This window comes from Ranitomeya variabilis, chromosome 4 (assembly GCF_051348905.1).
Source record: "Ranitomeya variabilis isolate aRanVar5 chromosome 4, aRanVar5.hap1, whole genome shotgun sequence".
NCBI classification, from domain to species: domain Eukaryota; kingdom Metazoa; phylum Chordata; class Amphibia; order Anura; family Dendrobatidae; genus Ranitomeya; species Ranitomeya variabilis.
Window position 1 is genome coordinate 521,494,656 of NC_135235.1, and position 72,089 is coordinate 521,566,744.

Below are 72,089 nucleotides of genomic sequence, written 5' to 3' on the forward strand. Positions count from 1 at the left end.
GTTATCAGGGCCTGCTTGATGGCCTCATAGTCACCATCTTGATCTTGAGGGAGATCAGCAAACACCTCCAGAGCTTTGCCTCTTAGCCCTGGGGTCAGGTATCAGGCCCATTAGTCATCCAACAGCCGATACTGTCTGCAGGCCTTCTCAAAGGCCCTCAAAAAAGTGTCCAAGTCCCTGTCCTTTTCCATCACAGGAAAGTGCTCTGGCAGAGGTTTTGGGAACTGAGCGTTGCAGGACTCACTACCCTGTGGGGTATATGGTACGGCTCTGAGTTGGCCCAGCCGTAGTTCATGGTCCTTCCGAGCTTGGGCCTCCCGCTCAGCCCACTGGGCTCTCTCAGCCTCTCGCTTTTTTGATTTCTCGTGGTATTGCTGGATCAGCTGCAGACGTCCATCACGGTCGTCGGTGGGGAGTTGTTACAAGGCCACGTGCTGGTGGGGGTCCAATCCGTCCTGGTTGCTAGTAGGGCCAGAATTCAGTGGTTGGATCTCTGCTGCAGCACCATTTTCACTTGTGCTGGCTTCTGCGGCCACTGGGCTCTGCGGCCAGGCTTGGTCCGCTTCAAACTGCACCAGTTCCGTGACCAATTGAGTTTTGGTTTTGCCATGGGGTCCAGGCCGTGGTACGTGCATACTCCAACAAGAGTGTCCCTCTTCTGCTGGGTGTACCAGGCAACTTCTTTTGCTGCCATCATTGCCAAATAACAGATAGGACAGAAAAACTTAGAGAAGGGAGGGGGTAATCGCAAGCACATACAATTGTCTCAGGACTAGTAAACACTGAGCTGGGACCAAGGCTAAATGCCGGTACAGCTGATCTTTTGATGACGGCGGGGAGGGCCCACTGCTGGCACCGGGCCCTCCTGCCTACTCAGGGGCCCCATAGCGGCCAGGCAGCAGAGTAGGGAGATTGATTCTCCCTGCTCTGCCGCAGAATGTAACTGTATTGGAGCGCGGCGTGAGCCGATACACTTACAGTAGCGTAGCTGCGGGTAGGCCCCCTCAGAGCACCGGGCCCGGGGTGCCCGCACCCTCTGCTCCCCCGGCAGCTACGCTACTGCCCTCCACAGAATATAATGTAGCCCCCTCAGAGTATAATGCAGCCCCCTCATAAGGCAGCCCCCAAAGAATATACTGTAGCCTCCTCATTGGGCATAATGCAGCTCCCCTCATATAGTATGATGTAGCCCCCTGAGAGAATGATGCAGCCCCCCCACAGAATTATAATGTAGCCCCCTCATAGGGTACAATGCAGCCCCCCTGAAAGGGTATAATGCAGCCCCCCATAGAGTATACTGTAGTCCCTTATAGGGCATAATGCTGCCCCCTGCTCATATAGTATGATGTAGCCCCTTCTCTCATCTTCCCCCTGTCAGCCTGTCAGAGTCGGCGTCTGACGTCGCCAACACTGACAGTGGGGGCGATGACGTCACTGCCCGGCGCCCGCTCTCAGGAGATCAGCGGAAGCAGCGCAGGAACCAGGAAGAAGAGAGGTTTTTTGTTGTTTTTTTTTTTTTTAATTGGTGCTGCTGCCTTATTACAGGGTCTGCCTATGGGGGGGCTGCGTTATTACAGGATCTGACTGTGGGGGCTACCTTATTACAGGGTCTGACTGTGGGGTCTGCCTTATTAAGGGTCTGACTGTGGTGGCTGCCTTATTACAGGGTCTGACTATATTGGTGCTGCCTCATTACAGGGTCTGACTATGGGGGTGCTGCTGCCTTATTACAGGGTCTGACTATAGGGGTGCTGCCTCATTACAGGGTCTGACTATGGGGGTGCTGCCTTATTACAGGGTCTGACTATGGGGGTGCTGCCTTATTATAAGGGCTGACTATAGGGGTGCTGCCTCATTACAGGGTCTGACTATGGGAGTGCTGCCTTATTACAGGGTCTGACTATGGGGGCTGCCTTATTACAGGTTCTTACTATGGGGGCTGCCTTATTACAGGGTCTGACTATAGGGGTGCTGCCTTATTGCAGGTGCTGCCTCATTACAGGGTCTGACTATGTGGGTGCTGCCTTATTACAGGGTCTGACTATGGGGGCTGCCTTATTACAGGGTCTGACTATGAGGGTGCTGCCTTATTACAGGGGCTGCCTTTTTACAGGGTCTGACTATGGGGGCACTGCCTTATTACAGGGTCTGCCTACGGGGATGCTGCCTGATTACAGGGCCTGACTATGGGGGTGCTGCCTTATTACAGGGTCTGACTATGGGGGCTGCCTTATTACAGGGTCTGACTGTGGGGGCTGCCTTATTACAGGGTCTGACTATATTGTTGCTGCCTCATTACAGGGTCTGACTATGGAGGTGCTGTTGCCTTATTACAGGGTCTGACTATGGGGGTGCTATCTTATTACAGGGTCTTACTATGGGGGCTGCCTTATTACAGGGTCTGACTATATTGTTGCTGCCTCATTACAGGGTCTGACTATGGAGGTGCTGTTGCCTTACTACAGGTTCTGGCTATATTGGTGCTGCCTCATTACAGGGTCTGACTATGGGGGTGCTGCTGCCTTATTACAGGGTCTGACTATAGGGGTGCTGCCTCATTACAGGGTCTGACTATGGGGATGCTGCCTTATTACAGGGTATGACTATGGGGGTGCTGCCTTATTACAGAGGTTGACTATAGGGGTGCTGCGTCATTACAGGGTCTGACTATGGGTGTGCTGCCTTATTACAGGGTCTGACTATGGGGGTGCTGCTGCCTTATTACAGGGTCTCACTATGGGGGCTGCCTTATTACAGGGTCTGACTACAGGGGTGCTGCCTTATTGTTGGGGCTGCCTCATTACAGGGTCTGACTATGTGGGTGCTGCCTTATTACAGCGTCTGACTATGGGGGCTGCCTTATTACAGGCTCTGACTATGGGGGTGCTGCCTTATTACAGGGGCTGCCTTTTTACAGGGTCTGACTATGGGGCGCTGCCTTATTACAGGGTCTGACTATGGGGGTGCTGCCTTATTACAGGGGCTGTCTATGGGGGTGCTGCCTTATTACAGGGTCTGACTATCTGACTGTGGGGGCTGCCTTATTACAGGGTCTGACTATATTGGTGCTGCCTCATTACAGGGTCTGACTATGGGGGTGATGCCTTATTACAAGGTCTGCCTATAGGGGTGCTGCCTAATTACAGGGTCTGACTATGGGGGTGCTGCCTTATTACAGGGTCTGACTATGGGGGTGCTGGCTTATAATAGGGGCTGCATTTTTATAGGGTCTGACTATGGGGGTGCTGCCTTATTACAGGGTCTGACTATGGGGGTGCTGCCTTATTACAGGGTCTGACTATGGGGGTGCTGCCTTATTACAGGGGCTGCCTATGGGGATGCTGCCTCATTACAGGGTTTGACTATGGGGGTGCTGCCTTATTACAGGGTCTGACTATGGGGGGCTGCCTTATTACAGGGTCTGTCGCCTTATTACAGGGTCTGCCTATAGGGGTGCTGCCTTATCACAGGGTCTGACTATGGGGGCTGCCTTATTACAGAGACTGATTATGGGGGTGCTGCCTTATTACAGGGTCTGCCTATGAGGGTGCTGCCTTATACTACAGAGTCTGCCTATGGGGGTACTGCCTTATTACAGGGTCTGCCTATATGGGGGTGCTGCCTTATTACAGTGTCTGCCTATAAGGGCTGCCGTATGCTATAGAGTCTTCCTATGAGGAGTGCATTATACTATATTGTGGACTATTTGGTGCATTATGCTACTGTATATGGAGGTTATCTAGGGGGCCATCATACAGTATGGAGATTACAGTGAGGGGGCATTATACTGTGTTGGAGCCATCAAACAGTTTGGAGGCTACTAAGGAGTCAGTATACTGTGTGGGTGGTACTATACAGTGAGGGGGCATTATACTGTGCATAAGAGAGCATCATACTGTGTATAGGGGAGCTGTACAGGGGGAGACTCGGGACTTTATTAAATGTAAAGTGGGCACTTATTGTTATAGGGGAACTCAGGTTACTGTGGCTATCAAAGGGGCACACAGGGAAATATTATTTTCTAGGGGCAAAATATGGGCTGTTTTCTAGGGCACTTGCACCCGTCATTACTGTATTATAGAGTGGTGCTTTAGAATTTAGAGGGTACAGAGAACCACACAGCAGGTGCAGTAATAGGGACACATACGGCAGCAGAGGCTCAGTATTGGGGTATCAGGGGCAGTAATAGGGACACATACGGCAGCAGCAGCTCAGTATTGGAGTATCAGCAGGATGAGGAGTCTGTGCATGGGAATGGGAATAGATGGTGATGGGGCTGGAATGTGAGAAGTGAAATGAGTGTTTGTTGTATTCTCTACAGATGAGTCCTGGCTGGAAGAAGTTGTCATGTTGGTTTGGGCCAGATGGAAAAGACGGGAAAAATGACCGATTCCATCAGAAAGGACGTCAGCGGTAAGACATTATCTGTACCTGTGCAGTGATCTGTTATATGTTCTGTAGGGCTGGTATCTACCACTGACCATATGGCGGTAATATCCATATTGGCCTTTATATAGAGATTATCTTCAGTAACAGGGCCGTCATCTGCTGAGGTTCTCCTCCAGTATTAGGGCTCGTCACCGAGTTGTAATCAAGGTTACCTGGTCAGGAGCCCACTGAGAAGCTTCACCCCCCCAGACCAAAACCCTAGCTACGCCTCTGGTGGAAGGGCTGCATTATATTTTATGTGGGGGGCTGCATTATTCTCTCAGGGGGCTAGATCATACTACATGAGGGGAGCTGCATTATGCCCTATGAGGGGGCTACAGTATATTCTATGGGGGCTGCCTTATGAGGGGGTTGCATTATACTCTGAGGGGGGCTACATTATATTATGTGGAGGGGCTGCATTATACTATATGAGGGTGTTGCATTATATTTTGCAGGGTGCTGTACTATACCCTATGAGGGGGGCTACATTATATTCCATGAGGGAGGCTACATTATATTCTATGAGGGGGGGCTACTTTATATTCTATGAGGGGGCTACCCCAACCCCTGTGACATAATTAAGATGTGTACAACCTTATATTATACCCTGATATTAGTGTGTTTTACCACACAGTTGATGGTCTTCAATGTATTTCTATGTGGCCACATAGTGGGCCCCAAGAATGATTTTCTCTGGTGGGCCCAAGGTGCTCCAGTCTGATGCTGGTAATATATGGGGCCCATCATATACTGGAGCATTATATTCAGCCCATCATACAGTATACTGTATGGATTATTATAGGGGACCCATTATGTATGGAGCAATATATGGGGCTCATTATTCTTTATGGAGCATTATGTAGGGCCCATTATACAGTATGGAGCAATATATGGGGCTCATTATACTGTATGGAATAATATATGGGGCCTATTATATACTGTATGGAGCAATATTTGGGTCTCATTATTCAGTATGGAGCAATATATGTGGCTCATTATACTGTATGGAGCATTATATGGGGTTCATTATTCTGTATGGAGCAATATATGTGGCTCTTTATTCTGTATGGGGCATTCTATGGGGCCCATTATTCTACATAGAGCAATATATGTGCCCATAATACTGTATGGAGCAATAAATGTAGCTCATTATACTGTATGAAGCATTATATGTGGCTCTTTATACTGTATGGAGCATTATGTGGGTCCATTATTCTGTGTGGAGCAATACTGTATATGGGGCTCATTATTCTGTATGAAGCGCTATGTGGTGCCCATAATAAAGTATGGCGCAATATATGCAACTCATTATACTGTATGGTGCAAAATATGGTGTCCATAACACTGTATGGAGCAATATATGGGGCTCGTTATTCTGTATGGAGCAATATATGGGGCTCATTATTCTTTATGGAGCACTATGTGGTGCACATAATACTGTACTTAGGACTTTACTGTCCGTTTTCTAACCTGTTGTATAATTTTCAGATACTGTAGATATCACTCATGTAATGTAAGAAGTGAAATCTTTGGCATTGTACTATACCTATATTTGTCTGCCGTATCTGTGCATCATGAATTGTGGCATATGTTAAAGGGGGCCCACTGAGACTCTTTCGCCCGAGCCCACGAATACCTGGAGCTGGCCCTGTTAATGCCTATTGATTAAGAATAGGATGTCATAAAGGCTCATGCAGGTGTAGTGTGTAGGTGTCCCAAACCTTCTGTCTATACAGTGTATTGGTGAGCTAAGAATAGAATTTTGCTTTTGAAGCACAGATTTTGCTTTGCAGTAGGTGTAGGTCTATTTTTGTTTTTTAGTCGTATTTCACTTTATAATGTGGGTATGTTACATGTACATACCGTCTGTACATTAGATATGCGCAGAGTTCACATCCGTGATTAATAAGGTGGTCCAGTAATGGGGTTAATAAATAATAAAATGACTAAGTTATAGATGAATGGTAAAGATTGAACAAATCCATTATGTACAGATTAGTCAGATGGATATCCCTCAATGTTTTGTGGGTTTTTTTTTTTTTTGGGGGGGGGGGAATTTTCTATAGTGTTCACCATGCAATATAAATGACATTTTGACTTTATTCTGAGGGTTGATATGAGTAAAAAAAAATTTTTGTGGGACCCATAATAAGCAATAACAGTAATTCTGTCATTATTTTTTTATTACATTTGCCAGGTGGGGTAAATAACATGAAATCCTTAGGTTTTAATAAGATGTCAGTATTTTGCAGCAGTATTTGTTTGGAAAAAGCAAGCACCTAACCAGAGGCGTAACTAGGGTTTTGGCTCAGGGGAGGCGAAACTTCTGAGTGGGCCCCTAACCAGGTAACCTTGATTACAACTGGGTGACACATCCTAATAGTGGAGGAGAACCTCAGCAGATGATCGCACTGTTGCTGAAAATAATCTCTATATAAACACCAATATTGATATTACCGCCATATGGTCAGTGGTCGATACCAGTCCTACGGAAAATATAAGAGATTACTGCATAGTTACAGATAATGACACTGCTGACATTCTATCTGATGGAGTCGTTAACGTTTCATGTCTTTTCCATCTGGCCCAGACGACATGACAACTTCTTCCAGCCACGACTCGGCTGCAGAGAATACAATAAAGACACATTTCACTTCTCACATTTTCAGCACCGTCACCAGTGGGACTATTCCCAACCTGCACAAACTTCTCATCCTGCTGATATCCCAATACCGAGCCTCTGCTGCCGTATGTGTCCCTATTACTGCACCTGCTGTATGGTTCTCTGTGCCTTCTAAATTCTAAAGCAACCCTCTAGAATATAGTAATGCCGGGTGCAAGTGCCATAGAAAACAGTGCCCATATTTTGTCCCCTAAAAAGTAATATTGCCCTGTGTGTGCCCCTTTGGCAGTCACAGTAACCTGAATTCCCCTATAACAATAATTGCCCATTTTACATTTAATAATGTCCCGAGTCTTCCCCTTGTACAGCTCCCCTATACACAGTGTGATGCTCTCTTATACACAGTATAATGCCCCCTCAGTGTATATATACTGACCCCTTAATATCCCCCAAACTATTTAATGGCTCCAACACTGTATGATAGCCCTATCACTATAATCCCCACACTGTATGATGGCCCCCTAGATAGCCTCCATATAGCATAATACACCAGACAGTCCTCAATACAGTATAATGCACTCCCCATAGGCAGAATTTATAGTATAATACACTCCCCATAGGCCTCCATATAGTATAATGCACTCCCCAAAGGTCTCCATATAGTATAATGCACTTGTGACATGCAGAAATAGTGCTAACTGTTGTTGCTTCAAAAGCATCCAGCAACTAGAGGGGTTAACACAGTCAAAGGAGACAGGGAGCGGGTAGCAGAGCCCCAGGGGGATTGTGGGAAACCTGTTTACCAAACTGGCAGCAGCTAAAGGACTGAGTGGTGTGTTTTTGTGATCTCTCTCACTGAAGTTCAGGCAAGTGAACCATAGGGATACTGGATTCATGTACAGAGTGGAGTTGGGCTACCCCTATACTGCTAGTGGAGGAAGTCTAACAGGAGTGGAAAGATAAAGACTGGAAGAAGTTGTGTACAGGGATAATCTCCCTCAGCAACCTCCCTCCCTCCTCCATTACACTGTGCTGGAGGAATGCTGTATACTCCTGTGCTTTTGTAGAGTCGTGTTCTGTGCTGAACTGTGCTATCTAAAGAGACTGTTAGTCAATATGCCTCTAAGAAGCAGCTGTACTGTTTGTAAAGCTTGTGCTTAAGAGACTTGTATTATACTGAATGTGCTGTGACATTAAACTACACTGTTCATCTGTTCATGAGGACTCTAGCAATTGTATCTGTGTGCGCAAGTGAATCCATCTTGTGCCTGAGGAAGCTGCAGTACATGGTCGCCCTGAGTAACGGTTCCCCCAGAGTTCCAAAGAATTCATGAGACCTGTCCCGCCCCTCTCTGAACCTAGCGGAGTGCATGTAACACACTCCCTATAGGCAGATACTTTATTATAATGCAGCCCCCCCTCATAAGCAGCCTCTGCAATATAATGTAGCCCCCCTCTCATAATCAGCCTCTGTAATATACAGTAATGTAGCCCCCCTCTCATAGGCATCCTCTCTATTATAATGCAGACCCCCTCTCAGAGGCAGCCTATATATTATAATGGAACCCCCCTTTCATAGGAAGCTTCTCTATTATAATGCAGCCCCCTCTCATAAGCAGCCTCTGTAATATAATGTAGCCCCCATCTCATAATCAGCCTCTGTAATATACAGTAATGTAGCCCCCCTCTCATAGGCATCCTCTCTATTATAATGCCGACCCCCTCTCATAGGCAGCCTATATATTATAATGCAGCCCCCCTTTCATAGGAAGCTTCTCTATTATAATGAAGCCCCCCTCATAGGCAGCCTATTATAATGCAGCCCCTGATAGGAAGCCTATTATAATGCAGCCCCCCCCCATAGGCAGCCTCTCTATTGTAATGCAGCCCCATTAAAAAAATAAATAAATACTCACCTCTCTTCCTCCACTGCTCCGAGCAACGATCCGCTAATCTCCTGACAGCAGACGCCAGGTAGTGACGTCAGCGCGCCTGCTGTTAGTGTCTGTGTCAGACACTGAGAGGAGAATGATGGGAGAGGGAGCGTAACGCTCCTTCTCCCATCAATGCGGTCAGCTGTATCAGCTAGATGCCGATACAGTTGACCCTGCAATGACAAGCGGGGGGCTCACTGCTGGCACCTCGCCTGCTCAGGGGCCGCATAGCGGCCAGGCAGCAGTGCAGGGAGATCGTGTCTCCCTGCTCTGCCACAGAATGTAACTGTATTGGTGCACTGTGCTTGCCGATACAGTTACATAGCTTAGCTCCGCGTGGGCCCCCTCAGAGAGCGGGGTATGGGGCGCCTGCACCCTCTGTCCCCCCCCCTCCGGTAGCTACGCTACTGCACCTAACCTATATTGTAGGCTAAGTTCACAGATGTAGTATGTCCTAGTCTAATACACATTGAAGCTACTGTACCTGTGATGCAGAAAAATCCTGGCATAGCCTACAAGTTTTTGCACTTGTACTACCCTTACCATACAGAGAGACATTGCTGTATGTGTAATCAGGCTCGGACTGGTAAACAGGAGAAAAGGAGAATTCTCCGGTGGGCCCCTATGTAAGAGTGGGCCACCTCCCTCTTATATGAGCAGTACTTGGCACTATATAATTTAATCACTATGTACAGACAAAGGCGGCACCTTATTCATTTATAATCTACGAAGTTCATTGTTATATAAATTTGTGATTGAGGATAATGTCACATTTGCATGTAGCTGAAAAGTGGGGCCTTGGAGTTGGATACTGGTGGGCCCTTGACCACCCTGTCCGACACTGCGTGTAATGCAGAGATACATGTGTTAGAACAGACAAGTCTGATGTACCCATATTGTCCAGCAGAAGGAGCTGAAATCCTTTTCCATTAGACATCTGAGGAAAGAGATCCTATGAGGACAGGAAAAGAAGTGTAGTAGAAAGGTGTCTGGAAAACACACAAGTCTGTACAGGGCAGAAAACTTGTAGCAGAGTAATTAGCAAAGTATGAGAGATACGGCTATCAAGTGTTTCTTGCAGCACTCTGCTAGCAGAAATAAGGCAAGGAAGCAGAGTATTTGTAAAGTCTGTCAGAAGCTGCAGAAAAAAAAGGCTACCTCGAACAGACTGGGAGCTAGCCACTCGATCTGGCAGATTCTAGAAGCTAGAGGAAGTCCAGCCTTCGCCCTTTTTTCCCATGTTCAGGTTTCTGGTTTTACAATGGATTGCTTCCACGAAACAGCTGCTGGTCAGAGGAGAGTCAAGGTAGCCATGTCAGAACCAGGAAGGCAGCGAAAGTACAAAATCAGCAAAAATTGATCAGGAAACAGGCTGCGATCAGAAACAGGAAGACAGAAAAGGTACAAAAGTACAAAATCAGCAGAAAAAGGAAAACAGGGAGCAGGCCACAGTCAGACAACAGAAATTCAACAAGCAACACAGGAGCAGATAATATCAGACAGAGCCAGAGAAGAACTTCACTTGGCAGTGAGTGTCAGAGGATCAGGGGTTTAAATAGATCACAGCTCCAGCCAGGGCTCAGAGAAAGAAACCAGGAATTAACCCCATAGATATCTAACTGAGCAGCAGAAAAAAACCTAGGAATAAATATGACTGCCATGTCTCTGCACTGCATCACTTGCAAAAAATGTGCAGCTCTTTGTAGCATCCCAAAGTGGAAAGAGAGAGGATGGATAATGGCCTGGATGTTACAGTATAATCACACGCCAAGATCACACTATATATCCAGACAACCACCTTAGAAACCACAGTATTAGGCCATGTTCCCAATTTGACCAAAGTGGATGTGATATTATGGAAATTCATGCTACTTAACTCCTTCACAAGATATGTCATATATTTACATCATATGTCCTGTCAACAACTTTAATACGGGCTCAGGTGCTGAACCTGCATCTTTCCCTGTGCATTACAGCTGATGTAAGCACTGCTATGTATAGCACAGTCAATCGGACGATCGCAGCTTCAAGTCTCTTAAGGGGACTGTTACATAGTGTTGAGCCACCCCCCTAGTGTTCGAGTTCGGTTCGGTTCGTCGAATTGGGGCGTGTTCGATGAATGTTCGTCGAACGTTCGACGAACACCGTCGAACCCCATTGAAACCAATGGCAGGCAAACACAAACGCATACAAACACATAGAAAACACCTTAAAAGCTGTCCAAAAGCTGACAAACTGCTCAGAAGACACAACAAACACATGGAAAAGTCACAAGTACATATAGTCATGCGAAAATAAAAGAGGTGGAGGAGTAAAAGGAGGAGGAGACACAGATATAGGCATGTCATGCCCTTCTAAAATCAAAAAAGGCTGGAGTAAAAATCTAAAATCAGCCTACCAACACCCAGACGTCGTGACAAAAAAATGTAAAAAAGAAATATCTTTAGGTAGAATGGCGGGTCCATTCAGAACACTATCCTTAGAAGATGTAGTGGTATCCCCGTTGGGAGTCGCAACAAAAAAGGAACCCAATACATTCAGACTAATCCAACATTTGTCATATCCAAGGGGCAGGTCAGTAAATGACAACATCAACGCGGAACCAAGAACAGTACTATGTACTGTACCTCCTTTGACGAGGCAATCAGGCGTGTCAAGAAGTTGGGAAGGGGCACCCTAATGGTCAAAACAGACATTGAGGGGGCGTTCCGGTTACTACCTATGCCTCCGAATAGTGTCCGCCTATTGGGCTGCTTCTGTGAAGGAGCATACTACATAGATCGCTGTTTGCCCATGGGGTGCTCCATATCCTGCTCACTATTTGAGGCATTTATTTGCTTCCTTGAATGGGTCATCAGGGACGTTTCTAAGGGGGCACATATTATCCATTACCTCGACAACTTCTTATGCCTGGGCCCAAAAGATTCGCCACAGTGTGAATACACGCGGTAGTCCACATGTGAGAAAGAGAGAGCTGGAGGGAGAGCAGACACCCCAGAGCTGAGGGGTTAGATTGAGAAAGGAAGAAGGCAGTGTAGCTTGCTTCGTGGGTGGGGTACTTTGCTGAGTAGCAGAAACTGCTACTAGGCCCAAAGTATTGCCTGGGCTAGATGCAGTTAAAAATTAGTACTTAGATAAACAGGCGGTATAGCTTGCTTCATGGATGGGGTACTCTGCTGATTAGCAGAAACTGCTGCTAGGCCCAAAAGGATTTCCTGGGCTAGATGCAGTTAAAATTTAGTAATTAGATAAACAGGCGGTGTAGCTTGCTTCATGGGTGGGCTTCTCTGCTGAGTAGCAGAAACTGCTACTAGGCCCAAAGTATTGCCTGGGCTAGATGCAGTTAAAAATTAGTACTTAGATAAACAGGCGGTGTAGCTTGCTTCATGGGTGGGGTACTCTGTTGAGTAGCAGAAACTGCTACTAGGCCCAAAGTATTGCCTGGGCTAGAGGCAGTTAAAAATTAGTACTTAGATAAACAAACAGGCGGTGTAGCTTGCTTTATGGGTGGGATACTCTGCTGAGTAGCAGAAACTGCTACTAGGCCCAAAACGATTTACTGGGTTAGATGCAGTAAAAATTTAGATGCACAGGGGGTGTAGCTAGCTTCACAGGCGGGCTACTCCGCTGACGTGCAAACACTGCTTCTAGGCCCAAAACGATTTACTGGGTTAGATGCAGTCAAAATTTAGATACACAGGCGGTGTAGCTAGCTTCACAGGCGGGCTGCTCGGCGTTTAGCCTTCTTCCGCCGAAACGTACGTAGGGATCCAGGAGCATTTAGGTATGATGTACTCTTTATAATTTTGCATACATTTTCTGCCAGGTGATTGCAGTCTTGTTTTATTTAGCACTACGACACTTTATGGGTCTTCAGCAGCGCCTTATATAGAAGGTCTTTTTATAGGATACATCCACAGGGATTGCAGCACATTTCACAGGTTTTTTAGCAGTGTCTGATATGGATGATTCCTTTATAGGATACATACACAGGTTCCTAGAGTGTCTGATATAGGTTGCCTCCAAAAAAACTTTCTTTTTCTTACACAATTTTGTTATCATTGCACTACAGCATTTTTTTGTGGTTTCTTCCACATTTTGTGTAAATATAGTTTTGCAATATTGCACATTTTATTGCACTTTAGTTAATTGGCACTTTATTAGATTTTTCTTGGTTGTATTTGATTCCTAATAGGACATATATATATTTCCTATATTTCTTTTGTTTGGCACTAGATTCCTTGATAAGGCGTTGATCCAGGGAACTAGTCTGATTGCCGTATGTGGAGTCGGGAAGGAATTTTTTTCCCCATGGTGGAGTTACTCTTTGCCACATGGGGTTTTTTTGCCTTCCTCTGGATCAACATGTTAGGGCATGTTAGGTTAGGCTATGGGTTGAACTAGATGGACTTAAAGTCTTCCTTCAACCTCAATAACTATGTAACTATGTAACTATGTAACTAGGGCACTTTGGTCTTTACACATTGTGTGGTTATTATACTTCTGTGATTTGGTGTTTATGCACAGATATATGTATACATATTAATTTGGTATTGTTATTAGATATTTTTGGGGGGGCTCTCTGTGTCTGCTATTTATATTTTATTATTGCATCGCCTGGCTTTTTGTACTAATGTAATTTTTGTATGTTCTGATACCTATATATTGATTATTATATGTGCTTCTATCAGCTGTCATATTAATTATTTTATATATAATATTATTATTCTTTCAATAAAATATTTATTTTATACAATATTGTCTTTTTGCACAAAATTCTTGGGATGATTTGTTTTATAAATTGTGCTTGACAGAATTTGTTTTACATACAATTGGTTACCCATCTGATTGTACTCCGCTGACATGCAGACACTGCTCCTAGGCCCAAAACGATTTACTGAGTTAGATGCAGGAAAAATTTAGATACACAGGCGGTGTAGCTTCACAGGCGGGCTACTCCGCTGATGTGCAGACACTGCTCCTAGGCCCAAAACGATTTACTGGGTTAGATGCAGTAAAAATTTAGATACACAGGTGGTGTAGCTTCACAGGCAGGCTACTCCGCTGATGTGCAGACACTGCTTCTAGGCCCAAAGCGATTTACTGGGTAAGGCTACTTTCACACTAGCGTCGTTTGGAATACGTCGCAATGCGCCGCTGTGGCAAAAAAACGCATTCTGCAAACGTGCCCGCAGTATGCGTTTTTTTGCCCATATACTTACATTAGCGGCGCATTGCGACGTATGTCCATACGTCGCAAGTGTCGCACACTGGAAGCGTCGGCACAAAAAAACGTTACATGTAGTGTTTTTTTGTGTGTCGGGACCTCCATTTCAGACAGCACGTGCGCGGCCGGAACTCCTTCCCCTACTCCCCGAACTTCACAATGGGCAGCGGAAGCATTGTAAAACTGCTTCCGCTGCCCACGTCGGGCATTATTTTCACAACGGGCTAGTGTGAAAGTAGCCTTAGATGCAGTAAAAATTTAGATACACAGGCGGGGTAGTTAGCTTCACAGGTGGGCTACTCAGATGACTACCAGACAATGCTACTAGCCCAAAAGGATTGGCTGAGCTAGATTACACCAAATGCTATGACAAACACTTGGCACAGACCTGCCTGGCAAACAGTGAACTGCTGTAACCTACCCTGAAAAGGGCTGATATTACAACTAGTCCCGACTCCCTAAACCTATCTCTCTCTAACAGAAAATTTGCTCGCAAAAAAACACTCTTAGACTGTATAGCGCCCACAGCAGCAGCGGTGCCATCTAACACTATTGTAAGCTGTAGCAGTGAGGAAATGGTGGCTAAGGGGAAAATGGCTGGTTCTTATAGGGCAAGGACATGTGACATACACAGCCAATGACACATGCCCTTGCTTGTGTGCATCACATGCCCTTGCTTGTGTGTGTGTGCACTGCTGATAGGCTGAGAGACTGCACCGCCACTCTGTAAATGCGGGAAAGAATAAAAAGAGGAGATTGGCATTATTTCAGCACAGATCTATCCCCCGAACCCCCCCCCCCCCCCGCCCACTATACACTGAAACAGTCTATTAACATTTATAAACAGTTTTAATGTGAAAATCAAGTTAGGCTTTTGGTGAACGAACAGTTATCGAACAGAAATTCGAACAGCCGAATTTTAAGCAAATTGTTCAAGTTCGTCGAACGACTCGAACACCGCCCAAAACAGCTCAAATTTGAAATTGGCGAACAGTTCGACTCGAACACCACTCATCTCTACTATTAAATATAGTAATAAACGGAAAAAAAAGATTTAAAAAATATGAAAAAAATAAAAAAAGGTCAAAGGTCCTTTTGCTCATTGAAAATAAAACAATTTAAAAAATACACATATTTGGTATCGGTGCATTCAAAAATGTCCTGCCTATGAAAATATAAAGAAAATTAATCAGATCAGTAAGTGGTGTAATGAGAAAAAAAATTAAAACGCCAGAATTACATTTTTTTGGCTGACAGAACATTGCAACCAAATGCAATAAGAGGCGACCAAAACATTGTATCTACCCCAAAATGGTGTCAATAAAAACATCAGTTCACAACACAAAAATAAGCCATCGCCGGCCCCAGGTCCCGAAAAATGAAAACACTATGGGTCTCAGAATATAGCGACAAATGGAAAATCTTTTTTTCATACAAATTTGGGAATGTTTTTTCACCACTTACAGTACATACCAAAAGTTTGGACACACCTTCTCATTTAAAGATTTTTCTGTATTTTCATGACTATGAAAATTGTACATAAACACTGAAGGCATCAAAACTATGAATTAACACATGTGGAATTATATACTTAACAAAAAAGTGTGAAACAACTGAAATTATGTCTTATATTCTAGGTTCTTCAAAGTAGCCACCTTTTGCTTTGATGACTTCTTTGCACACTCTTGGCATTCTCTTGATGAGCTTCAAGAGGTAGTCACCGGGAATGGTTTTCACTTCACAGGTGTGCCCTGTCAGGTTTAATAAGTGGGATTTCTTGCCTTATAAATGGGGTTGGGACCATCAGTTGTGTTGTGCAGAAGTCTGGCGGATAGACAGCTGATAGTCCTACTGAATAGACTGTTAGAATTTGTATTATGGCAAGATAAAAGCAGCTAAGTAAAGAAAAACGAGTGGCCATCATTACTTTAAGAAATGAAGGTCAGTCAGTCCGAAAAATTAGGAAAACTGAAAGTGTCCTCAAGTACAGTGGCAAAAACCATCAAGCGCTACAAAGAAACTGGCTCACATGAGGACCGCCCCAGGAAAGGAAGACCAAGCGTCATCTCTGCTTCTGAGGATAAGTTAATCCAAGGCACCAGCCTCAGAAATCGCATGTTAACAGCAGCTCAGATTAGAGACCAGGTCAATGCCACACACAGAATTCTAGCAGCAGACACAGCTCTACAACAACTATTTAGAGGAGACTTTGTGCAGCAGGCCTTCATGGTAAAATAGCTGCTAGGAAACCACTGCTAAGGACAGGCAACAAGCAGAAGAGACTTGTTTGGGCTAAAGAACACAAGGAATGGACATTAGACCAGTGGAAATCTGTGCTTTGGTCTGATGAGTCCAAATTTGAGATCTTTGGTTCCAACCACCGTGTCTTTGTGCGACGCAGAAAAGGTGAACGGATAGACTCTACATGCCTGGTTCCCACCGTGAAGCATGGAGGAGGAGTTTGATGGTGTGGGGGTGCTTTGCTGGTGACACTGCTGGGGAATTATTCAAAATTGAAGGCATACTGAACCAGCATGGCTACCACAGCATCTTGCAGCGGCATGCTATTCCATCCGTTTTGCGTTTAGTTAGACCATCATTTATTTTTGAACATGACAATGACCCCAAACACACCTCCAGGCTGTGTAAGTGCTATTTGACCAAGAAGGAGAGTGATGGGGTGCTACGCCAGATGACCTGGCCTCCACAGTCACCAGACCGAACCCAATCGAGATGGTTTGGGGTGAGCTGAATAACAGAGTGAAGGCAAAAGGGCCAACAAGTGCTAAGCATCTCTGGGAACTCCTTCAAGATTGTTGGAAGACCATTCCCGGTGACTACCTCTTGAAGCTCATCAAGAGAATGCCAAGATTGTGCAAAGCAGTCATCAAAGCAAAATGTGGCTACAGAATATAAGACATAGTTTCAGTTGTTTCACACTTTTTTGTTAAGTATATAATTCCACATGTGTTAATTCATAGTTTTGATGCCTTCAGTGTGAATGTACAATTTTCATAGTCATGAATATACAGAAAAATCTTTAAATGAGGTCTGCCCAAACTTTTTGTCTGTACTGTAAATAAAAAATACATTATGCATGTTTGGTTTCCACATACCTGTACTGATCTGGGAAATCATATGGTCCAGTCAGTTTTATCATATAGTGAACATGGTAAATAAAAGACAAAAAACAAATGTGGCATTACACATATTTTTGCAGTTTCACTGCACTTGGAATTTTTTTCCCCATGTTCCAGTACACTATATGGTAAAATCAGTGGTGCCATTCATAATTACAATTCGTCCCGCAAAAAACTGCTCTCATACGGCTATATTGATGGAAGTATATAAAAGCTATAGCTCTTGAAAGAAAGGGAGGAAAAAACGGAAAATAACCATGGAGTTGTAAGATATCACGCAGGTGCGAGGGATGCAGTGACGGACGGGAGGCAGAGCAAGGTTTAACAGGTTTATTTACAGAGGAATACTCCACGCAGAGAGGAAAAAAGTTAAACAATATGAATGGCAAAGTGAAGTACAACGGTATAAATAACGACACTTTGGTAGCCAGCGTATCAGGAAGTCTTAACACTGCAGCTCCTGCTGCGAAGTCAATAACGCCGGAAATGGCTGTCATGATGTCTTTATTAATGGGGTTCAGCAAACAATGCCCCGTCTTCTGGTGACAGTGGTCGGACTCTGGTACCTTCCACTGTTCCTAGTCCATATACTGTAGATGCCTCCAAGGTTATGGGCTACAGTACTATCTAAGCCCGACGTGTCTCCTGTACTACTCTCCTGACAGTCTCAGTCAAACGGGCCCAAAGTGGCTGACGGTAATACGGGTCATGGTCTTGTACGAGCCCAGCGTGGCTCAGTAGGTGTATAATGGCCCAAACAGGGTGTGCAGGTCTGTACTGTCCCCGGTCACTCTTGTGGGGCACGTGTGTCGTACTCATGGACATGGAGACTGGACTCACGCCACACATCTCTTTCTCTCTCGTCCCTGCCGTTGGCGGCTGGCGACGACAGGCACTGATTTGCACACTGCTGGAGCTCTCAGGGCAGGGCACTTCTCTCTCTGGCTGCTGTACAGCTGGCTCAGCTCTGCTCAGTCTGCACGGCTCGGCTGGGTGTATGTGGCTCGGCTCTGCACAGCTCTGCTCTGCTCTGTATGGCTCTGCTGTGCATGTGAGTCGCCCACCAGGGCAGCGGGGTACTCAGGTCTGGTCACTATTAAATATGATGTCACGGTGGCTGTGACCCGGTCTGTGGCCCTGGGACTCACTGTAAAAGGGGAACGGTCTTTAAAGTGAATTATGATAAAGTCTGTCGTGATGCCACCTGTGGAGTTCGGTCAATAGGGGGACCGACGCTGCTTTAAAGGGGTCCTCTGGGGGATGTTCTTGCAGCAATGATGGTGATGCTTCCCACAGGTGAAGCGGGGTCCCCAGGGCTCCCAAGGTGTATGGTGATGATGGTGTATGCCAGTCAATGAGTAAAGGACACAGTGTTGCAGTCTTTACCTGGTTTACTGAAGATGTAGCAGGCCTCAGTCCAGGGTACCGGCAACAGGTACATTAGGTGTCCAGGAAACAAGTAAAATCCCCTTGGCAAGTCAGGTTGGGAGCCTTCCACTTTGCGCTCTCTATAAGTCCCTTGCTGCCTGAAATGTCCTAAGAAGGTCCTGGTTCTTTCCCTTGTCCTGGGACAGGTACCTGTATGGTAGGCAGCTTGAGCCGTTCCTTCTGGGGTCTCTGCACGGTGACTCCAGGCTCAAAAATGCTGCTGTACCACAGGCTTAATTTGGGCAATATATGTGTAGTTCTGTGCCCTCCGGTTCTGCTATGGGGCTTGCAGCTCCCCACAGCCTCGGGCTCCCGGTACCCGGTCTCTGCACTCTGGCTCCTCGGAGGCCCACTCGCAGCCTCCTTGAGCCCTCAAATCTCTCATATGTGCTCCTTTCCTGTCTCTACTAGACGTCTGCTCTCTCTGGTTTCTCTGGACCGACTGTCTGACTCCTTCTCCAGACCATGATCCTTATTCAGGGATGCTGCCCTGAAACTGGGTTTTGAGCTCCCCCTCCTGGCCTGGATTCAGAAGGTGTTGTGTGTGGGATAACCTGCCAAAAGGATCCCTCTTGTCTCCAGGCATAGCACTACCCTCCCCGAGAGGAAGGCAGCACTACTGTGGTACCCGAACTCCTGGGGTGCCACATTCCCCTTCCGTTAAATCCAGTACTCCTGGACTGGGAATAGGAAACATAAACAACAGGTTACAAAGGTGCAAAAACATTTTGAATTACATTTGAACAGGTTAAACTTTTTCATCCCTTACGGGAGGCACTTTTGACTTTTAACGTTGCAAACAAATTTTATAAATGTGCATCTGGTCTTATACCAGGGTGTCCTTGATTATAAATATAACGGTACTGAAGCGAGCGACCCGTCATAAACCCCCTACGTAGGCTTTGAGCGGACTACAAGGCGTAACCCCCTGGGGTTCGGCCGCACCAGACAGTTTTCGCTTCAGGTCTGAAGAAACAAGGCCCTACCCATGCCGGCAAAGTGGGTAGAACCAGGGTGCACCTTGAGGGTGCCATACTATTTACAAAGACAGTTTTTGGGTAATCCACTGTCCATTACCCCATTGTCCATTTTAAACCTGTAACAAATATATGCAAACACTTCAAACAGGTAACACCAATTATTGATATTTTTAGTCCCTGTAACGGGCTGGGATTTGACCCTTGGTGCTACGAATAGACCTACGTAGTTCCTGGCCTAACATGTTTGCTGTTGTGTACCCACTAGTGTCTGTACTACTTGTAGGCCTGCATTGTATAGGTAAACTGGGTAATTGTCTGTGACTCCTTAGATTCATCATGGGTCTGACAGATTCAACATTAGCAGAGGGTGGATTCTCTGGTTCCATTGGGGTGACGTTTGCTGCATGAGCCCGCTGGTGTAAAGTCTCTTCTGTTCAGGATGGTCTGAGTCACTTCTTCTGGTATTTCCAACTGGGGAAACGTCAGGACAGGTATCACTATGGCCTGATGTATTTGAGTCCAAGACTGGGAAAAACCTCCAAGAACGGTGTGGATTTTCTTCTTCCTCTATTGGTTGAGAAGTTCCTGGGTCCTTTTCTTTTTCTCTCAGTTTGCCAGGGCATACTCCATCAGGAACAATATTCGCACTATTCGTAATGGAACAATGTGCCTGTCAAGCGCAGGCTAGTAAAATGCCTAGAATATCTAATTTTCTCAATTTCAGTGATCTAAAAGTGATCAGAGACCTTCATAGGGATGTAATAAAAGAGACTACACATTATCAGGTGCAAAACAAACCCATTTACTCAACATAAAAGTAATAACTTTGATATACACAAATTCCAAAACTCCCACCAAGCACACTTTCATTTGTAAGAAAATCTGCCTTATTTATATGAAATATCCACAAACCTTTCTCTATCCATTGATAAAACAAGCTAAATAAACAATAGTAATGACTAAAAACATTACATACCAACCTTATAAAGTGTGATGTGTTCGGGACCAATGAGCCTGAGAAGCCAGCACAGCTATATCTTCCTTCCTGAAGCTCTGCAGACCAACTGTGGTATCAGGTTTCACACAGCAGCTAGAGCCAGGAGACTATCTAGAGGGAGGGGGTTTCCTGAAAATCTGGTGAGAAGGGAGAAATGAAAGTAGAAGAGCTGCGCCTGTCAGATCCATTGTTCCTGACGGAGGGTTAAGCTGATCTCTGAATACCGCCGTTGAAGTTTCTCCTTCATCTTTGCTTATTAGACAGACTTTAGTATTGCCAGTATTGTCAAAGTTTGATGGTAAGATGGTATATGGTTCTGCTTCCTACTGGTCATCAAGTTTATGCATTCTTCTCTTACTATTTAGCACTTGTTCACCTGGTGACAAGGGAATTGCAGGGGCATGTTGTTTATAGTCTCTCTCTTGTTTCTGTCTTGCCTGGGACAAGCTTCTTTCTACACACTCTTGTACTTGACGGTATTTCTGTTGTCGCTCATTATCCCAATCTGCATCTGGTGAAGTTGTTTCTGGTGTGAGGACTCACATGTCTAGATCAACAGGTAATTTGCTAGATCTTCCTCTCATCAGGTATGCTGGAGTTCAGTTGGTGGAATTCACTGGGATGTGATTGTACAAATCTACCAAGTCTGGCAACTTCTCTGGCCTGAAGTTTCTTTCGTGCAAAGGCAACGTCTTTAGTAAGTCAATTACTATTTGATTCATCTTTTCACACATACCATTGGTTTGTGGGTGATACGGTGTTGTCCTTATCTTCTTGTATCCGTACAGGTTGCAGAACTCCTGGAACACTTCCGCTTCAAAGGCTTGGCCTTGGTCGGTAAGCACCTTCTCAGGGTATCCGTGTGGTCGACAAAAGTGTTGCTGGGAGGCTTTGGCTGCTGTCTTCGCTCACTGGTCCTTGACAGGTAGTACTACCAGGAATCTGGAGTAATGGCCACAATGGCCAGAGCATAGACATAGCCTGACCGGCTTGGAGTTAGCTTCACGTGGTCTAAGACCACCAGTTCAAGTCGCTGTTTGGTGACTGTAGGGGAGCATGGGCCACACTTTGGGCACCACTTTTCAATGGCTTTTCTCATGCCAATCCAGTAGAACCTTCCACATAGTAGGATCGCTAACTTCTTCCATCCGAAGGGTCCTGCTCCATCGTGGTATGCTTCCAGAACCATTGGCGCATCTTGTTTTGGGACCACTATCTGCCAGACCAACTCGTAAGTGCGTGGGTCGACATTTCTCCGGCACAGCTTACTGTCGTAGATAAACAATTTGCGCTTCTCCTTCCACAGCTGTTGAGTCTCTTGTGGCTCATCTGGACCAGGGTGTGAATCTGCTTGTGTCAGCAGCCCTTTGACCATGGGGTCACCGTCCTGTGTCTCTTCCCATCCATGGTGGGGCAATGGGTTCAACGTAGCTTCTTGTCTGTCATTATGCCTGTTTCTCACATAATGGGAATACTGAGTCGCCCCGGGGCGATGGAAAGCTGGTTACTCAATCTTTTCAAGTGCTTCCGGATCTTTTTCCACCTCTGGTAAGTTGGGAATACTGGACAACTCATTGGCAGTTTTGTGCCCTGCACGGTACTTGATGGTGAATTCATAGTTGGACAACCGGCCCATCCATCGCTGCTTCAAGGCACCTAGTTTTGCTTTCTCCAGGTGTGTCAGCGGGTTGTTATCCATGTAAACTGTGAATCTTGCTGAGGCCAGGTAGTGCTTGAACCTCTCTGTTACCACCCTGTTGTGAATTTGGATTCTGGGCTCCCCCGGTGGCTACTGGTGGAATTGAACTGGTGTCTTCATCTTCTCTGTTCACCTGTTCCCATCAAGATGTGGGAGTCGCTATATAACCTTGCTGCTCTGTTAGTTTCTTGCCGGTCAACAATGTTATCAGAAGCCTCTCTGTGCTTGTTCCTGCTCCTAGACAACTACTAGATAAGTTGGACTCTTGTCCATGTTTGTTTTTGCATTTTTGTTCCAGTTCACAGCTGTAGTTTCGTTACTGTGTCTGGAAAGCTCTTGTGAACAGGAATTGCCACTCTGGTGTTATGAGTTAATGCCAGAGTTTTAAAGTAATTTCTGGATGGTGTTTTGATTAGGGTTTTTAGCTGACCATGAAAGTGTCCTTTCTGTCTTCTGCTATGTAGTAAGTGGACCTCAAATTTGCTAAACCTATTTTCATACTACGTTTGTTGTTTCATCTTAATTCACCGCCAATACATGTGGGGGGCCTCTGTCTCCTTTTGGGGTATTTCTCTAGAGGTGAGCTAGGACTAATATCTTCCTCTGCTAGCATTATTTAGTCCTCCGGCTGGTGCTGGGCATCTAGAATCAACGTAGGCATGCTACCCGGCCACTGCTAGTTGTGTGTTAGGTTTAGTTCATGGTCAGCTCAGTTCCCATCTTCCAAGAGCTAGTTCCTATATATGCTTATGCTATGATCTCTTGCCATTGAGATCATGACAGTTTGACCGGCCCACTAAAGGGTTAAAATCCTTGGCTGAGAAAGGAGAGAAATAAGTAGTCTGCTGAAATTTTTTTTTTTTTTTTTTTTTCTCCCCTTTGAATGGCTCTGTGTCCACCTGTTTGTAATGGATCTTCAGAGGGTAACTGCAGGTTTGAATAATCTCGCCACGAAGGTACAAAATTTGCAAGATTTTGTTTGTCATGCACCTGTATCTGAGCCGAGAATTCCTTTGCCGGAATTTTTCTCGGGGAATAGATCTGGGTTTCAGAATTTTCGAAATAATTGCAAATTATTTTTGTCCCTGAAATCTCGCTCTGCCGGAGACCCTGCACAGCAGGTCAGGATTGTGATTTCCTTGCTCCGGGGCGACCCTCAAGACTGGGCTTTTTCATTGACACCAGGGGATCCTGCGTTGCTCAATGTGGATGCGTTTTTTCTGGCCTTGGGGTTGCTTTATGACGAACCTCATTTGGAGCTTCAGGCAGAAAAAACTTTGATGTCCCTATCTCAGGGGCAAGATGAAGCGGAAATCTACTGCCAAAGATTCCGTAAATGGTCTGTGCTTACTCAGTGGAATGAGTGCGCCCTGGCGGCGACTTTCAGAGAGGGTCTCTCTGATGCCATTAAGGATGTTATGGTGGGGTTCCCTGTGCCTGCGGGTCTGAATGAGTCCATGACAATGGCTATTCAGATCGATAGGCGTTTGCGGGAGCGCAAACCAGTGCACCATCTGGCGGTGTCCACTGAGAAATCGCCAGAGAGTATGCAGTGTGATAGAATTCTGTCCCGAAGCGAGCGGCAGAATTTTAGACGGAAAAATGGGTTGTGTTTCTATTGTGGTGATTCTACTCATGTTATATCAGCATGCTCTAAGCGCACTAAAAAACTTGGTAAATCTGTTTCCATTTGCACCTTACCGTCTAAGTTTATTCTATCTGTGACCCTGATTTGCTCTTTGTCATCTATTACCACGGACGCCTATGTCGACTCTGGCGCCGCTTTGAGTCTTATGGATTGGTCCTTTGCCAAACGCTGTGGGTATGATTTAGAGCCTTTGGAGACTCCTATTCCTCTGAAGGGGATTGACTCCACCCCATTGGCTAATAATAAACCACAATACTGGACACAAGTAACTATGCGTATTAATCCGGGTCACCAGGAGATTATTCGCTTTCTGGTGCTGTATAATCTACATGATGATTTGGTGCTAGGATTGCCTTGGCTGCAATCTCACAACCCAGTCCTCGACTGGAGAGCTATGTCTGTGTTGAGCTGGGGATGTAAGGGGGCTCATGGGGATGTACCTGTGGTTTCCATTTCATCATCTATTCCCTCTGAAATTCCTGAGTTCCTGTCTGACTATCGTGACGTCTTTGAAGAATCCAAGCTTGGTTCGTTACCTCCGCACCGAGAGTGCGATTGTGCCATAGATTTAATCCCGGGTAGTAAATACCCAAAGGGTCGTTTATTTAATCTGTCTGTGCCTGAACATGCTGCTATGCGTGAATATATAAAGGAGTCCTTGGAAAAGGGACATATTCGTCCATCGTCATCTCCCTTAGGAGCCGGTTTTTTCTTTGTGTCAAAAAAAGACGGCTCTTTGAGACCATGTATTGATTATCGGCTTTTGAATAAAATCACTGTTAAATATCAATACCCATTGCCGTTGCTGACTGATTTGTTTGCTCGCATAAAGGGGGCCAAGTGGTTCTCTAAGATTGACCTTCGTGGGGCGTATAATTTGGTGCGAATCAGGCAGGGGGATGAGTGGAAAACCGCATTTAATACGCCCGAGGGCCACTTTGAGTATTTAGTGATGCCTTTTGGTCTTTCTAATGCTCCGTCAGTTTTCCAGTCCTTTATGCATGATATTTTTCGCGATTATTTGGATAAATTTATGATTGTGTATCTGGATGATATTCTGATTTTTTCGGATGACTGGGACTCTCATGTCCAGCAAGTCAGGAGGGTTTTTCAGGTTTTGCGGTCTAATTCTTTGTGTGTGAAGGGTTCTAAGTGTGTTTTTGGGGTACAGAGGATTTCCTTTTTGGGATATATTTTTTCCCCCTCTTCCATTGAAATGGATCCTGTCAAGGTTCAAGCTATTTGTGATTGGACGCAGCCCTCTTCTCTTAAGAGTCTTCAGAAATTTTTGGGCTTTGCTAACTTTTATCGTCGATTTATTGCTGGTTTTTCGGATATTGCTAAGCCATTGACCGATTTGACTAAGAAGGGTGCTGATGTTGCTGATTGGTCCCCTGATGCTGTGGAGGCCTTTCGGGAGCTTAAGCGCCGTTTTTCCTCTGCCCCTGTGTTGCGTCAGCCTGATGTTGCTCTACCTTTTCAGGTTGAGGTCGACGCTTCTGAGATCGGAGCTGGGGCAGTGTTGTCGCAGAAAAGTTCTGACTGCTCCGTGATGAGGCCTTGTGCCTTCTTTTCCCGTAAATTTTCGCCCGCTGAGCGGAATTATGATGTTGGGAATCGGGAGCTTTTGGCCATGAAGTGGGCTTTTGAGGAGTGGCGCCATTGGCTTGAGGGGGCCAGACATCAGGTGGTGGTATTGACTGACCACAAAAATTTGATTTATCTTGAGACCGCCAGGCGCCTGAATCCTAGACAGGCGCGCTGGTCATTATTTTTCTCTCGGTTTAATTTTGTGGTGTCATACCTACCGGGTTCTAAGAATGTTAAGGCGGATGCCCTTTCTAGGAGTTTTGAGCCTGACTCACCTGGTAACTCTGAGCCCACAGGTATCCTTAAGGATGGAGTGGTATTGTCAGCCGTTTCTCCAGACCTGCGGCGGGCCTTGCAGGAGTTTCAGGCGGATAGACCTGATCGTTGCCCACCTGATAAACTGTTTGTTCCTGATGATTGGACCAGTAGAGTCATCTCTGAGGTTCATTCTTCTGTGTTGGCAGGTCATCCTGGCATTTTTGGTACCAGGGATTTGGTGGCAAGGTCCTTCTGGTGGCCTTCCCTGTCACGAGATGTGCGAGGCTTTGTGCAGTCTTGTGACGTTTGTGCTCGGGCCAAGCCTTGTTGTTCTCGGGCTAGTGGATTGTTGTTGCCCTTGCCTATTCCTAAGAGGCCTTGGACGCACATCTCGATGGATTTTATTTCAGATCTGCCTGTTTCTCAGAAGATGTCTGTCATCTGGGTGGTGTGTGACCGTTTCTCTAAGATGGTCCATTTGGTTCCTCTGCCCAAGTTGCCTTCTTCTTCCGAGTTGGTTCCTCTGTTTTTTCAAAATGTTGTTCGTTTGCATGGTATTCCTGAGAATATCGTTTCTGACAGAGGGACCCAATTTGTGTCTAGATTTTGGCGGGCATTCTGTGCTAGGATGGGCATAGATTTATCTTTTTCGTCCGCTTTCCATCCTCAGACGAATGGCCAGACCGAGCGGATTAATCAGACCCTGGAGACATATCTGAGGTGTTTTGTGTCTGCTGACCAGGATGATTGGGTTGCTTTTTTGCCATTGGCGGAGTTCGCTCTCAATAACCGGGCCAGCTCTGCCACTTTGGTGTCCCCGTTTTTCTGTAATTCGGGGTTTCATCCTCGATTTTCCTCTGGTCAGGTGGAATCTTCGGATTGTCCTGGAGTGGATGCTGTGGTGGAGAGATTGCATCAGATCTGGGGGCAGGTGGTGGACAATTTGAGGTTGTCCCAGGAGAAGACTCAGCTTTTTGCCAACCGCCACCGTCGTGTTGGTCCTCGGCTTTGTGTTGGGGATTTGGTGTGGTTGTCTTCTCGTTTTGTCCCTATGAGGGTCTCTTCTCCTAAGTTTAAGCCTCGGTTCATTGGCCCGTATAAGATATTGGAGATTCTTAACCCTGTTTCCTTCCGTTTGGACCTCCCTGCATCCTTTTCTATTCATAACGTTTTTCATCGGTCATTATTGCGCAGGTATGAGGTACCGGTTGTGCCTTCCATTGAGCCTCCTGCTCCGGTGTTGGTTGAGGGTGAGTTGGAGTACGTTGTGGAGAAAATCTTAGACTCTCGTGTTTCCAGACGGAGACTCCAGTATCTGGTCAAGTGGAAGGGATACGGCCAGGAGGATAATTCTTGGGTGAATGCATCTGATGTTCATGCCTCTGATCTGGTTCGTGCCTTTCATAGGGCCCATCCTGATCGCCCTGGTGGTTCTGGTGAGGGTTCGGTGCCCCCTCCTTGAGGGGGGGGTACTGTTGTGAATTTGGATTCTGGGCTCCCCCGGTGGCTACTGGTGGAATTGAACTGGTGTCTTCATCTTCTCTGTTCACCTGTTCCCATCAAGATGTGGGAGTCGCTATATAACCTTGCTGCTCTGTTAGTTTCTTGCCGGTCAACAATGTTATCAGAAGCCTCTCTGTGCTTGTTCCTGCTCCTAGACAACTACTAGATAAGTTGGACTCTTGTCCATGTTTGTTTTTGCATTTTTGTTCCAGTTCACAGCTGTAGTTTCGTTACTGTGTCTGGAAAGCTCTTGTGAACAGGAATTGCCACTCTGGTGTTATGAGTTAATGCCAGAGTTTTAAAGTAATTTCTGGATGGTGTTTTGATTAGGGTTTTTAGCTGACCATGAAAGTGTCCTTTCTGTCTTCTGCTATGTAGTAAGTGGACCTCAAATTTGCTAAACCTATTTTCATACTACGTTTGTTGTTTCATCTTAATTCACCGCCAATACATGTGGGGGGCCTCTGTCTCCTTTTGGGGTATTTCTCTAGAGGTGAGCTAGGACTAATATCTTCCTCTGCTAGCATTATTTAGTCCTCCGGCTGGTGCTGGGCATCTAGAATCAACGTAGGCATGCTACCCGGCCACTGCTAGTTGTGTGTTAGGTTTAGTTCATGGTCAGCTCAGTTCCCATCTTCCAAGAGCTAGTTCCTATATATGCTTATGCTATGATCTCTTGCCATTGAGATCATGACACCACCCAGACGATGGCGAGGAACTCCAGCTTAAAGGAACTGTAATTTTCGGGGTTCCTTTCCGTGGGACGAAGCTTCCTGCTGACATAGGCAATTACTCTTTCTGTGCCTTTCTGTACCTGGGACAGTACTGCTCCCAATCCCACGTTGCTGGCATCTGGGTACAGCATAAACGGTTGGTCATATTCTGGGTAGGCCAGTATCTCATCTCCCGAGGGAGCCAACTTCAACCGAGTGAAGGATCCTTCCAGCCTGTCGTTCCACTCAAACGGGGTAATTTTAGCCTTGGTTTTCTTGGATTGGCCCACTAACAGGTCTTGCAGTGTTGCAGCTATCTTAGTGAAGTCTTTGATAAATCTTCTGTAGTAGCCTACCAACCCGAGGAACTGTCGGATTTCGTGGATGTTGCTGGGTTTTGGTCAGTCTCTGATCATGGTGACCTTGTCAGGGTCTGGTGCCACTCCTTCAAAGCTTACCACATGGCCCTGGTACTGCACTTTGGATTTCAACAGGTGACACTTAGATGGTTTTCCCTTCAGGCCAAAGTTGGACAGAGCTTCAAACACCTCAGCCAGGTGTTTCAGGTGGTCCTCATAAGTCTTGGAGAAAACGATGACATCGTCCAGGTACAACAAGACGGTTTTGAATTTCTTGTGCCCGAGAAAGCACTCCATCATCCTCTGGAGCGTTCCTGGGATGTTGCACAGTCCATACGGCATGTAGTTAAATTCAAAGAGACCCATCAGTGTTGTGAAGGCCGTCTTTTCTTTATCCACCTCTGCCACGGGAACCTGCCAGTACCTACTGGTGAGATCCAAGGTGGAAAAGTAGTTAGCAGATTTTAAAGCAGCCAAGGACTCTTCGATCCTGGGCAACGGGTATGCATCCTTCTGTGTTATGCAGTTTATCTGCCTGCAATCAACACACATTCTCATTGTGCCATCCTTTTTCCTGAGGAGGACTAATGGAGCTGCCCAGGGGCTACAACTATCTCGGATTACCCCAGCCTCCTTCATCTCTCATCATAGCATGCTTTTGGCACATTGGTAATGAGCTGGAGGTACAGGCCGGTACCTCTCCTTAATGCGTGGATGACTTCCCTTGGGGATATGAGGTTGAACCCTTTTTACCTGCCCAAAATTTAGTGGGTGTTTGCTGAATACCCGCTCATACTCATGGACCACCCGGAAAGCCCTTTTTTCTGGTGTGATGGGGAGTCAGTGCCCACATGTAATTTTTGACACCAATCCTCCATTTGTCCTGCAGAGCCATTGTCCTCCACCTGGTTGGACGGGACCAAGGGTTCTGTGGCCTGTATTACATTATTATCAACAATAAACATTTTGGCAAGTGTGGCGTATCTGGTTAAGTGAACCTCCTTCTCTCCACAGTTAAGAACACGTACTGGTACCCTCCCCTTACGGACTTCAACCACCCCTCTGGCTGTCAGGATTGTGAGCCTACAATCTGAATGCACAGGTTCTACCGGGGCCTAGTAGTAATAATAATAATAATTTTTATTTATATAGCGCCAACATATTCCGCAGCGCTTTACAACTTATAGAGGGGACTTGTACAGACAATAGACATTACAGCATAACAGAAATCACAGTTCAAAACAGATACCAGTAGGAATGAGGGCCCTGCTCGCAAGCTTACAACCTATGAGGAAAAGGGGAGACACGAGAGGTGGATGGTAAACAATTGCTTTAGTTATTTGGACCAGCAATAGTGTAAAGCTCGGGTGTTCATGTAAAGCTGCATGAACCAGTTAACAGCCTAAGTATGTAGCAGTACAGACACAGAGTGCTATTAACTGCATAAAGTGTATGAGAACATGATGCAAGGAACCTGATTATGTTTTGTTTTTGTTTTTTTTATACCACACAGGGATAGTTAGGTTAATGCGTTGAGGCGGTAGGCCAGTCTGAACAAATGCGTTTTTAGGGCACGCTTAAAACTGTGGGGATTGGGGATTAATCGTATTAACCTGGGTAGTGCATTCCAAAGAATCGGCGCAGCACGTGTAAAGTCTTGGAGACGGGAATGGGAGGTTCTGATTATTGAGGATGCTAACCTGAGGTCATTAGCGGAGCGGAGGGCACGGGTAGGGTGTTAGACTGAGACCAGAGAGGAGATGTAGGGTGGTGCTGAGCCATGGAGTGCTTTGTGGATGAGGGTAGTAGTTTTGTACTGGATTCTGGAGTGGATGGGTAGCCAGTGTAATGACTGGCACAAGGTAGAGGCATCGGTGTAACGGTTGGTGAGGAATATGATCCTGGCAGCAGCATTCAGGACAGATTGGAGCGGGGAGAGTTTGGTAAGTCTTTACCTCTGAGGCCTATTGCTGCCCAACGCCATATTAACATTTCACTCCTGGAGGGTATTGCAATGGGGATCGGATCACTCACTGTGACACGTCCAATTTCTCCACCAGACAGTTCTACCTGCTGTCTCTGCACCAGGGCTCTGATTTCTTTTTGCAGGACTCTCTGCTCACTGGAACAAGCAGTCTCGGCCACCTGATGTAACAAGATAATAACCTCGGCAAGACAATTTTTTCAATAACATTAGTACCAATGATCATCATAGGGTTACATTCACGTTGGTCAATATCAACAATCACCATTCCTTGGGCCTTCAATTCTACTACCCCACCTTAATGGTGACCTCCTTGTACCCCACCTGTGGCAAAGGCTGACCATTACTGGCTACTATTGTTAAATCACTATCTGGGCCCACAGGTAATGTCTGTGTCAGCCCAATAACGTTTATAGAGAATGTAAGGCATAGTTGTAACCTGAGAGCCAGTGTCCAACAAAGCGTTCATCAGGATGCCATCGATCACAAGGGGGAGGACAGGTCGTCCTCCGACGTACTTGGCTCGCCAGTTTTGTGGACCTGGTCGTCCTACTCCTGGGGGTTGGCCCTCTGCCCCAGGGGTCGCTCGTTTAAATGACAGTACCTTGCAATGTGTCCTGCCTGGTTACAGCGGCGGCAGATGGGTTGTCCATCCGGATGATAGCGGTCATCGTCTCTTCCTCTTTTCGGCAGGATCCTCTACTGTCATCGTCAGGGGACGTCCTCCAGTCTGGAAGCCACCTTGATCTTCTCCTTTGGGGTTTCCTGTAGGGACTGCACAGTCCTGGCGAGTGCAGCTACGCTTTACTACTATATGGTGGCATATGGGGAGTGCATTATACTATAAATTCTGCCTATGAGGTGTGCATTATACTGTATTGAGGACTATCCAGTGTATTATGCTATATGGAGGCTATCTAGGGGGCCATAATACAGTGTGGGAATTATAGTGATGGGGCCATCATACAGTGTTGGAGCCATTAAATAGTTTGGGGAATATTAAAGGGTCAGTATATATACAGTGAGGGGGCATTATACTGTGTATAAGAGAGCATCACACTGTGTATATGGGAGCTGTACAAGGGGGAGACTCGGGACATTATTAAATGTAAAGTGGGCAGTTATTGTTATAGGGGAATTCAGGTTACTATGACTGCCAAAGGGGCACACACAGGGCAATATTACTTTTTAGGGGACAAAATATGGGCACTGTTTTCTATGGCACTTGCATCTGGCATTACTATATTCTAGAGGGTTGCTTTAGAATTTAGGAGGCACAGAGAACCATACAGTAGGTGCAGTAATAGCGACACATACGGCAGCAGAGGCTCTGTATTGGGATATCAGCAGGATGAGGAGTTTGTGCAGGTTGGGAATAGTCCCACTGGTGACGGTGCTGAAAATGTGAGAAGTGAAATGTGTCTTTGTTGTATTCTCTGCAGCCGAGTCGTGGCTGTAAGAAGTTGTCATGTCGGTCTGGGCCAGATGGAAAAGACGTGAAACGTTAACTACTCCATCAGAAAGAATGTCAGCGGTAAGCAGGTACGGACTGGAGCTGAATTTCAGCCCTGGCATTTGAAATCACACAGGCCCATGCTGTCCCTATCCCCAAGCACCAGATGGAATATATTACTAATATTGCCCTGCCTGTAGGAAAGCAAGGTTTACTACAAGACCAATATTTCTAAAGATACCTCCATCACAACTTTTAACAGTATGGGTGTCTTGAGATCATCGATTCTGTTAACAACAAAGCAGACAAGGTGGCGCACGACCAGACAGGCCCTTCTGGCATTTGCCAGATGGCCAGTCCGGCCCTGGCGGTAAATCATTATCTGTAACTATGCAGTAATCTGTTATATGTTCCGTAGGACTGGTATTATTTACCACTGACCATATGGCGGTAATATCAATATTGGTGTTTATATAGAGATTATTTTCAACAACAGCGCGATCATCTGCTTAGGATGTCCCTAAAGTGAGATGAGACTGAAGGAAAGCAACAGTGAGATCCTAAGCAGAAAGAGATTAAGAGACAGAGTGATCTACTGGAGACAGGTTCTGGGAGAGGGCACCTTTCAGAAAGGTCCAAAGTTTATAACTGTTGAAAGTAACAGACTAGACAGGATTGAGTACCTGAAACAAGAGAAAATCCAGGGTGGGAGTGTATGGCGGCCAGGGCGGTAGTTGTGGCAATGAGCTGTAGTGTTCCCACACCCTGGCGCCTTACAAATGAAACAATATGTCCTTTCTGCCGTGTGTGTAATGTAGGACATTGACATTAGTTGCCGGAGCCTCCTCACCTTCTGTCACTCCGGCTCCTGATCCACGGGTCTCACAAATCACTCCAGACTCGTTCATTCCAAACAGTTCAACTTTAGTAATCAAAAGGGTTTGCAGTACAGATGCGGCACATTGCTTACAAAGTGACATTCCTAACACTTCTCTGTCTTCCTAGCAATCTCTGCTCTTCCCAGACAATCCCTGTCCCATTTTAGCAATCTCTGCTCTTCCCGGACAATCTCTGCCCCGTCTTATCAATCTCTGCTCTTCCCGGACAATCTCTGCCCCATCTTATCAATCTCTGCTCTTCCCAGACAATCCCTGTCCCATTTTAGCAATCTCTGCTCTTCCCGGACAATCTCTGCCCCGTCTTATCAATCTCTGCTCTTCCCGGACAATCTCTGTCCTGTCCTAGCAATCTGTGCTCTTCCCGGACAATCTCTGTCCCATCCTAGCAATCTCTGCTCTTCCCGGACAATCTCTGTCCCATCCGTGCCCTTTCACCCACCAGCTTCCTGCCATTCTCCTGGTTCGGCTCCAAATTAAAGAGTAACAGGCTTGCCATCTCAGCTTCACCTAATCCCTACTTTAAGCTTCGGATCCTCCTTGGAACGGTTCTGTTTAAGCTGTTGACCACCTGCACAACACTCAGCCTGGGGTCCCTTCTTGCCAAGGCGACCTTATCCCCACGGCTGTCAGACTTTCCCTTTTCACTGCTGCATCTCAACTTGCCCTGGGCATGGCTGCCCTGGCTCTGTTCTCTAACCAGGAAGTGTCTTCTCTATATTCTATTGGTCTGCACTACACTACTCTGTTACTCCTCCCAGTCTCGATAATCCCTATGCTGATTATATCTAAGCTAATACTCCTATTCCCTATCTCTAGTATGCCCCCTCTATTCTAATCCCACTATTGTCCTATGCTATTACCCTATACTATACCTAAGCTTGTAAACAGTACATATCAAATACATACACAATACAGCAACATTACAAGAACACATTAGCATTAGTAAATGACAAGGTGCTGCACATAATCCATATGAACAGGGTCCAAAGAGGAGGAGGCATGTGATAGCCTCGGTCACCCCCTTACAGGAGTTCCAGAGCATCAGCACTAGAGAAGATACAAGTGCTCACAAAATTAGAATATCATCAAAAAGTTAATTTATCTCTGTTCTTCAATACAAAAAGTGATACTCATATATTATACAGAGTCATTACAAACAGAGTGATCTATTTCTAGTGCTTATTTCTGTAAATGTTGATGATTATAGCATACAGCCAATGAAAACCCAAAAGTCATTATCTCAGTAAATTAGAATACTTTATAACACCAGCCTGAAAAATGATTTTAAAATCCAAAATGTTGGTCTACTGAAATGTATGTTCAGTAAATGCACTCAATACTTGGTCAGGGCTCCTTTTGCATCAATTACTGCATCAGTGCCGTGTGGCATAGAGGCGATCAGCCTGTGGCACTGCTGAGGTGTTATGGAAGCCCGGGTTGCTCTGATAGCAGCCTTCAGCTCATCTGCATTTTTGGTTCTGGTGTCTCTCATCTTCCTCCTGACAATACCCCATAGATTCTCTATGGGGTTAAGTTCAGGGGAGTTTGCTGGCCAATCAAGCACAGTGATACTGTTGTTTTTATACCTGGTATTGGTACTTTTGGCAGTGTGGACAGGTGTCAAGTCCTGCTGGAGAATTAAACTTCCATCTCCAAAAAGCATGTCGGCAGAGGGAAGCATGAAGTGCTCTAAAATTTCCTGGTAGATGGCTGCACTGACTTTGGTCTTGATAAAACACAGTGGATCTACACCAGCAGATGACATGGCTCCACAAACCATCACTGATTTTGAAAACTTCACACTAGACCTCAAGCAGCTTGGATTGTGTGCCTCTCCACTCTTCCTCCAGACTCTGGGACTTTTATTTCCAAATGAAATGCAAAATTTACTTTCATCTGAAAACAACACTTTGGACCACTAGAACTGGAACAGTCCAGTTCTTTTTCTCCTTGGCCCTGGTAAGACGCTTCTGGCATTGTGTATTGGTCATGAGTTGCTTGACACAAGGAATGTGAACCTTGTAGCCCATGTCCTGGATACGTCTATGTGTAGTGGCTCTTGAAGCAATGCCTCCAACAGCAGTCCACTCCTTGTGAATCTCCCCAAAATTATTGAATGGCCTTTTCTTAACAATTCTTTCAATGCTGTGGCTATCCTGGTTGCTTGTGCACCTTTTTCTATCACACTTTTTCCTTCCACTCCACTCTTCATTAATATGCTTGGATACAGCACTCTGTCAACAGCCGGCTTCATTAGCAATGACTTTTTTTGTCTTACCCTCCTTGTGGAGTGTGTCCATGACTACCTTCTGGACATCTATCAAGTCAGCAGTCTTCCCCATGATTGTGAAGCCTACTGAAACAGACTAAGGGACCTTTTTAAACGCTTAAGAATCCTTTGCAGGCGTTTTTTGATAATTATTCTAATTTACTGAGATAATGACTTTTGGGTTTTCATTGGCTGTAAGCCATAATCATCAACATTAACATAATTAAACACTTGAAATAGATCACTCTGTTTGTAATGACTCTATAGAATATATGAGTTTCATTTTTTGTATTGAAGAACTGAAATAAATTAACTTTTTGATGATATTCTAATTTTGTGAGAAGCACCTGTAAGTACAGGATATATTGGCACTCTGAGGGGAAACAAGGCACGGAACCTTGGGTGGAGTAAAGGACTCTTGTTTAACAGGAGTGTAGAGTTGAGCTGGGTTGTGGTGAATTAGTGAGAAACAGAGGCGTAGCTAGGGTTTTGGTTCAGGGGGGCACGAAACATCTGAGTGGGCTCCTAACCTTGATTACAACTGGGTGAAGCATCCTAATAGTAGAAGAGAACCTAGAATGCATCACTGCTCACAATGGACCTTAAATCATGTTTCTATGCACTCCAGGCCCTATCTTACTCTCCAATAAGAAATTGTCACTTTCCCATTAAGGGGCATTGCTCACAGTGTAATAATGCAAAGTAAATTTAATCATACACCCACAGAGAATCATGCCCTTTTGGTGAAAACTAAAAAAAAACGTATATACTAGGCGCTCTAAATAGAATGAGGCATATGTCTTTAACCCCTTCACCCCGAAGCCTGTTTTCAACTTCCTGACCAGGCCATTTTTTTTCAATTCTGACCACTGTCACTTTATGAGGTCATAACTCTGAAACGTTTCAATGGATCTTGGTGATTCTGAGGTTGTTTTCTCGTGACATATTGGACTTTATGAAAGTGGTAAAATTTCTTCGATTTGACTTGCGTTTATTTGTGAAAAAAATGGAAATTTGGTGAAAACTTTGAAAATTTAGCAATTTTGAAACTTTTAGTTTTTATGCCCTTAGGTTAGAGAGTCATATCATTCAAAATGGTTAATAAATAACATTACCCATGTGTCTGCTTTACATTAGCACAATTTTGGAAACATAATTTTTTTTGTTAGGAAGTTATAAGGGTTAAAATTTGACCAGCGATTTCTCATTTTTACAACAAAATTTGCAAAACCATTTATTTTAGGAACCTCACACTTGAAGTGACTTTGAGGGGTCTATATGACAGAAAATGCCCAAAAGTGACACCATTCTAAAAACTGTACCCCTCAAGGTACTCAAAACCACATTCAAAAAGTTTATTAACCCTTCAGGTGCTTCACAGGAATTTTTGGAATGTTTAAAAAAGTTGAACATTTAACTTTTTTTCACAAAATTTTTACTTCAGATCCAATTTGTTTTATTTTACCAAGGGTAACAGGAGAAATTGGACAACAAAAGTCGTTTTACAATTTGTCCTGAGTACGCCGATACCCCATATGTTGGGGTAAAACATTGTTTGGGCACATGGCAGAGCTCGGAAAGGAAGGAGCGCCATTTGACTTTTCAATGCAAAATTTGCTGGAATTGAGATAGGACACCATGTCGCGTTCGGAGAGCCCCTGATGTGCCTAAACAGTGGAAACTCCCTACAATTGACACCATTTTGGAAAGTAGACCCCCTAAGGAACTTATCTAAATGTGTGTTGAGCACTTTTAACCCCCAATTGTTTCATTAAAGGTTAGAATGTAGAGCCGTGAAAATTAAAAAATCATTTTTTCTTTCCACAAAATGATCTTTTAGCCCGCAATTTTTTTTCCCAAGGGTAACAGGAGAAATTGGACAGCTAAAGTTGTTGTCCAATTTCCCCTGAGTATGCTGATACCCCATATGTGGGGGAAAACCACTGTTTGGGCGCACGGCAGAGCTCGGAAGGGAAGGAGCGCCGTTTGGAATGCAGACTTAGAAGGATTGGTCTGCAGGCGTCACGTTGCATTTGCAGAGCCCCTGATGTACCTAAACAGTAGAAACCCCCCACATGTGACCCCATATTCGAAACTAGACCCCACAAGGAACTTATTTAGATGTGTTGTGAGAACTTTGAACCCCCAAGTGTTTCGCTAAAGTTTATAACGCAGAGCCGTGAAAATAAAAAATATTTTTTTTCCACGAAAATGGTATTTTAGCCCCCAAATTTTTATTTTCCCAAGGGTAACAGGACAAATTGGACCCCAAAAGTTGTTTTCCAATTTGTCCTGAGTATGCTGATACCCCATATGTGGGGGGGGAACCACTGTTTGGGCGCACGGCAGAGCTCGGAAGGGAAGGAGCGCTGTTCGGAATGCAGGCTTAGATGGATTGGTCTGCAGGCATCACGTTGCATTTGCAGAGTGTCTGATGTACCTAAACAGTAGAAACCCCCCACAAGTGACCCCATATTGGAAACTAGACCCCCCAAGGAACTTACCTAGATGTGTTGTGAGAACTTTGAACCCCCAAGTGTTTCACTACAGTTTATAATGCAGAGCCATGAAAATAAAAATCTTTTTTTTCCACAAAAATTATTTTTTAGCCCCCGATTTTGTATTTTCCCAAGGATAACAGGAGAAATTGGCCCCCAAAATTTGTTGTCCAATTTGCCCTGAGTACGCTGATACCCCATATGTGTGGGGTAAACCCCTGTTTGGGCACACGGTAGAGCTCGGAAGGGAAGGAGCACTGTTTTAATTTTTTCAACGCAGAATTGGCTGGAATTGAGATCGGACGCCATGTCACGTTTGGAGAGCCCCTGATGTGCCTAAACAGTGGAAACTCCCCAATTCTAACTGAAACCCTAACCCAAACACACCCCTAACCCTAATCCCAACCATAACCCTAACCACACCCCTTACCCTAATCTCAACCCTTATCCCAACCGTAAATGTAATCCAAACCCTAACTTTAGCCCCAACCCTAACCCCAACCCTAACTTTAGCCCCAACCCTAACCCTAATCCCAACCCTAACCTTAACCCTAGCCCAAACCCTAATGGGAAAATGGAAATAAATACATTTTTAAAAATTTTATTATTTTTCCCTAACTAAGGGGGTGATGAAGGGGGGTTTGATTTACTTTTATAGCATTTTGCATCACCACATTTTGAGAGCTTTAATTTATCCATATTTTGGCCCACAGAGTTATGTGAGGGCTTGTTTTTTGCGGGACGAGTTGACGTTTTCAGCGGTACCATGCTTATTTATTTCTGTCTTTTTGATCGCGTGTTATTCCACTTTTTGTTCGCCGGTATGATAATAAAGCGTTGTTTTTTGCCTCGTTTTTTTTTTTTTTTTTTTGCGGTGTTCACTGAAGGGGTTAACTAGTGGGATACTTTTATAGAGCAGGTCGTTACGGACGCTGCGATACAAAATATGTGTACTTTTATTGTTTTTTTTTATTTACATAAATAAATGGATTTATTGGGAAATTATTTTTTTTTCTTTATTTGGGGATTTTTTATTTTTTTTTGTACATCCTATTTTTTTTTTTACTTTCTAACATTGTCCCAGGGTGGGACATCACTATATTAGATCAGATCGCTGATCTGACACTGTGCCTATGCAGATCAGCGATTTGACAAGCAGTGCAGGAGGCTTTCTGGCGCCTGCTCTGTCTCGTTCCTGCACAGCCCTGCTCCCCTCACAAGCCCAAGCCGTCTTTGTGCCACATCCAGATTATGGATTGTTTTGTACAATAAAGAAGTGAAGAATCGTGGGTGAGTGCTGCAACTTTTTTATTTCTTACTTAATTTGCTTGATCTGACACTGTGCCTATGCAGATCAGCGATTTGACAAGCAGTGCAGGAGGCTTTCTGGCGCCTGCTCTGAGCAGGCGCCGGCTAGCCACCTCACTTCATGACCCGGAAGGAGTCCCGCGGCCATCTTGGATCCGGGGACTCCTTCCGGATCACCGGGGGAGTGCAGGGAGCCCCCGTCCCTGTGCGATGCCCCTTTATGCCGCTGTCACTATTGACAGCGGCATCAGAGGGGTTAAATGCCCACGATTGGCGCTAGTGCCGATCGTGGGCATTGCTGCGGGGTGTATTTTAGTTTCAATAGGTTTTTTTTTATTAGAGATAAGATATTGAAAGTATACAACAGTTTGGGTAGATTCTCCCACACAGGGAGGTGTAAATTTCAATAATTATGAACAAATACAAATGTTAAAATAGGGGGAGACAAGAAAAAGATAGGGGGGACAGTACAAAGGGAAGACAAACAAGTAATCCACAGTGTGTTTTACACCAGTTTACTATCAGCTATTGCACCCAATGCCATCAACATAAAATAGTCAGAATTTCAGATTCAAATTGGGTCATACAAGGAGTGTTAACTTAAGGTAGACAAAGAAAGAATATAATTTATGATAAGGTATACTCAAGTGGAGACATGTGATTAACCCCTTAACGACCGCCGATACGCCTTTTAACGGCGGCCGCTAAGGGTACTTAAACCACAGCGCCGTTAATTAACGGCGCTGTGGAAAAAGTGAATAGCGCCCCTGTCATGGTTCCCAATGGCAGGGACATAGGCAAAAACAGGACTAGCTCTAGGAAGATGGAATCTAAGCTGACCGCGATGCTGAACCTCACGCACAACTACCAGTGGCCGGGGAACGTACCTGCGTTTTATCCCTAGACGTCTCGCACCAGCCGGAGATCTAGCTACCCCTAATAGAGGAAACACAGACCTGGCTTGCCTCCAGAGAAAACCCCAAAGTGATAGTAGCCCCCAACATATAATGACGGTTAGTTAAGAAGAAAACACATACGTAGTATGAATACAGGTTCAGCAAAAAGAGGCCCACTAACTAGATGGCAGAAAATACAAAAGTGGACTGCGCGGTCAACTCAAAACCCTACAAAATACCATCCTGAAATAACTTTAAACTCCGGTATCAACTCATGACACCGGAGTGGTCATATCAGTTCACTAGAGCTTCCAGCAGCAAGATTCATATAAATGCACGCTGGACAAAAAGATACAAATGATCCAACTTATCTGAATCAGCAGACTTGGAGCAGGTAGCAAGTAACAGAGGAGCTCTGGTAACATTGATAGCCAGCAAGTAAATGACTGAAAAGCCAGACTATATAGGAAACTCCCATTTCCTGATGGGAACAGGTGCACTGGAGATAAAGAACAGAAGTCAACCAGTACCACCAGTCGCCACCAGAGGGAGCCCACAAACAGAATTCACAACAGTACCCCCCCTTGAGGAGGGGGCACCGAACCCTCATGAGAACCACCAGGGCGATCTGGATGAGCCCTATGAAAGGCGCGAACCAAATCAGAGGCATGAACATCAGAGGCAGTCACCCAAGAATTATCCTCCTGACCGTATCCCTTCCATTTAACCAAATATTGAAGTCTCCGTCTGGAAATGCGAGAGTCCAAAATCTTCTCCACAACATACTCCAATTCACCCTGCACCAGCACAGGAGCAGGAGGCTCAACAGAAGGAACAACCGGTATCTCGTACCTCCGCAACAAAGACCGATGGAAGACATTATGAATAGTGAAAGATGCTGGTAGGTCCAAACGAAACGATACAGGATTAAGAATCTCCAAAATCTTATAAGGACCTATGAACCGAGGTTTAAACTTAGGAGAAGAGACCTTCATAGGGACAAAACGAGAAGATAACCACACCATGTCCCCAACACGAAGACGATTACCAGCACGACGACGACGATTAGCAAACTGCTGAGTCTTCTCCTGGGACAACTTCAAGTTGTCCACCACATGACTCCAAATCTGGTGCAATCTATCCACCATAGTGTCCACTCCAGGACAATCCGAAGATTCCACCTGGCCAGATGAAAAACGAGGGTGAAACCCCGAATTGCAAAAGAAAGGAGAAACCAGAGTGGCAGAACTAGCCCGATTATTAAGGGCAAACTCCGCCAACGGCAAAAAGGCGACCCAGTCATCCTGATCAGCAGACACAAAACACCTCAAATAAGTCTCCAAGGTCTGATTAGTTCGCTCTGTCTGGCCATTCGTCTGAGGATGGAAGGCAGACGAAAAAGACAAATCAATGCCCATCCTGGCACAGAACGCCCGCCAAAATCTAGACACAAATTGGGATCCCCTGTCAGAAACGATGTTTTCCGGGATACCATGTAAACGAACCACATTCTGAAAAAACAGAGGAACCAACTCAGATGAAGAAGGCAACTTGGGCAAGGGTACCAAATGAACCATTTTAGAAAAACGGTCACACACCACCCAGATGACGGTCATTTTCTGAGAAACCGGGAGATCCGAAATAAAGTCCATAGAGATGTGCGTCCAAGGCCTCTTCGGAATAGGCAAGGGCAACAACAATCCACTAGCCCGAGAACAGCAAGGCTTGGCCCGAGCGCAAACATCACAAGACTGTACAAAAGTACGCACATCCCGAGACAAGGAAGGCCACCAGAAGGACCTGGCCACCAAATCTCTGGTACCAAAGATTCCAGGGTGGCCTGCCAACACAGAAGAATGAACTTCCAAGATGACTCTACTGGTCCACTCATCTGGAACAAACAGTCTCCCAGGCGGACAACGATCAGGCCTATCCACTTGAAACTCCTGCAAAGCACGTCGCAAGTCTGGAGAGACAGCAGACAATATCACCCCATCCTTAAGGATACCCGTAGGCTCAGAATCACCAGGGGAGTCAGGCTCAAAACTCCTAGAAAGGGCATCTGCCTTCACATTTTTTGAACCCGGCAGATACGAGACTATGAAATTAAACCGGGAGAAAAACAACGACCAGCGCGCCTGTCTAGGATTCAGACGCCTGGCTGACTCAAGGTAAATCAGATTCTTGTGATCAGTCAAGACCACCACCTGATGCCTAGCACCCTCAAGCCAATGACGCCACTCCTCAAAGGCCCACTTCATAGCCAATAGCTCCCGATTACCAACATCATAATTTCGCTCGGCGGGCGAAAAATTTCGAGAAAAGAACGCACATGGTCTCATCACCGAGCAGTCAGAACTTCTCTGCGACAAAACCGCCCCCGCTCCGATCTCTGAAGCATCAACTTCAACCTGAAAAGGAAGTGAAACATCAGGCTGGCGCAACACAGGAGCAGAAGAAAAGCGGCGCTTAAGCTCCCGAAAGGCCTCCACAGCCGCCGAGGACCAATTGGAAACATCAGCACCCTTCTTAGTCAAATCCGTTAGAGGCTTAACAACACTTGAAAAACCAGTTATAAATCGATGATAGAAATTAGCAAAGCCCAAGAATTTCTGAAGACTCTTAAGGGAAGTCGGTTGCGTCCAATCACAAATAGCCCGAACCTTGACAGGATCCATCTCAATAGAAGAAGGGGAAAAAATGTACCCCAAAAAAGAGATCTTCTGAACCCCAAAAATACACTTTGAACCCTTTACAAACAAAGAATTGGCCCGCAAAACCTGAAAAACCTTCCTGACCTGTTGAACATGCGACTCCCAGTCATCAGAAAAAATCAAAATATCATCCAAATACACAATCATAAAACCATCCAGATAATCACGGAAAATATTGTGCATAAAGGACTGAAAGACTGAAGGGGCATTAGAAAGACCAAAAGGCATTACCAGATACTCAAAATGGCCCTCGGGCGTATTAAATGCAGTTTTCCACTCATCTCCCTGCTTAATCCGCACCAAATTATACGCACCCCGAAGGTCAATCTTAGAGAACCACCTTGCCCCCTTAATACGAGCAAACAAATCAGTCAACAGTGGCAAAGGATACTGATATTTGACTGTAATCTTATTCAACAGCCGATAATCAATACAAGGCCTCAGGGAACCATCTTTTTTACCCACAAAAAAAAACCCTGCTCCTAAAGGGGATGAGGATGGACGGATATGTCCCTTTTCCAAGGACTCCTTAATATACTCTCGCATAGCAGCATGCTCTGGCACAGACAGATTGAACAAACGACCTTTAGGAAACTTACTGCCAGGAATCAAATCTATAGCACAATCGCAATCCCTGTGAGGAGGGAGCGAACTAAGTTTAGGCTCCTCAAAAACATCACAATAGTCAGACAAAAATGCCGGAACCTCAGAGGGAGTAGATGAAGCAATGGAAACCAAAGGTACTTCCCCATGAACCCCCCGACATCCCCAGCTTAACACGGACACTGCTTTCCAGTCAAGAACTGGGTTGTGAGTTTGTAACCATGGCAATCCAAGCACTAAGACATCATGCAAATTATGCAACACAAGGAATCGAATCACCTCCCGATGGTCTGGAGTCATACACATAGTCACCTGTGTCCAGTATTGAGGTTTATTCCTAGCCAATGGTGTGGAGTCAATACCCTTCAAAGGAATAGGGACCTCCAGAGACTCTAGACTAAACCCACAGCGCCTGGCAAAGGACCAATCCATAAGACTCAGGGCGGCGCCAGAGTCCACATAGGCATTCACGGTAATAGATGATAACGAACAAATCAAAGTCACAGACAAAAGGAACTTAGACTGCAAAGTGCTAACTGCAAAAGACTTATCAACCCTTTTTGTGCGTTTAGAGCATGCTGATATAACATGAGCAGAATCGCCACAATAGAAGCACAACCCATTTTTACGCCTATAATTCTGCCGTTCACTTCTGGACAGAATTCTATCACATTGCATATTCTCCGGTGCCTGCTCAGAAGACACCGCCAAATGGTGCACAGGTTTGCGCTCCCGTAAACGCCGGTCAATCTGAATAGCCATTGTCATGGACTCATTCAGACCTGTGGGCGTAGGAAACCCCACCATGACATCTTTAACGCCGTCAGAGAGACCCTCTCTGAAATTCGCCGCCAGGGCGCACTCATTCCACTGAGTCAGCACAGACCATTTTCGAAATTTTTGACAATATACTTCAGCTTCATCATGCCCTTGAGAGAGGGCTATCAAGGCTTTTTCAGCCTGAATCTCCAAATTAGGTTCCTCATAGAGCAACCCCAGCGCCAGAAAAAACGCATCCACATTGAGCAGCGCAGGGTCCCCTGGCGCCAATGCAAATGCCCAATTCTGGGGGTCACCCCGCAGCAAGGAAATAACAATCTTAACCTGCTGAGCGGGGTCTCCAGCGGAGTAAGATCTCAGAGAAAGATACAATTTAAAATTGTGCTTAAAATTCAAAAAACGAGATCTATCTCCAGAAAAAAACTCTGGTATAGGAATTTTAGGTTCAGACATAGGAGCATGTATGACAAAGTCTTGTATATTTTGAACCTTAGAAGCCAGATTATTCAGATTTGAAGCTAAACTCTGGATATCCATTTCTCAGCAGCTGAGATCTGAGCCATTCAGGGATTAAGAGGAGGGGAAAGAAGCAGACTGCAATTATGGCTAGACAGACTTCAGAGTAAAAAAAAAAAAGGTGTCAAAGACTTCTTTTCTCTCCTTCTTCAGCCAATACTTAACACAGTCGGGCCGGCTATACTGTCATGGTTCCCAATGGCAGGGACATAGGCAAAAACAGGACTAGCTCTAGGAAGATGGAATCTAAGCTGACCGCGATGCTGAACCTCACGCACAACTACCAGTGGCCGGGGAACGTACCTGCGTTTTATCCCTAGACGTCTCGCACCAGCCGGAGATCTAGCTACCCCTAATAGAGGAAACACAGACCTGGCTTGCCTCCAGAGAAAACCCCAAAGTGATAGTAGCCCCCAACATATAATGACGGTTAGTTAAGAAGAAAACACATACGTAGTATGAATACAGGTACAGCAAAGAGAGGCCCACTAACTAGATAGCAGAAAATACAAAAGTGGACTGCGCGGTCAACTCAAAACCCTACAAAATACCATCCTGAAATAACTTTAAACTCCGGTATCAACTCATGACACCAGAGTGGTCATATCAGTTCACTAGAGCTTCCAGCAGCAAGATTCATATAAATGCACGCTGGACAAAAAGATACAAATGATCCAACTTATCTGAATCAGCAGCCTTGGAGCAGTGTTATGGTTCTCAATGGCAAGAGAACATAGCCCAGCCAACATACGAACTAGCTCTTGGAAGGATGGAAACTAAACTGACCATGAACTAAACCTGCCGCACAACTAACAGTAGCCGGGTAGCGTAGCCTGCGTTTTATCCCTAGACGCCCAGCGCCAGCCGGAGGACTAACTAATCCTGGCAGAGGAAAATATAGTCCTGGCTCACCTCTAGAGAAATTTCCCCGAAAGGCAGACAGAGGCCCCCACAAATATTGGCGGTGATTTTAGATGAAATGACAAACGTAGTATGAAAATAGGTTTAGCAAAATTGAGGTCCGCTTACTAGATAGCAGGAAGACAGAAAGGGCACTTTCATGGTCAGCTGAAAACCCTATCAAAACACCATCCTGAAATTACTTTAAGACTCTAGTATTAACTCATAACATCAGAGTGGCAATTTCAGATCACAAGAGCTTTCCAGACACAGAAACGAAACTACAGCTGTGAACTGGAACAAAATGCAAAAACAAACAAGGACTAAAGTCCAACTTAGCTGGGAGTTGTCTAGCAGCAGGAACATGCACAGAAAGGCTTCTGATTACAATGTTGACCGGCATGGAAGTGACAGAGGAGCAAGGCTAAATAGCGACTCCCACATCCTGATGGAAACAGGTGAACAGAGAGGATGATGCACACCAGTTCAATTCCACCAGTGGCCACCGGGGGAGCCCAAAATCCAATTTCACAACAGTACCCCCCCCTCAAGGAGGGGGCACCGAACCCTCACCAGAACCACCAGGGCGATCAGGATGAGCCCTATGAAAGGCACGGACCAAATCGGAGGCATGAACATCAGAGGCAGTCACCCAAGAATTATCCTCCTGACCGTATCCCTTCCATTTGACCAGATACTGGAGTTTCCGTCTGGAAACACGGGAGTCCAAGATTTTTTCCACAACGTACTCCAACTCGCCCTCAACCAACACCGGAGCAGGAGGCTCAACGGAAGGCACAACCGGTACCTCATACCTGCGCAATAATGACCGATGAAAAACATTATGAATAGAAAAAGATGCAGGGAGGTCCAAACGGAAGGACACAGGGTTAAGAATCTCCAATATCTTGTACGGGCCGATGAACCGAGGCTTAAACTTGGGAGAAGAAACCCTCATAGGGACAAAACGAGAAGACAACCACACCAAGTCCCCAACACAAAGCCGAGGACCAACCCGACGCCGGCGGTTGGCAAAAAGCTGAGTCTTCTCCTGGGACAACTTCAAATTGTCCACTACCTGCCCCCAAATCTGATGCAACCTCTCCACCACAGCATCCACTCCAGGACAATCCGAAGATTCCACCTGACCAGAAGAAAATCGAGGATGAAACCCCGAATTACAGAAAAAGGGAGACACCAAGGTGGCAGAGCTGGCCCGATTATTGAGGGCAAACTCCGCTAAAGGCAAAAAAGCAACCCAATCATCCTGATCTGCAGACACAAAACACCTCAAATATGTCTCCAAGGTCTGATTCGTCCGCTCGGTCTGGCCATTAGTCTGAGGATGGAAAGCAGACGAGAAAGACAAATCTATGCCCATCCTAGCACAGAATGCTCGCCAAAATCTAGACACAAATTGGGTACCTCTGTCAGAAACGATATTCTCCGGAATACCATGCAAATGGACCACATTTTGAAAAAACAGAGGAACCAACTCGGAAGAAGAAGGCAACTTAGGCAGGGGAACCAAATGGACCATCTTAGAGAAACGATCACACACCACCCAGATGACAGACATCTTCTGAGAAACAGGAAGATCCGAAATAAAATCCATCGGGATGTGCGTCCAGGGCCTCTTCGGGATAGGCAAGGGCAACAACAATCCACTAGCCCGAGAACAACAAGGCTTGGCCCGAGCACAAACGTCACAAGACTGCACGAAGCCTCGCACATCTCGAGACAGGGAAGGCCACCAGAAGGACCTTGCCACCAAATCCCTGGTACCAAAGATTCCAGGATGACCTGCCAACGCAGAAGAATGAACCTCAGAAATGACTTTACTGGTCCAATCATCAGGAACAAACAGTCTACCAGGTGGGCAACGATCAGGTCTATCCGCCTGAAACTCCTGCAAGGCCCGCCGCAGGTCTGGAGAAACGGCAGACAATATCACTCCATCCTTAAGGATACCTGTAGGTTCAGAATTACCAGGGGAGTCAGGCTCAAAACTCCTAGAAAGGGCATCCGCCTTAACATTCTTAGAACCCGGCAGGTAGGACACCACAAAATTAAACCGAGAGAAAAACAACGACCAGCGCGCCTGTCTAGGATTCAGGCGTCTGGCGGACTCAAGATAAATTAGATTTTTGTGGTCAGTCAATACCACCACCTGATGTCTAGCCCCCTCAAGCCAATGACGCCACTCCTCAAAAGCCCACTTCATGGCCAAAAGCTCCCGATTCCCAACATCATAATTCCGCTCGGCGGGCGAAAATTTACGCGAGAAAAAAGCACAAGGTCTCATCACGGAGCAATCGGAACTTCTCTGCGACAAAACCGCCCCAGCTCCGATTTCAGAAGCGTCGACCTCAACCTGAAAAGGAAGAGCAACATCAGGCTGACGCAACACAGGGGCGGAAGAAAAGCGGCGCTTAAGCTCCCGAAAGGCCTCCACAGCAGCAGGGGACCAATCAGCAACATCAGCACCCTTCTTAGTCAAATCAGTCAATGGTTTAACAACATCAGAAAAACCAGCAATAAATCGACGATAAAAGTTAGCAAAGCCCAAAAATTTCTGAAGACTCTTAAGAGAAGAGGGTTGCGTCCAATCACAAATAGCCTGAACCTTGACAGGATCCATCTCGATGGAAGAGGGGGAAAAAATATATCCCAAAAAGGAAATCTTTTGAACCCCAAAAACGCACTTAGAACCCTTCACACACAAGGAATTAGACCGCAAAACCTGAAAAACCCTCCTGACCTGCTGGACATGAGAGTCCCAGTCATCCGAAAAAATCAAAATATCATCCAGATACACAATCATAAATTTATCCAAATAATCACAGAAAATGTCATGCATAAAGGACTGAAAGACTGAAGGGGCATTTGAAAGACCAAAAGGCATCACCAAATACTCAAAGTGGCCCTCGGGCGTATTAAATGCGGTTTTCCACTCATCCCCCTGCTTAATTCGCACCAAATTATATGCCCCACGGAGATCTATCTTAGAGAACCACTTGGCCCCCTTTATGCGAGCAAACAAATCAGTCAGCAGTGGTAACGGATATTGATATTTAACCGTGATTTTATTCAAAAGCCGATAATCAATGCACGGCCTCAAAGAGCCATCTTTCTTAGCCACAAAGAAAAAACCGGCTCCTAAGGGAGATGACGAAGGACGAATATGTCCCTTTTCCAAGGACTCCTTTATATATTCTCGCATAGCAGCATGTTCAGGCACAGACAGATTAAATAAACGACCCTTAGGGTATTTACTACCCGGAATCAAATCTATGGCACAATCGCACTCCCGGTGCGGAGGTAATGAACCAAGCTTAGGTTCTTCAAAAACGTCACGATATTCAGTCAAGAATTCAGGAATCTCAGAGGGAATAGATGATGAAATGGAAACCACAGGTACGTCCCCATGCGTCCCCTTACATCCCCAGCTTAACACAGACATAGCTTTCCAGTCAAGGACTGGGTTATGAGATTGCAGCCATGGCAATCCAAGCACCAACACATCATGTAGGTTATACAGCACAAGAAAGCGAATAATCTCCTGGTGATCCGGATTAATCCGCATAGTTACTTGTGTCCAGTATTGTGGTTTATTGCTAGCCAATGGGGTGGAGTCAATCCCCTTCAGGGGTATAGGAGTTTCAAGAGGCTCCAAATCATACCCACAGCGTTTGGCAAAGGACCAATCCATAAGACTCAAAGCGGCGCCAGAGTCGACATAGGCATCCGCAGTAATAGATGATAAAGAACAAATCAGGGTCACAGATAGAATAAACTTAGACTGTAAAGTGCCAATTGAAACAGACTTATCAAGCTTCTTAGTACGCTTAGAGCATGCTGATATAACATGAGTTGAATCACCGCAATAGAAGCACAACCCATTTTTTCGTCTAAAATTCTGCCGTTCACTTCTGGACAGAATTCTATCACATTGCATATTCTCTGGCGTCTTCTCAGTAGACACCGCCAAATGGTGCACAGGTTTGCGCTCCCGCAGACGCCTATCGATCTGGATAGCCATTGTCATGGACTCATTCAGACCCGCAGGCACAGGGAACCCCACCATAACATCCTTAATGGCATCAGAGAGACCCTCTCTGAAATTCGCCGCCAGGGCGCACTCATTCCACTGAGTAAGCACAGCCCATTTACGGAATTTCTGGCAGTATATTTCAGCTTCGCCTTGCCCCTGAGATAGGGACATCAAGGCCTTTTCCGCCTGAAGTTCTAACTGAGGTTCCTCATAAAGCAACCCCAAGGCCAGAAAAAACGCATCCACATTGAGCAACGCAGGATCCCCTGGAGCCAATGCAAAAGCCCAATCCTGAGGGTCGCCCCGGAGCAAGGAAATCACAATCCTGACCTGCTGAGCAGGATCTCCAGCAGAGCGAGATTTCAGGGACAAAAACAACTTGCAATTATTTTTGAAATTTTGAAAGCAAGATCTATTCCCCGAGAAAAATTCAGGCAAAGGAATTCTAGGTTCAGATATAGGAACATGAACCACAAAATCTTGTAAATTTTGAACTTTCGTGGTGAGATTATGCAAACCTGCAGCTAAACTCTGAATATCCATTTTAAACAGGTGAACACAGAGCCATTCCAGGATTAGAAGGAGAGAGAGAGAGAAAGGCTGCAATATAGGCAGACTTGCAAGAGTTTCAATTACAAGCACACTCAGAACTGAAAAAAAAAAAAAAAAATCTTCAGCAGACTCCTCTTTTCTCTCCTTTCTCTGTCAATTAATTTAACCCTTTTTGGCCGGTCAAACTGTTATGGTTCTCAATGGCAAGAGAACATAGCCCAGCCAACATACGAACTAGCTCTTGGAAGGATGGACACTAAACTGACCATGAACTAAACCTGCCGCACAACTAACAGTAGCCGGGTAGCGTAGCCTGCGTTTTATCCCTAGACGCCCAGCGCCAGCCGGAGGACTAACTAATCCTGGCAGAGGAAAATATAGTCCTGGCTCACCTCTAGAGAAATTTCCCCGAAAGGCAGACAGAGGCCCCCACAAATATTGGCGGTGATTTTAGATGAAATGACAAACGTAGTATGAAAATAGGTTTAGCAAAATTGAGGTCCGCTTACTAGATAGCAGGAAGACAGAAAGGGCACTTTCATGGTCAGCTGAAAACCCTATCAAAACACCATCCTGAAATTACTTTAAGACTCTAGTATTAACTCATAACATCAGAGTGGCAATTTCAGATCACAAGAGCTTTCCAGACACAGAAACGAAACTACAGCTGTGAACTGGAACAAAATGCAAAGACAAACAAGGACTAAAGTCCAACTTAGCTGGGAGTTGTCTAGCAGCAGGAACATGCACAGAAAGGCTTCTGATTACAATGTTGACCGGCATGGAAGTGACAGAGGAGCAAGGCTAAATAGCGACTCCCACATCCTGATGGAAACAGGTGAACAGAGAGGATGATGCACACCAGTTCAATTCCACCAGTGGCCACCGGGGGAGCCCAAAATCCAATTTCACAACAGAGCAGGTAGCAAGTAACAGAGGAGCTCTGGTAACATTGATAGCCGGCAAGTAAATGACTGAAAAGCCAGACTATATAGGAAACTCCCATTTCCTGATGGGAACAGGTGCACTGGAGATAAAGAACAGAAGTCAACCAGTACCACCAGTCGCCACCAGAGGGAGCCCACAAACAGAATTCACAACACGCCCCCCAGAGTCGGATTTTCTCTGGGGTCTCGGTTTCCGAGGGTAGCCAAGACCCCAGAGAACATGATTCGGGGGTTTTTTACCGACCCCCGAGTTGCGATCGCCGGTAATTAACCGTTTACTGGTGGTCGCAACAAAAAAACACGCGATTTGCCATTTAATTTCTCTGTCCTCCGATGTGATCGCACATCGGAGGACAGAGAAATGGGGTCCCCGATCGCCCCCGATAGCCCCCCAATACTTACCTATCTCCCCCGGTGCTCCTCGTGGCTCCCCATGGGCGCCGCCATCTTTTTCCGGGGAAAAAATGGTGGGCGCATGCGCAGTGCGCCTGCCGCCCGGCACCTGGAAGATCTTTGGGGTCTCGGCTGCCAGGGGTAGCCGAGACCCCAAAGAACATGATCGGGGTCTGTTTTTACTGACCCCTGTTTTGCGATCGCCGGTAATTAACTGTTTACCAGCGACCGCAAAAAAAAAAAAAAAAAAGCGATGTCATTCTCTGTCCTCTGATGTGATCGCACATCAGAGGACAGAGAAATAGGGGGATTCGGGGACCCTGTTATACTTACCGGTGTCCCTGGGTCCTCCTGCTTCTTCTGCTGGCCGCCGGCTTCTTGCTCCGGTAAGAAAATGGCGGGCGCATGCGCAGTGTGCCCGCCATGATCTGCCGGCTGGCAGAGGAAGATTAGTTATTAAGGTTGAAGGAAGACTGTAAGTCCATCTAGTTCAACCCATAGCCTAACCTAACATGCCCTAACATGTTGATCCAGGGGAAGGCAAAAAAAACCCATGTGGCAAAGAGTAACTCCACCATGGGGAAAAAAATTCCTTCCCGACTCCACATACGGCAATCAGACTAGTTCCCTGGATCAACGCCTTATCAAGGAATCTAGTGTATATACCCTGTAACATTATACTTTTCCTGAAAGGTATCCAGTCCCCTCTTAAATTTAATTAATGAATCACTCATTACAACATCATACGGCAGAGAGTTCCATAGTCTCACTGCTCTTACAGTAAAGAATCCGCGTCTGTTATTATGCTTAAACCTTCTTTCCTCTAGACGTAGAGGATGCCCCCTTGTCCCTGTCTCAGGTCTATGATTAAAAAGATCATCAGAAAGGTCTTTGTACTGTCCCCTCATATATTTATACATTAAAATAAGATCACCCCTTAGTCTTCGTTTTTCCAAACTAAATAGCCCCAAGTGTAATAACCTATCTTGGTATTGCAGACCCCCCAGTCCTCTAATAACCTTGGTCGCTCTTCTCTGCACCCGCTCCAGTTCAGCTATGTCTTTCTTATACACCGGAGACCAGAACTGTGCACAGTATTCTAAGTGTGGTCGAACTAGTGACACTAGTGTGGTCGAACAGAGATCCTATCACAGTGATCAAAATAAAAAAAATAGTAAATAACCCCCCCCTTTATCACCCCCTTAGTAAGGAAAAAAATAATAAAATTAAAAAGAATGTATGAATTTCTATTTTCCAATTAGGGTTAGGGGTAGGGGTAGGGTTAGGGGTAGGGTTAGGGGTAGGGTTAGGGGTAGGGTTAAGGGTAGGGTTAGGGGTACGGTTAGGGGTAGGGTTAGGATATGTGCACACGTAGAATGGTTCTCTGCGGATTTTTCCGCAGCGGATTTGATAAATCCGCAGGGCCAAAACGCTGCGTTTTTCCTGCGGATTTATCACGGATGTACCGCGGTTTTTGTGCGGATTCACCTGCGGTTTTACACCTGCGGTTTTCTATTATGGAGCAGGTGTAAAACCGCTGCGGAATCCGCAGAAAGAATTGACATGCTGCGGAATGTAAACCGCTGGGTTTCCGCGTGGTTTTTTCCACAGCATGGGCACAACGTTTTATGTATCCCATAGGTTTACATTGTACTGTAAACTCATGGGAAACTGCTGCGGACCCGCAGCTGCGGAAACGCTGCGGATCCGCAGCAAAATCCGCAACGTGTGCACATAGCCTTAGGGTTAGGGATAGGGATAGGGCTTGGGTTAGGGCTAGGGTTAGGGTTAGAGCTAGGATTAGGGTTAGAGCTAGGGCTAGGGTTAGGGTTGGGGCTAAAGTTAGGGTTAGGGTTGGGGCTAGGTTTAGGGCTAAAGTTAGGGTTTGGGCTAAAGTTAGGGTTAGGGCTAGGGTTGGGGCTAAAGTTAGGGTTAGAGTTGGGATTAGGGTTTGGATTAGGGTTGGCATTAGGGTTACCTTTGGGATTAGGGTTAGGTTTGGGATTAGGGTTAAGGCTAGGGTTGGGATTAGGGATAGGGGTGTATTGGGATTAGGGTTAGGTTTTGAGGTTAGGGTTGAGATTAGGATTAGGGGTGTATTCGGTTTAGGGTTTTGATTAGGGTTATGGTTAGCTTTGGGATTAGGGTTAGGGGTGTTTTGGTGGTTAGGGTTGTGATTAGGATTATGGATCGGGTTGGGATTAGGGTTAGGGGTGTGTTGGGATTAGGGTTGGAGTTAGAATTGGGGGGTTTCCACTGTTTAGGTACATCAGGGGGTCTCTAAACGCCACAGCCAATTTTGCGCTCAAAAAGTCAAATGGTGCTGCCTCCCTTCTGAGCTCTGCCGTGCGCTCAAACAGTGGTTTACCCCCATATATGGGGCATCAGCGTACTCGGGATAAATTGGACAACAACTTTTGGGGTCCAATTTCTCCTGTTACCCTTGTGAAAATAAAAACTTGGGGGCTAAAAATCTTTTTTGTGGAAAAAAAAAAATATTTTTTATTTTCACGACTCTGCATTATAAACTTCTGTGAAGCACTTGGGCATTCAAAGTTCTCACCACACATCTAGATAAGTTCCTTGGGGGTCTAGTTTCCAAAATGGGGTCACTTGTGGGGGGTTTCTACTGTTTAGGTACATCAGGGGCTCTGCAAATGCAACATAACGCCCACAGACCATTCTATCAAAGTCTGCATTCCAAAACGGCGCTCCTTCCCTTCCGAGCTCAGCCATGCGCCCAAACAGTGGTCCCCCCCCACATATGGGGCATCAGCATACTCGGGATAAATTGGACAAAAACTTTTGGGGTCCAATTTCTCCTGTTACCCTTGTGAAAATAAAAACTTGGGGGCTAAAAATCTTTTTTGTGGAAAAAAAAATATTTTTTGTTTTCATGACTCTGCATTATAACCTTCTGTGAAGCACTTGGGCATTCAAAGTTCTCACAATACATCTAGATAAGTTCCTTGGGGGGTCTAGTTTCCAAAATTGGGTCACTTGTGGGGGGTTTCTACTGTTTAGGTACATCAGGGGCTCTGCAAACGTAACATAACGCCCGCAGACCATTCTATCAGAGTCTGCATTCCAAAATGGCGCTCCTTCCCTTCCGAGCTCTGCCATGCACCCAAACAGTGGTTTATCCCCCACATATGGGGTATCAGCCTACTCAGCATAAATTGCACAATAAATTTTCGGGTCCAATTTCTCCTGTTACACTTGTGAAAGTAAAAATTTGGTAGTGAAAAGATCATTTTTGTGGAAAATATATGATTTTTTTTATTTTCATGGCTCTACATTATAAACTTTTGTGAAGCAGTTGGGGGTTCATAGTGCTCACCACATATCTAGATAAGCTCTTTGGGGGGGTCTAATTTCCAAAATGGGGTCACTTGTGGGGGGTTTCTACTGTTTAGGTATATCAGGAGCTCTGCAAATGCAACATGACACCCGCAGACCATCCCATCAAAGTCTGCATTCCAAGCGGCGCTCCTTCCCTTCCGAGCCCTGATGGGTACCCAAACAGTGCCCCCCCCCCCACATATGGGGTATCAGCGTACTCAGGACAAACTGGTCAACAGATTTTGGGGTCCAATGTCTCCTGTTACCCTTGAGAAAATAAAAAATTGCAGGCTAAAAAATCATTTTTGAGGGAAAAAAAGGATTTTTTATTTTCACGGCTCTACGTTATAAATTTCTGTGAAGCACTTGGGGGTTTAAAGTGCTCACCACACATCTAGATAAGTTCCTTAAGGGGTCTAGTTTCCAAAATGGGGTCACTTGTGGGGAGTTTCTACTGTTTAGGCACATCAGGGGCTCTCCAAACGCGACATGGTGTCCCATCTCAATTCCAGCCAATTCTACATTGAAAAAGTAAAACGGCACTCCTTCTCTTCCAAGCTTGGCAGTGCGCCCAAACAGTGGTTTACCACCACATATGGGGTATCGACGTACTTAGGAGAAATTGCAGAACAACTTTTGTGGTCCAATTTCTCCTGTTACCCTTGTGAAAATAAAAATTTTGGGGCAAAAAGATCATTTTTGTAGAAAAAATGCGATTTTTTATTTTCACGGCTCTACGTTATAAACTTCCGTGAAGCACCTGGGGGTTTAAAGTGCTCACCACACATCTAGATAAGTTCCTTAAGGGGTCTAGTTTCCAAAATGGTGTCATTTGTGGGGGGTTTCCACTGTTTAGGCACATCAGGGGCTCTCCAAACGCGACATGGTGTCCGATCTCAATTCCAGCCAATTCTACATTGAAAAAGTAAAACGGCACTCCTTCTCTTCCAAGCTCTGCGGTGCGCCCAAACAGTGGTTTACCCCCACATATGGGGTATCAACGTACTCAGGAGAAATTGCACAACAACTTTTGTGGTCTAATTTCTCCTGTTACCCTTGTGAAAATAAGAATTTGTGGGCGAAAAGATCATTTTTGTGTAAACAAATGCGATTTTTTATTTTCACGGCTCTACTTTATAAACTTCTGTGAAGCACTTGGGGGTTTAAAGTGCTCACCACACATCTAGTTAAGTTCCTTAAGGGTCCCTTTCCAGTTGCGAGCAAAAAATGGTCTGATTAACGGACCGAAAAAATGGAGGAAAATCGTGCGAGTGTCATGCGAGTGTCATGCGAGTGTCATGCGATTTTTTTTTTCGCAACATCCGTATAACATCCGTATTGCTGTCCGATTTTTACGCACCGGTGTTCTTTGAAAAGCCGGCAAATCAGTACTGTGTACAGTAAAATCACACTGACAGGTTAGAATAGAGTAGATATATACACATAGAATAGGTATATATACATATATATGTCAGTGAGACACCTATATATGTATATTTATATTTAATGCAGCGCAAGATCGCATTAAAGCCGCTAATTCAATTGCCGGCTTTTGCTCTCTCCTTCACAAACCCGTCAGGATATGAGACATGGTTTACATACAGTAAACCATCTCATATCCCTTTTTTTTTTTGCATATTCCACACTACTAATGTTAGTAGTGTGTATGTGCAAAATTTGGCCGCTGTAGCTGCTAAAATAAAGGGTTAAATGTCGGAAAAAATTGGCGTGGGCTCCCGCGCAATTTTCTCCGCCAGAGTGGTAAAGCCAGTGACTGAGGGCAGATATTAATAGCCTAGAGAGGGTCCATGGTTATTGGCCCCCCCTGGCTACAAACATCTGCCCCCAGCCACCCCAGAAAAGGCACATCTGGAAGATGCGCCTATTCTGGCACTTGGCCACTCTCTTCCCTCTCCCGTGTAGCGGTGGGATATGGGGTAATGAAGGGTTAATGCCACCTTGCTATTGTAAGGTGACATTAAGCCAGATTAATAATGGAGAGGCGTCAATTATGTCACCTATCCATTATTAATCCAATTGTATAAAAGGGTTAAAAAACACACACACATTATTAAAAAGTATTTTAATGAAATAAACAAACAGGTTGTTTTAGTATTTTATTGCTCTCTCGATCCATCCGGAAGACCCTCGCTTGGCAAAATAATAAACCAACAATATACATACCCTCTGATGAACTGTCAGGTCCCACGAAGTAAATCCATCTGAAGGGGTTAAATCATTTTACAGGCAGGAGCTGTGCTAAAGCACTCGCTCGTACCTGTAAACCCCCGGGTACTGAAAGGAAAGCTGGATGATCTGTACTTACATTGAGTCGTGGTGAGGCGCCCTCTGGTGGATGAACTCATGAACTGGAGCCTTGGAAAAGTTCCCATGCTCGAGTTCATATGAGTTCATCCACCAGAGGGCGCCTCACCGCGACTCAATGTAAGTACAGATCATCCTGCTTTCCATTCAGCAACCGGGGTTTACAGGCACGAGCGAGTGCTTTAGCGCAGCTCCTGCCTGTAAAATGATTTAACCCCTTCAGATAGATTTACTTTGTGGGACCTGACAGTTCATCAGAGGGTATGTATATTGTTGGTTTATTATTTTGCCAAGCGAGGGTCTTCCGGATGGATTGAGAGAGCAATAAAATACTAAAACAACTTGTTTGTTTATTTCATTAAAATACTTTTTAATAATGTGTGTGTGTTTTTTAACACTTTCATACAATTGGATTAATAATGGATAGGTGACATAATTGACGCCTCTCCATTATTAATCTGGCTTAATGTCACCTTACAATAGCAAGGTGACATTAACCCTTCATTACCCCATATCCCACCGCTACACGGGAATGGGAAGAGAGTGGCCAAGTGCCAGAATAGGCGCATCTTCCAGATGTGCCTCTTCTGGGGTGGCTGGGGGCAGATGTTTGTAGCCAGGGGGGGCCAATAACCATGGACCCTCTCTAGGCTATTAATATCTGCCCTCAGTCACTGGCTTTACCACTCTGGCGGAGAAAATTGCGCGGGAGCCCATGCCAATTTTTTCCGACATTTAACCCTTTATTTTAGCAGCTACAGCGGCCAAATTTTGCACATACACACTACTAACATTAGTAGTGTGGAATATGCAAAAAAAAAAAGGGATATGAGATGGTTTACTGTATGTAAACCATGTCCCATATCATGTCTGGTTTGTGAAGGAGAGAGCAAAAGCCGGCAATTGAATTAGCGGCTTTTATGCTATCTAGCGCTGCAATAAATATAAATATACATATATAGGTGTCTCACTGACATATATATATTTATATATACACATTCTATGTGTATATATCTATTCTATTCTAACCTGTCAGTGTGATTTTACTGTACACCGCGCTGAATTGCCGGCTTTTCAATGGACACCGGTGCGTAAAAATCGGACAGAACTCGCATGGTGCGAGTGATGTGCGATTTTTTTCTCGCACCCATTGACTTGCATTGGCGAGTCTCGTCCGAGAATCGCAGCAATACGCAGCATGCTGCGATTTTTTTCTCAGCCGATCCAGATTTTTCTCAGTCCGATTTCAGCTGAGAAAAAAATCGCAAATGAAAAGACACCTATTGAATAACATTGGTCCGAGTGCAATCCGATTTTTTATCGGATTGCACTCGTCAGTTTTCCTCGCAAGTGGAAAGGGGCCCTTAGGGGTCTAGTTTCCAAAATGGTGTCACTTGTGGAGCGTTTCCACTGTTTAGGCACATCAGGGGCTCTCTAAACATGACATGGCATCCGATCTCAATTCCAGCCAATTCTGCATTGAAAAAGTCAAACGGCGCTCCTTCTCTTCCAAGCTCTGTGGTGCGCCCAAACAGTGGTTTACCCCCACATATGGGGTATCGGCATATTCAGGAGAAATTGCACAACAAAATGTATGGTTAAATTTCTGTTTTTACACTTGTGAAAATAAAAAAATATGGTTCTGAATTAAAATGTTTGCAAAAAAAGTTAAATGTTCATTTTTTCCTTCCACATTGTTTCAGTTCCTGTGAAGCACGTAAAGGGTTAATAAATTTCTTGAATGTGGTTTTGAGCACCTTGAGGGGTGCAGTTTTTAGAATGGTGTCACACTTGGTTATTTTCTATCATATAGACCCCTCAAAATGACTTCAAATGTGATGTGGTCCCTAAAAAAAAATGGTGTTGTAAAAATGAGAAATTGCTAGTCAACTTTTAACCCTTATAACTCCCTAACAAAAAAAATTTTGTTTCCAAAATTGTGCTGATGTAAAGTAGACATGTGGGAAATGTTATTTATTAACTATTTTGTGTGACATATCTCTCTGATTTAAGGGCGTAAAAATACAAAGTTTGAAAATTGCAAAATTTTAAAAATTTTCGCCATATTTCCACTTTTTTCATAAATAATCGCAAGAAATATCGAAGAAATTTTACCACTAATATGAAGTACAATATGTCACGAAAAAACATTCTCAGAATCAGCGGGATCCGTTAAAGCGTTCCAGAGTTATAACCTCATAAAGTGACAGTGGTCAGAATTGTAAAAATTGGCCCGGTCATTAAGTACCAAATTGGCTCTGTCACTAAGGGGTTAAACCCCTAATATTTTGTTTGGACATCTTCCGTAAGTCCCTCAGAACCTGCCTCATCAGGGTGACAGACGTAGGGCCTGATTTAGTTATGTCTTCGGATCTAGATCGATCCACGGGTTCCATATCTTAAAGAAGGGGTCCCACATGTTAGTTCTGGTGGCTTTAACCCCTTTCTGACCTTGGACGGGATAGTACGTCCGAGGTCAGATACCGCGCTTTGATGCAGGGCTCCGGCGGTGAGCCCGCATCAAAGCCGGGACATGTCAGCTGTTTTGAACAGCTGACATGTGCCCCCAATAGCGGCGGGTGAAATCGCGATTCACCCGCCGCCATTAACTAGTTAAATGCCGCTGTCAAACGCAGACAGCGGCATTTAACCGGCGCTTTCGGCTGGGCGGCCGGAAATGAGCGCATCGCTGACCCCCGTCACATAATTGGGGCTCAGCGATGCTTCTGAATAGTAACCATAGAGGTCCTTGAGACCTCTATGGTTACTGATCGCCGGTAGCTGTGAGCGCCACCTTGTGGTCGCCGCTCATAGCACACCTGCATTTCTGCTGCATAGCAGCGATCTGATGATCGCTGCTATGTAGCAGAGCCGATCGCGTTGTGCCAGCTTCTAGCCTCCTATGGAGGCTATTGAAGCATGGCAAAAGTAAAAAAAAAAAAGTTAAAAAAAATGTGAAAAAAATATAAAAGTTTAAATCACCAACCTTTCGTCCCATTCAAAATAAATCAATAGAAAAAAATATCAAACCTACACATATTTGGTATCACCGCGTTCAGAATCACCTGATCTATCAATAAAAAAAAGCATTAACTGATCGCTAAACAGCGTAGCAAGAAAAAAATTCAAAACGCCAGAATTACGTTTTTTTGGTCGAGGCGACATTGCATTAAAATGGAATAACGGGCGATCAAAAGAACGTATCTGCACCGAAATGGTATAATTAAAAACGCCAGCTCGGCACACAGAAAATAAGCCCCCAACCAACCCCAGATCATGAAAAATGGAGACGCTATCGGAAAATGGCGCAAATATTTTTATTTCAGCAAAGTTTGGAATTTTTTTTCTCCACTTAGATAAAAAAGAACCTAGTCATGTTAGGTGTCTATGAACTCGTAATGACCAGGAGAATCATAATGGCAGGTCAGTTTTAGCATTTAGTAAACCTAGCAAAAAAGCCAAACAAAAAACAAGTGTGGGACTGCACTTTTTTTGCAATTTCACCGCACTTGGAATTTTTTTCACGTTTTCTAGTACACGACATGCTAAAACCAATGATGTCGTTCAAAAGTACAACTCGTCCTGCAAAAAATAAGCCCTCACATGGCCATATTGATGGAAAAATAAAAAAGTTATGGCTCTGGGTAGGAGGGGAGCGAAAAACGAACACGGAAAAACGGAAAATCCCAAGGTCATGAAGGGGTTAATGTGCTCATATTACATGATAGCATTAATCCTCTCTCTTACCAGAGAGATAGAGAGTGAAGGGGACTTCCACTTTGCCGCTATGTGGATTTTGGTGGCCATAAATAGAAAATTTACCAGTCTGTGTAAGTTATTAGTAAATCCCAGGTGTTTTGGCCTCAGTAGAAAGATAGAGGGGTCTAATTGGACTATCCCGCCAAACATTTGTTCAATGAAAAGTTTCACTTCATGCCACCGGTCTGATACCGCTGGACAAGTCCACTAAATATATTTCATATCTCCTAGTAAATTGCATGCCCTGAAACATTTGTTTGAAACATTTGGGTAAATGCTGTGAAGTTTTGCCTGGACATGGTATCTTCTGTGGAGAACATTCAGGGAAGTCTCTACAAGAGACGTCTGGGGGCTACTTCTTGATAGTGTTTCACAACATTGCTGCCACCTCTCCTCAGACATAGTGAAGCTCAAATCCTCCTCCTATTTTACCATATATTTTAGTTTTTTCTTATCATGTGGAGGGTTGATGGCTGAGTAGACTAATGATATTGTTCCCCTTCCCAGGGGGTCATTTAGACATTTTTGTTCAAAGCTTGAAGCATTGAGAGGGGACTTATTTGGAAAAATTTGTTTGGCAAAGTGAAGGGTCTGATTTACATGCATGGCTTCTCTGATTGGGGGGTTATATTTCTGAATAAATTCTTGCCTGTTAAATAATGTGTTGAAAGGAGAGCAAAGGTGTTTTAATATGGAGATCCCGTTTAGCTTCCACCACGGAAAGAGATGGGGCTCAAGGCCAGGCAGAAACATTGGATTATTATATAATGAGATTAGCGGGGAAGGGTTGGACTGCAATTGAAATTTGAATCTTACTTTCCTCCAGAGTATTAGAGAGTGGGCTGTGAAAGGCGCTGTGATAGTCAATCCCTGTGGAAGCTATATTGTAGTCCAAATGAGACCAGGTAACGAGAATGGCTTTATGAGAAATGACTCCAAGAGAACCCATCTAGGTTTGCTGGTATGTGAACATGTGTTAGTTAGTTGGGCTATTTGGGCTGACTTGAAAGATAGTGCGAAGTTGGGCAAGGATAATCCACCCAATCTCGGTGATGAAACATAATTTTTTGTGAGATTCTAGGTCTCTTTCCTTGCCACACAAATTTGGAAATCATTAGTATGTATATAGAGGAACGTTTTAGTTGGTATTGCAATCTGGAGGGATCGGAATACATATAAAAAGCAAGGTAATGATACCATTTTTACCGCGTGTAGTCTATCCAGCCAGGACAATGTGGAGGGAGACCACCTAGCTAATTCAGCCTGAAGGTTGTGTATAAGTGGGGTGTAGTTCCATTTGAACAGTGTCGACTTATTGGTTGCAAAGTTAATACCAAGGTAGGTCAAGTAATGCTCCTTTCTTGTAAACTTAAATTGGGAGATTATATTGGTTTGCACATCTTTTGGAGTGTTTACGAATAAAGCTTCAGATTTTTCTATATTTATCTTGAGACCTGTGATCAATCCAAAATCATGAAGGAGGGAGAACAGATTGTTAAGGGCGATATGAGGATTGGCAAAGGTCAAGAGGAGGTAATCCGCAAAGAGACTGACTTTGTAATGATCTCCTAGGTTATCGGGCCTGTTATGTTAGGAATTCTTATGGCTTCCGCCAGGGTTTCCATGGCTAGGGCAAAAAGGGCCGGTGATAAGGGACATCCCTGTCTAGTGTCTCGTTGTATATTTATGGGGATTGGATGTGTCAATGGTAGCTTTAGATAAGCTGCAGGACTGTCATATAATAGCTGAAGACAAGAGATGAGTTTGGGAGAGATGCCAAATTTGGATAGGACCATGAAGAAATAAGGCCAGGATAAGGAATCAAAAGCCTTTTCGATGTCCAAGGCCAACAACAAGAGGGGCTTTTTGTGATGGTTTGCTGAGTGAATAATATTTCAATTCCTCCTGATATTATCTGGTGCTTGTCTCGAGGGTATGAAGCCAACTTGGTCATGGTGGATTAGAGAGGATAGTAATTTATTAATCCTATCAGTAATGATTGATGTGAAAAATTTTTGGTCTATGTTTAATAGTGAAATGGGTCTATCATTTTTTTGTTAGTAGATGGTCTCTTTTAGGTTTGGGGATCACAGTCACGTGTGCCATGTAGAATTCAGGGGGCATCTGAGATCCATTTAGGAATGAATTACAAAAACACTTAATGTGGAGCATAACTATCCCGCTGAATTTTTTATAGTAAATTGCAGTAAGGCCATCGGGTCCAGGGGCCTTTCCTTTTTTAAGTTTTTAATTACTGAGATTATTTCTTTTTCAGAGATATCAAGAAGAAGTTGTTGGGCTGTGGGTTCTGTAATTTTGGGGAGATGCAGGTCTTGGAAAACCAAAGAGTAAATATTTGCTATAGGTCAAGGGAATCAAGAATGCAGAAAAAACGACCTAAAATCCTTTTAGATATAATGGATAAAACACAACTTTTAATCAATATCTTTAAAACCATGAAGAACAACCACAGACATACACAACAGACAACCGTGCTCCCTAGCAGCAACCCTGTTACAAACCCTGATAGTCACTACCTGTCAGCGGAGGTTGGCACCCTGAATTATATCGAGATTGGCGCCCCCGCTCCTCGTAGTCTGTCCCTAAATCTCCTGTTATAGTCTAGGCTAATGTGCCACTAGTACTATCACTCATTCGACAGGAAAATGGATAGGGATAGAATAATGCCAATTGTGGCTATGGCTTAATCAAAAAGAGCTGCAGCAGGGTGGGAGACACAGGTAGAAAAGTGCAAAAAAGTGCAAAAAATAGTGCAAAGTGAACATAAATGCCTTACTAGACTGCTACCTGCTTTCTCAATGCCTGCCTATCTGTGGGGGTTGGCACCCTACTGTACAGCGGAAATGGCGCCCCCACTCCACGGCGGCTGTCCCTAACGGACCCTAATGATAACTAATGAGGCAGAATAATTATTATAAAGCATTGGAGACCATGTCACTAATAAGTCAACAGATACACAATTTCAATAGAGCTGGTCCGCCATTGCATAACCAGAATGATAAAGTATAGCAGCTAGTAAGGGAATATACTTATCATTTCATGATGTCATAACGCCTCTACGCGTTTCACCTATTCAGGATCATCAGGAGGCTAATGATGTGTGGATGCTTCATGGAATCGTCCATCTAAACCCACATATAAAGATATCACCCCTCCTTAAATGGGAGGTATTAGTTAATGCAACTAGAGGAAAAACACCTACAGCCCTAATTTGTCTCCACTAAGCGGCGATAAACCACCCATGCCAAATGTAACTCACATGTAAACCGCCGTTCGAGCCGCCATGTTGAAGTAGTGCAGAGGGCCCAGAACGCTGTTGTGAACTATACTTTTTGGCTCCCTCTTGTGGTCTCTTGTGGTTTGGCACTTGGATTGTCTTTTCCCAGGTTGGTACTCACCTGCTTCGTTAGGCCTGGGGTGTTGCTATTTAAACTTCCTGGATTCTCAGTCCAGTGCCTGGCATCGTTGTAATCAGTTCATTTCTGTTTGCTCCTGTCTTCAGGTCCTGGTTCTTTCAAGATAAGCTAAGTCCTGCTTCCTTACTTTTGTTTATTTGCATTGTTCTTATTTTTGTCCAGCTTATACAAAATGTGATTCCTGATATCGCTGGAAGCTCTAGGGGGCTGATATTCTCCCCCCTCACCGTTAGTCGGTTTGGGGGTTCTTGGATATTCAGCGTGGATATTTTGCAGGGTTTTTTGCTGACCATATGAGTCATCTTACTATCTTCTGCTATTTAGTCAGTGGGCCTCTTTTTGCTAAAATCTAGTTCATTCTTACGTTTGTCTTTTCTTCTTGCCTCACCATTATTATTTGTTGGGGGCTTGTATTTCTTTGGGGTCTTTTCTCTGGAGGCAAGAGAGGTCTTATTTTCCCTGATTGGGTTAGTTAGTTCTCCGGCTGGCGCGAGATGTCTAGGATCAACGTAGGCACGTTCCCCGGCTACTGTTAGTGTTTGTGCTAGGATCGCTATATGGTCAGCCTAGTTACCACTTCCCTATGAGCTGGTACTTATGTTTGCAGACTTTGCTTTAATCTCTGAGATCCCTTGCCATTGGGATCATAACAGTATGCCAGGCCATTAATAGTTAATGCATTGCTGAAGTGGGATTAAAAGAAAAGAAGTTCTGAGTTTTTTTTTCCTTTCTTCCTCCCCTTTATCTCTGAGTGGCTTGAAGCTTTGCTGCAGACATGAATGTTCAGACCTTGATTACTAGTGTGGATCAGCTTGCTTCACGAGTGCAGGGCATTCAGGATTTTGTTGTTGGCGGTCCTATGTCAGAGCCTAAGATACCTATTCCTGAGCTGTTCTCTGGAGATCGATTTAAATTTGGGAATTTTAGGAATAATTGTAAATTGTTTCTATCTTTGAAACCTCGTTCGTCTGGAGATTCAGCTCAGCAGGTTAGAATTGTTATCTCCTTCTTGCGTGGCGACCCTCAGGATTGGGCTTTCTCGTTGGCGCCAGGAGATCCGGCATTGGCGGATGTTGATGCGTTTTTTCTGGCGCTCGGATTGCTTTGTGAGGAGCCTAATCTTGAAATTCAGGCAGAAAGGGCTCTGCTGGCTGTCTCTCAGGGCCAGGATGAGGCTGGGTTGTACTGCCAGAGGTTTCGGAGATGGTCCGTGCTTACTCAATGGAATGAATGTGCTCTGGCCGCAAATTTCAGAAATGGCCTTTCTGAAGCCATTAAGAATGTGATGGTGGGTTTTCCAATTCCTACAAGTCTGAATGATTCTATGGCGCTGGCTATTCAGATTGATCGGCGTTTGCGGGAGCGCAAATCCGCTAATCCTCTCGCGGTGTTGTCTGAACGGACACCTGTCTCAATGCAATGTGACAGAATCCTGACTAGAACCGAACGACAAAATCATAGACGTCAGAATGGGTTGTGTTTTTACTGTGGTGATTCTACACATGTTATATCAGCATGCTCTAAACGCCTAGCAAAGGTTGTTAGTCCTGTCGCCATTGGTAATTTGCAACCTAAATTTATTTTGTCTAATTTGTTTGTTTAATTTGTTCATTGTCTTCCTACCCTGTTATGGCATTGGTGGATTCAGGTGCTGCCCTGAGTCTTATGGACTTTTCGTTTGCCAAGCGCTGTGGTTTTGTTTTGGAGCCTTTAAAAGTTCCTATTCCTCTCAGAGGAATTGATGCTACGCCACTGGCGGAAAATAAACCGCAGTATTGGACACAAGTGACCATGTGCATGACTCCTGAACATCGGGAGGTGATTCGTTTTCTTGTTCTGCATAAAATGAATGATTTGGTCGTTTTAGGTCTGCCATGGTTACAGATCCATAATCCTGTTTTGGATTGGAAGGCTATGTCTGTGTCGAGTTGGGGTTGTCAGGGAATTCATTGCGATTCTCCGCCGGTGTCTATTGCTACTTCTACTCCTTCAGAAGTGCCTGAGTATTTGTGTGACTATCAGGATGTATTCAGTGAGTCCAGGTCCAGTGCTCTTCCTCCTCATAGGGACTGTGACTGCGCTATAGATTTGATTCCTGGCAGTAAATTTCCTAAGGGACGATTATTTAATTTGTCAGTACCCGAGCATGCCGCGATGCGTTCTTATGTCAAGGAGTCTTTGGAGAAGGGGCATATTCGTCCATCCTCTTCCCCTCTTGGTGCGGGATTCTTTTTTGTGGCCAAGAAAGACGGGTCTTTGAGACCTTGTATAGACTATCTGCTTCTGAATAAAATCACTGTTAAGTTTCAGTATCCTTTGCCACTATTGTCAGACTTGTTTGCTCGGATTAAGGGTGCCAAGTGGTTCACCAAGATAGATCTTCGTGGTGCGTACAACCTTGTGCGCATTAGGCAGGGAGATGAATGGAAAACTGCATTCAATACGCCCGAAGGTCATTTTGAATACTTGGTGATGCCCTTTGGGCTCTCTAATGCCCCTTCAGTGTTTCAGTCCTTTATGCATGATATCTTCCGGAAGTATCTGGATAAATTTATGATCGTTTATCTGGATGATATTCTGTTTTTTTCTGATGATTGGGATTCTCATGTAAAGCAGGTCAGGATGGTGTTTCAGGTTTTGCGTGATAATGCTTTGTTTGTGAAGGGCTCAAAGTGTCTCTTTGGAGTGCAGAAGGTTTCCTTTTTGGGTTTTATTTTCTCCCCTTCTGCTGTGGAGATGGACCCAGTCAAGGTCCGAGCTATTCATGATTGGACTCAACCCACGTCTGTTAAGAGTCTTCAGAAGTTCTTGGGGTTTGCTAATTTCTACCGTCGCTTTATCGCTAACTTTTCTAGTGTTGTTAAACCTTTGACGGATATGACCAAGAAAGGTTCTGATGTGGCTAATTGGGCTCCTGCAGCCGTGGAGGCCTTCCAGGAGCTGAAGCGCCGGTTTACTTCGGCGCCTGTTTTGTGCCAGCCTGATGTCGCACTTCCCTTTTAGGTTGAAGTGGATGCTTCTGAGATCGGTGCTGGGGCTGTTTTGTCGCAGAGAGGCTCTGGTTGCTCTGTGATGAGACCATGTGCCTTTTTCTCTAGGAAGTTTTCGCCTGCTGAGCGGAACTATGATGTTGGTAATCGGGAGTTGTTGGCCATGAAGTGGGCATTTGAGGAGTGGCGTCATTGGCTCGAGGGTGCTAAGCATCGTGTGGTGGTCTTGACTGATCACAAAAATCTGATGTATCTCGAGTCTGCTAAGCGCCTGAATCCTAGACAGGCTCGTTGGTCATTGTTTTTCTCTCGTTTTGACTTTGTGGTCTCGTACCTGCCTGGTTCGAAGAATGTTAAGGCTGATGCTCTTTCTAGGAGCTTTGTGCCTGACTCTCCTGGAGTCTCGGAGCCAGCTGGTATTCTTAAAGAGGGAGTAATCGTGTCGGCCATATCTCCTGATTTGCGACGTGTGTTGCAGAGATTTCAGGCTGGTAGACCTGACTCTTGTCCACCCGACAGACTGTTTGTTCCTGATAAATGGACCAGCAGAGTCATTTCCGAGGTTCATTCCTCGGTGTTGGCAGGGCATCCGGGAATTTTTGGTACCCGAGATTTGGTGGCTAGGTCCTTTTGGTGGCCTTCCTTGTCACGGGATGTGCGGTCATTTGTGCAGTCCTGTGGGACTTGTGCTCGGGCTAAGCCTTGTTGTTCTCGTGCTAGCGGGTTGCTTTTGCCCTTGCCCGTCCCGAAGAGGCCTTGGACACACATTTCCATGGATTTCATTTCTGATCTGCCGGTGTCTCAAGGAATGTCTGTCATCTGGGTGGTGTGTGATCGTTTTTCCAAGATGGTCCATTTGGTACCCTTGCCTAAGTTGCCTTCCTCTTCCGATCTGGTTCCTTTGTTTTTTCAGAATGTGGTTCGTTTGCACGGCATTCCGGAGAATATCGTGTCCGACAGAGGATCCCAGTTTGTGTCCAGATTCTGGCGATCTTTTTGTGCTAAAATGGGCATTGATTTGTCGTTTTCATCTGCCTTTCATCCTCAGACTAATGGTCAAACGGAGCGAACTAATCAGACACTGGAGGCTTATTTGAGATGTTTTGTTTCTGCGGACCAGGATGATTGGGTGACCTTCTTGCCATTGGCTGAGTTTGCCCTTAATAATCGGGCTAGTTCCGCTACTTTGGTTTCGCCATTCTTCTGCAACTCTGGTTTTCATCCTCGTTTCTCCTCGGGTCATGTTGAGTCTTCTGACTGCCCTGGGGTGGATTCCGTGGTGGATAGGTTGCAGCGGATTTGGAATCATGTGGTGGACAACTTGAAGTTGTCACAGGAGAAGGCTCAGCGTTTTGCCAACCGCCGCCGCGGTGTGGGTCCCCGACTTCGTGTTGGGGAATTGGTTTGGTTGTCTTCTCGGTATGTCCCTCTGAAGGTCTCCTCTCCTAAGTTTAAGCCTCGCTTTATTGGTCCTTATAAAATTTTGGAAGTTCTTAACCCGGTTTCTTTTCGTTTGGATCTTCCTGTGTCGTTTGCCATTCACAACGTGTTCCATAGGTCTTTGTTGCGGCGGTACGTTGTGCCTGTGGTTCCTGCTGTTGAGCCTCCTGCTCCGGTGTTGGTTGAGGGCGAGTTGGAGTACGTGGTGGAAAAGATCTTGGATTCTCGTCTCTCTAGACGGAGGCTTCAGTATTTGGTCAAATGGAAGGGCTATGGTCAGGAGGATAATTCCTGGGTGGTCGCCTCGGATGTTCATGCGGCCGATTTGGTTCGTGCCTTCCACGCTGCTCATCCTGATCGCCCTGGTGGTCTTGGTGAGGGTTCGGTGACCCCTCCTTAAAGGGGGGGTACTGTTGTGAACTATACTTTTTGGCTCCCTCTTGTGGTCTCTTGTGGTTTGGCACTTGGATTGTCTTTTCCCAAGTTGGTACTCACCTGCTTCGTTAGGCCTGGGGTGTTGCTATTTAAACTTCCTGGATTCTCAGTCCAGTGCCTGGCATCGTTGTAATCAGTTCATTTCTGTTTGCTCCTGTCTTCAGGTCCTGGTTCTTTCAAGATAAGCTAAGTCCTGCTTCCTTACTTTTGTTTATTTGCATTGTTCTTATTTTTGTCCAGCTTATACAAAATGTGATTCCTGATATCGCTGGAAGCTCTAGGGGGCTGATATTCTCCCCCCTCACCGTTAGTCGGTTTGGGGGTTCTTGGATATTCAGCGTGGATATTTTGCAGGGTTTTTTGCTGACCATATAAGTCATCTTACTATCTTCTGCTATTTAGTCAGTGGGCCTCTCTTTGCTAAAATCTAGTTCATTCTTACGTTTGTCTTTTCTTCTTGCCTCACCGTTATTATTTGTTGGGGGCTTGTATTTCTTTGGGGTCTTTTCTCTGGAGGCAAGAGAGGTCTTATTTTCCCTGATAGGGTTAGTTAGTTCTCCGGCTGGCGCGAGACGTCTAGGATCAACGTAGGCACGTTCCCCGGCTACTGTTAGTGTTTGTGCTAGGATCGCTATATGGTCAGCCTAGTTACCACTTCCCTATGAGCTGGTATTTATGTTTGCAGACTTTGCTTTAATCTCTGAGATCCCTTGCCATTGGGATCATAACAAACGCCTGTCTTTTCTAATAGTAAAAATCACTTCTAGTGCCCTCCTCCAGCGGAAGTACTCCTAGCGTGCGCTCCAGCTGGAGCGCATCTCTTCCCGCCTGCGCCAGTGCGCATGACCGGACCCGAGCTGTGCATTTCTATGCAGCTCAGCCTCTGCCAGCCGCGCTGGTGCGCATAACCGGAACTGAGCTGTGTGTCTCTATACAGCTCGGCCTCTGCCAGCCGCGCTGATGCGCATGACCGGAACTCGGCTGTGCACCTCCGTCAAGCTCTGCCACAGCCGCTGGGTACAGGCACCAATGTCTTAGCGCACAGGACCATTTGACAGCATGTGTGTAATGCGCATGTCCGAGAACATCATAGTGCTCATCCCTCAATGGAGTTACGCATGTCAGCTTACTCCGTTGCTGTACCGTGGACCGCTAAGTCCAGCGTAATTACGTTGCATATTAGTATATGTTCATTTGGTCAATGTAGCTAAGGAGATATTAAATAATAATATACTTTTTATTTTTATTTTCATCACATATTGGTAGGTTTAGGTATATTCCTATTACTCAACCTCCCACATTTGAAATAGTATAAGGGACAAAATGCAAAAACCATCCTTAATATACATGCTCCCAAATGTGGGATTTAAATAAACTGACCAACAAAGATATGTATAGATATACATGTGGGAAATGGATAGAGAATAAATAACGACTATAGATAAACATATAAAATACAGATAATACCAAATATACACAGTAAATACTGTGTGCCCTGTCAAAGCAGGGTCAGCATTGATGTCATGGCAAGAGATGATAAGCAATATTCAGGTATATATTCATATAAAAAACAACGGACATGGGTAGAGATGCAGGTCTTGTAAGAAGGATTGTAGGAGTTGTGGTGGGGGTGGCTGTGGGGTGGAGTATAGTTTCTGATAATAGGCGTGAAATGTGTTGTAGATAGTATCTGGGTGTGCCAATATCTGTCCTGTAGTGACTTTTATGGAGGATATGGTGTTGAGCGATTCTCTCATTCTAAAGGTACCTTCACATTAGGCGACGCTGCAGCGATAGCGACAACGATGCCGATCGCTGCAGCGTCGCTGTTTGGTCGCTGGAGAGCTGTCACACAGACCGCTCTCCAGCGACCAACGATGCCGAGGTCCCCGGGTAACCAGGGTAAACATCGGGTTACTAAGCGCAGGGCCGCGCTTAGTAACCCGATGTTTACCCTGGTTACCAGTGTAAATGTAAAAAAACAAACAGTACATACTTACAATCGCGTCCCCCGGCGTCCGCTTCCTGCACTGACTGAGCGCCGGCCCTAACAGCAGAGCGGTGACGTCACCGCTGTGCTGTACTTTCACTTTCACTTTACGGCGCTCAGTCAGTGTGGGAAGTGGACGCCGGGGGACGCGAAGGTGAGTATGTAGTTTGTTTTTTTTACATTTTACACTGGTAACCAGGGTAAACATCGGGTTACTAAGCGCGGCCCTGCGCTTAGTAACCTGATGTTTACCCTGGTTACCAGTGTCAAACATCGCTGGTATCGTTGCTTTTGGTGTCAAACACGACGATACACGCCAGTCTGATGACCAAATAAAGTTCTGAACTTTGTTCAATGACCAGCGATATCACAGCAGGATCCTGATCGCTGCTGCGTGTCAAACTAAACGATATCGCTAGCCAAGACGCTGCAACGTCACGGATCGCTAGCGATATCGTTTAGTGTGAAGGTACCTTAAGTTTAAGTGCTAACATTTTATTGGGATTGTTGGCCTGTCTGTAGAATGTAGCTTTGGTCCAAGTGTGGGCTCTCTCTGTCCTAGTGGTGAGAGTGGCATCTAATTGTAGCTTAGTGTCCTGTATTTGCTTGGTTAGGTACAAAGATGTGGAAAGTTAGTTGGCTAGTTCGAGTTTTAGAAGTTTGTTTTATAAATTTGTTTGCAATTCTGTTCTCTTCCTTTTCTTGTTAGCCGCTAGCTTGATTAGGGAACCAGTCAAATATATTATGTGTGCTAGCAAAACTGCTCCTGGGGAGGATTCTCCTGTAGTATTTTCCCTAAAAAAAATCTACTCATATCTTCTTTAATTAAGGTATTAACAATTGGATCTGTCAGTAAGGATTCATTTAGCCTCCATCTATATAACCGGGATGTGGTTATATTAAATTTAAAGACCGAAAGGACTGCGTCGTGGTCAGACCATGAAGAAGGTATATGGCGGGCATATAGTATTGTTGGGAGTGAGTTAGCTATTGTTTGGTGGAGATCAATTCTGGAATATGTTTTATGGGCTGGGGAGAAGTATGTGTTTCCCTTTGTGTTCCCGTTCATCTCTCT